The following is a 68,684-nucleotide window of genomic DNA, read 5'->3' on the forward strand; positions in this document are numbered from 1 at the left end:
AGGGGACTGGGATATCCTGGGGATCCCTGAGGGAATGAGGGGATTGGGATAACCTGGGAATCCCTGAGGGGACTGGGGTAACCTGGGGATCCATCCCTGAGGGGACTGGGGTAACCTGGGGATCCCTGAGGGAATGAGGGGACTGGGATAATCTGGGGATCCCTGAGGGGACTGGGGTAACTTGGGGATCCCTGAGGGGATGAGGGGACTGGGATATCCTGGGGATCCCTGATGGGACTGGGATATCCTGGGGATCCCTGAGGGAATGAGGGGATTGGGATAACCTGGGAATCCCTGAGGGGACTGGGATATCCTGGGGATCCCTGAGGGAATGAGGGGATTGGGATAACCTGGGGATCCCTGAGGGGACTGGGGTAACCTGGGGATCCCTGAGGGAATGAGGGAACTGGGATAACCTGGGGATCCATCCCTGAGGGGACTGGGATATCCTGGGGATCCCTGAGGGAATGAGGGGCAGGGTCCTGGAGTTCTGCTCAAGAGAGGAGCGGGAGCTGCTCCTCTCCTGCAGAGTCACCCAGGGCTTCGTGCTGAGCACTGCGGGCTGAGCCTAAGTCAGGCCTGGCCTTTGATGTGCTGGGCTCGGGTCAGAAGCTGATGATTAAGACGGAAACCAGGCATTTCCTGCCCATCCCCCTCCCCAGCACCAACACGGCCTGAAATATCCCAGTGACGTGTGGTGAGTGGCATCTGCTGCTGCAGCCTGCAGCAGCTCCCTGCAGCTGCACTCCTGCCTGCCGGACCCTCAGGAGCAGCTCAGGGACCCCAGGGGCTGGGGCAGGGCTGGCACTCCAACAAAAAACCCGTGGTTGTGCGCCAGACTTGGGAACTCGGTGTGTGCAGGGGGTTTCAAACAGCCCCTGGCTGGGTGGAGCTCTGGGTGCTGGGAATTGCAGATTTCTGTGCTGACAGGCTCTGGCCTCCAGGACAGCACTGCATGTGAGCTGAGGCTGTGGAGAAGGCTTCCAAAATTGACTGACAGCACTGGGATTGTGGGTGTGGAGTTGGTTAGAAGTGGGTGATAGCACAGGGTGGAAAATTTAGAGTTTGGGGTTTTAGAATAGTCATATATATGGGGCAAGATGAATGTGTTAGGGTAGAGACTGATCCTTCTTCTTCATTTTCTTCTCCTTTTTCACCTTCTTCTTCTCCTTCTCCTTTACCTCCTTCTTCTCCTCCCTCACCTTCTTCTTCACCTTGTTTTTCTCCTTCTTCTCCCTCGCCTTCTTCTCCTTCTTTTCCTTCCTCATCTTCTTCTTCTCCTTCTTCACCTTCTTCTCCATGGGTTTGGGTGGTATTTTGTAACTGGAAAAGAAAAGCCCACCCTGCAGACCTTGAGGGATTAGTTACTGGGTTAAAAGTGACAGTCATTTAAGTGCAATTTCTTAATTAGATAATTTAGCCTTAAAAGACCTTGCACTAAGAGGTAGTTGGCCATTTTGTGCCTTGTTAATGAAAGACTGCAGAACTCACTGCTGTGAGACTGTAACATAGGTAAGAAATAATAAACACCTAAATCTGAACACAAACTATAATCTCAAGTACCTTCAATCCTCAGCAGAGGTAGGAAAAAACCCCAAAACCCAACATTTGTTGGTGCCCTGTGTGAGGACACCTGTAGAGTTGGGGACCTCCCTGAAGAAACAGAAACAAATACAGCTGTGAACTGAAAGGAATTCCCCAGCAGTGTCAAACTCCATTTCCTTCAGCTTCTCAGCCCCACTGCTGAAAGGGTGGCAGCAGAAGGATTTGGGTTTTTGGAAGTGTGGCTGAGGAACTGGGCAGTTCCTGCCTGGGGAGCTAAAGGAGCATTGCATTCTGCAGGGAGTGCTGTCTGAGGGCAACACTGGAAATAAAATGGGAATTTGCACTGAGAAAAGTCCTTTAGCCAACCTCTGGAACCTCTCTGCTCCTTCAGGGGAGGTGTGGAGGGACTGTGGTTCTCCCTGGGTTGTGTCCTTGGAGAAGTGCAGGCCATTAAATGGAGGTTTTGGTGCAGGTGAATATAAATTCAGAATGCAAAGGAATAACTGCCATTGAATGGAGGTTTTGGTGCAGCTGGATGGAAATTCAGAATGGAAAGGAGTTACTGCCATTAAATGGAGGTTTTGGTGGAGTTTAATGGAAATTCAGAATGCAAAGGAATAACTGCCATTGAATGGAGGTTTTGGTGGAGTTTAATGGAAATTCAGAATGCAAAGGAATAACTGCCATTGAATGGAGGTTTTGGTGGAGTTTAATGGAAATTCAGAATGCAAAGGAATAACTGCCATTAAATGGAGGTTTTGGTGCAGCTGGATGGAAATTCAGAATGCAAAGGAATAACTGCCATTGAATGGAGGTTTTGGTGGAGTTGAATGGAAATTCAGAATGCAAAGGAATAACTGCCATTGAATGGAGGTTTTGGTGCAGCTGGATGGAAATTCAGAATGCAAAGGAATAACTGCCATTGAATGGAGGTTTTGGTGCAGGTGAATGGAAATTCAGAATGCAAAGGAATAACTGCCATTGAATGGAGGGTTTGGTGCAGGTGAATATAAATTCAGAATGCAAAGGAATAACTGCCATTGAATGGAGGTTTTGGTGCAGGTGAATGTAAATTCAGAATGCAAAGGAATAACTGCCATTGAATGGAGGTTTTGGTGCAGGTGAATATAAATTCAGAGTGCAAAGGAATAACTGCCATTGAATTGAGGTTTTGGTGCAGCTGGATGGAAATTCAGAATGCAAAGGAATAACTGCCATTGAATGGAGGTTTTGGTGCAGCTGGATATAAATTCAGAATGGAAAGGAATAACTGCCATTAAATGGAGGTTTTGGTGCAGCTGGATGGAAATTCAGAATGCAAAGGAATAACTGCCATTAAATGGAGGTTTTGGTGCAGTAACCTGTAAGTAATTCTGAATGTAAATTCAGAATGCAAAGGAATAACTTCCTCTCAATCTGCTCTTTCTTGCCAGGTCCTGGAGAAATATCCCAACACACCCATGAGCCATAAAGAGATCCTTCAAGTTATCCAGAAAGAAGGACTTAAGGAAATCAGGTGAGTTGAGTAAAGCAGGAAAAGCCTCTGCTGCTCTGCTTCCAGCTTGGTGTAGTTTGCTGTTAACCCCCAGCTCCTGAGGAGTTTGGGGACTGAAATATTTCAGGTTTGGAGTCTGGGTCCTGTTTTAAACAGCTCCCAAGTGCTTTTCCCCACTGAACTGGGTAAGGTCATCCCTGATTCCCAAGTGTGCAGGATTTGGCTGTAGCTCCTTTATAGGAAATTAAAAAAAAAAAAAGACTTGGCTGCAGGTCCTTTATAGGATAAAAGGATAAAAGAAAAAGGACTTGGCTGCAGCTCCTTTGTAGGATAACCCAGCCCTGGTCAGGGGCTTCAGGAACTGTAGGAAACATAAGAATTTTTAATTCCTGCTTTAAAAAAGAAGTGAATGCACAGTTTGATGTAAGAGCAGCTTCAGTTAAAGATTCTCATATGGAAAACTGGATTTCTGGTGCTGTTCTGCCTTGTGTTGCCTGCATGGGGGTGTGATTGTTCCTTAGAGACATTCCTGAGCAGCCTGGTGGGATGCTGGAGCAGAGCCAGCTCCATGAAACCCATCTGCTCTGGGCATGGAGCAGCTCCAGAGCTGCTCAGCTGGATTCCAGAGTCCTGGAATCCCGGTGGGAATCAGCTCTCCCAGGGATCAGTGAGGAGCAGTAATCCATGGGAAGTGCAGAGTATTTCTTCAGTTTTCTGAGAGCAAAGAAAAAGAGAGGGGAGTGAGGAGGATGGGCTGGGCCTGCTTGTCTATTTTGGAATTAAGCAGCCATCCTAAATTTGGCTTAATTGTGTTTTGCACTCCCCTTTGCCAGCTGGATGCAGCAGTGCTTCTGCTTTGCAGGAATAGTCAGGGGCCACGTGCAGGAGTTGTGCTGTCCCCCTGGGCTGTTAGCTCTGGGAAATGTGGGGTTTATCCATCCCAGGGGGCTCAGGCAGCTCCTGGGGAGTGACCAAAGGGAGGGAGGGACAGCCAGGCTTTGGGGACAGCTGCAGTTCTGTGCTAGGCAGTGTTAAACTAGACAGTGTTAAACTAGACAGTGTTAAACTGGCAGAGCACAAGGGCAGCCAACACCCATCACTGACCCTGATGAACCTTTTTTACCAAAATCCCGTGTTTTTGGGGCAGAACCCCGAGCAGGAGCCCAGGTGGGACCCAGGAGATCCAGTCTGTGCCTGCTCAGGGCAGATTTTGGACAAAGAGCCAAAAAAAGCAGCACAGAAATGCAGCTGTGCCTTTCACCCTTGTCAGCTCCTCCTTTCAGAGCTGCTCTGGGGCTGAGCTCAGCTCTGGGGTTTGTTTTCCTCTCTGAAGGAGCTGCCTTGAGCAGCAGGATCTGCAGTCCCAAAGGTGTTGGTGGGAGCAGCCAGGTGGGAAACTCCAATTTCAGCTCTTCCCCTTGGCCACACTGGGGTGCTGGGCAGGGAGCTTGGCTTTTCAGTATTACTTTGTAATATATCAAATACATATTTGATATATATTTTTAAAAATATAAATTATAGAAATATATATTTGTTATTATATAAATATAAATATAAATATGGGTAAAATTATACTTGTAGGAATATAATTAATAGAAATATTATATAAATATAGAATTTATATTTAGGAATTTACAAATATATGTTAATATACAAACATATAAATAGATAGATATCTATTATACAGATTTAATGTGTCATCATATAAAATTATATAACTATAAATAATTTATATAAATATAAATTATATTTATAGATATAAACACATATACATATATATATAAATTATATTTATTATATATATTTGAAATACAAAAATATCTATTTAGATATCTATTTGGATTAGATATCTATTTAGATATACATTATTCTCTTGTAATAAAGCTTTCTTTAAGTTAAAAGCTGAAGGCTTGTCACATTTGAAGCAGTTAAATTGCAGTCAGGGCCAGGATTTGTGCTGGGTTTTGTTTGTGGTCAGGCACAGCCTGTGACAAAATGGGCTTGGCACAAAGCAGCTTTTGGAAATCCCAAGTACAGCAAGCTCAGGACAGCTTTGGAAGGGCCAAGGGGCTTTCCCAGAGCCTGGGGAGGGGGCACAGGGGATGGGGAGCCCAGCTGGGCTTGCCACTGATCAAATCATTCTGTTGAATCTCATTTAAAAAAAAAAATCTTAAACCAATTTCTGACAGTTTTCAGAGAGCTGTAAAATGACCTGGTCTCTACCACAGCCTAGAGTGAGCCAGGAAATGATAACTCAGTGATACTGTGAATATCATGGGTGTTCAAGAGGGGAGTCTGCCCTGGCTTTTACTGCTGCCACCCAAGTATCTGACAAAGCACAGGGTTTAAAATCACTGGTTAAATGTGAAAATGCACAGTGTTTAAAATCACTGATTAAATGTGTAAATGCAGTGTTTAAAATCACTGGTTAAATGTGTAAATGCAGTGTTTAAATGCACTGTGTAAATGCACAGGGTTTAAATGCACTGGTTAAATGTGTAAATGCAGTGTTTAAAATCACTGGTTAAATGTGTAAATGCAGTGTTTAAAATCACTGATTAAATGTGAAAATGCACAGTGTTTAAATGCACTGTGTAAATGTGTAAATGTGAAAATGCACAGTGTTTAAAATCACTGATTAAATGTGTAAATGCAGTGTTTAAAAGCACTGATTAAATGTGTAAATGCACAGGGTTTAAATGCACTGTGTAAATGTGTAAATGCACAGTGTTTAAATGCACTGTGTAAATGTGTAAATGCACAGGGTTTAAATGCACTGTGTAAATGTGTAAATGCACAGTGTTTAAATGCACTGTGTAAATGCTGTCTTCAGCTGTAGAAGTGAAAATTCATTTTTCTAGCTGGTAGCACTGTTTCAGAGACAAAGATAGCTGGTGTTATGATTTTCTTGTTCTTCACACTAACTGCACTAAAACACCAAAGTAAATGAAGGGTGTTTCTCTCTCTGTTCCCCAGGGCAGTGCCTCCCCCTGGGATGATCCCTGGGGGGAGCTCAGGGGTCCTGGAAGCACCAGTGGGATGGAGGGTTTGGAATTGCAGTGGGATGTGGAAGGAAATCATGGATTGGGGGGTTTCTGTCATGTGCAGGACAGTTTGGGGGGTTTTGGACAACAGCAGGGCTTTGCTAGGATTGTTTTGTGCAGTGCAGAGCCCAGGGGGATGCTGGCTGACCTCAGCTGTAATTAGGATTTTTCCCTGGTACTCAAGGGATTTTGTAAAGGTGAGCCCAGGGCTTGGAGGAGTTGAGTCTGCATTCCTCAGACATCCAAAATTCCCTTTTTTTGTGTGATCTGTCCCCCCCTTTTCCCAGCTTGCCTGCTGGGACAGGCTGCCCTGCTCCCTGGAGAGCCTGCAGGCAGGTGCTTGCATCCTTTCCATGGAATCCTTCCCATGGAATCCATGGAAAAACGTCTTTGGATGGGCTCCAGGACCTGCCCCACATCCCAGACCTGTGCCCTGGGGGAGCCTGGGCACGGTGGGCACTGCCAGGGGAGGGACAGGACAGCAGGGAACCACTTCTGTCCGATGAGGGGTCGCTTCTAAAATCAAAAATTCCAATTTGTCATTGCATTTCCTTGGTCTCCCTGGGAGTGTTAAGGTCAGTGTAAGAGCATCTAATGGAAATGAGCTTTTTGGAGGATATCTCTGCTGGCTTTTCCTCTCAGCAGCCAATAATACTCCATTTTTCTCTTGGATTTTATGTAGAGCACCACCCTGGGAAGCTCTGGCCAAACACAGGAGCTGCTTTTGCCCAAAAAAATGGTTAACCAAGGAAATAAATAATCTAAGCCCTGACTCCCATCTCTGAAATGAGATGAAATGAACCCCCCACTGTGCCAGGGTGTCCCAGTGTCCATCCCAGCCTTGGGCACTGCCAGGGATGCAGGGGCAGCCCCAGCTGTGCCAGGGCCTGCCCACCCTGCCAGGGAACAATTCCCAATTCCCAATCTCCCATCTGGCAGTGGAAGCCATTCCCTGGCTCCTGGGATGTTTCATTGAATTTTTTCTGACCCAGAGTTGGGGCAGCTGAGAGGTGCTTTAAAAACTTTTATTTTATTTTTAGTCTCATGTGAAGGCAATGCAGATGTTATAATTCACACCATCAAAATCAGAAGTCAGCTATTTCCTAATTACAATACACTGGAGGCATTTCTTTTTTACAAAACCATCCTTTAAAATTTATTTCTATTTCCATTTTTCTCTCATATCCATCCTGTATCCTATGCAATATCTATCCTATCCAACAGCATTTCTAAATCAGCATTTATATTTCAAAATTTACGTACAAATACTCACTGTATGAACCTTTTATCATGTTTTAAACATTTTCTACAAATCCTCCCCTGGCACATGCTGAGATCTTGTCCCAGAGGTTGGATATTGCTCACATTGAGTGTCTGGGGTGGGACAGGGACACCCAGACATTCCTCCCTGAGGAATCACCAGCCTGGGTTCCCTCAGATCCTCCTGAGTGAGGTTTTTGGAATGTGAAATGGCCATGAAAACCCTCTTGGGGTTTTGCTGTGCAGGATTTCCTGCCCACAGCTGGCCTTCTGTTCCTCTTTCGCAGCCAGGGGAAAGGGTTGGAATTGTTGGGAGCATTTTCCTTGTGGGGTGGTTCAGTGTTTGTCTGAGTTCCTCAGGGTTGGGGCTGCAGCAGGGAGGGCTCCAGGGAGTCCCTGCAGCTCCCAGTGGGGTTTGGCTTTCCCTGGAGCTGCTGAGAGAGCCCAGAGGAGCCCCTGGAGCCAGGCTGGCAGAGCTGGGGGGGCTCACCTGGAGAGGAGAAGGATCCAGGGAGAGCTCAGAGCCCCTGGCAGGGCCTGGAGGGGCTCCAGGAGAGCTGCAGAGGGACTGGGGGCCAGGCTGATTTCTGAACCACTCAGTGTCTGAGTTGGTAGAATCCATAATTAATAAATGCAGGGCAGAATGTTGAAATTACATTTGAAATGTAATAGTTCAATAAGAACATTGCCACAGAAAGGTTGGGTTGCTGCCACTGTCAGGGAGGATTAAATACAATTATTGTGTGTAGGGGAAACCCATCAGGTGACTCTGTGCATTTCCCTCTTCCAAAGTTGTGAAATCAATAACTGACAGAATATTCCCCTTCTCTCACCCCAGCCCAGGCTGGTTGTAGCAGTTTTTGCTGTTTCCCCAAGGTAAAATTGCAGAGAAGTTTTCAGTGTTGCAAGGAGAAGTGTGGGCTGGAACTCTCTGAAGGTGAGAAACCTCAGAGCTTGGCTCTCCCTCCTGGAAAACACCAGAGCTGAGGCCCCCAAAAATCCCTCAGTTTGGGGTTTCTCTTCAGTACAAGCTGGTGGTTCTGTACCACAAATACAGAGAGGATCCCAAAACCACTTCAATTTTAACTGCAGCCCCCAAAAGCCTCAGAGGGAGCAGCTTCTCTTTGGATCCTGCCCTGGGATCAGGAGCTGCTGGTTCCCATTCCCTGGGGATGGGCAGGACCTGTGCTGCCAAGATCCCCCTCGGGGTGCTGCTGGTGCAGAGTGAGGCACTGAGGTGTCCTGGGGGCACTCCAGGAACCCCCAAATCCTGATGTGCAGGCAAAAATCCCCCTTGAGGTGCTGCTGGTGCAGAGTGAGGCACTGAGGTACCCTGGGGGCACTCCAGGAACCCCAAAATCCTGGTGTGCAGGCAAAAATCCCCTTGGGGTGCTGCTGGTGCATAGTGAGGCACTGAGGTGTCCTGGGGGCACTCAGCAGCTCCAGGAACCCCAAAATCCTGGTGTGCCAGCCAAGATCCCCCTCAGAGTGCTGCTGGTGCAGAGTGAGGCACTAAGGTGTCCTGGGGGCACTCCAGGAACCCCCAAATCCTGATGTGCAGGCAAAAATCCCCCTTGAGGTGCTGCTGGTGCAGAGTGAGGCACTGAGGCACCCTGGGGGCACTCCAGGAACCCCAAAATCCTGGTGTGCCAGCCAAGATCCCCCTCAGAGTGCTGCTGGTGCAGAGTGAGGCACTAAGGTGTCCTGGGGGTACTCCAGGAACCCCAAAATCCTGGTGTGCAGGCAAAAATCCCCCTTGGGGTGCTGCTGGTGCAGAGTGAGGCACTGAGGTGTCCTGGGGGCACTGCAGGAACCCCAAAATCCTGGTGTGGCAGCAGAGATCCCCCTCGGGGTGCTGCTGGTGCAGAGTGAGGCCTTGAGGTGTCCTTGGGGAACTCCAGGAACCCCAAAATGCTGGTGTGCAGGCAAAAATCCCCCTTGGGGTGCTGCTGGTGCAGAGTGAGGCACTGAGGTGCCCTGGGGTGTGGGGAACACTCCAGATGGGCTCTGGTTTCCATTCTTGGGGAGCCCATGGCTCACCCCTGGGGTAAGGAAGCTCCTGCTGCATGGCACTGGGATTTTGGGGTGCAGTGCTGAGCTGGGAGCGGTGCAGAGGGGGAGGAGGAGTGAGTAAGTTCCAACTCCACGGTGTCCCCACACGGGACACGTCCCCAGGGCCCAGCTGGCTTCCATGAAGCTCGTTCCCAGGCGGAGGTGGCAGTGCTGGCTCCACACTGGAGCTGTTCTGGAGGCACCTGGCAGGTGAATCCTCCTTCCCTGGGATCCCAGAGCCCTGGGATGTGCTTCTGGGGGCAGGGGGGAGGGGGTGTGTGCATTGATGACTGCGTTGTTTTGCTGAAGTTGTTAAAGGGGTGTTTCTCTCCTTTTTTTGGGCTGCACTCCACCTGCAGAAGGTAAGACCAGACCCAGCACTGCTCGTGTCCAGCTCCTCTCCTAACACCCTCCCTGCCATTCCCTAACTCAGAGCTTGCTCCTGCCCTGCTCCTGGGAGTAACCCCGGAGTAACGCTGCGCTCCTTGTGCCTCCAGCTGGGAACCACGGGGCTTGGGAGCTCCTTGCTGCCTGTGTCCCTGTCCCTGTCCCTGCTGCCTGGGTGGGGCTGGGTTTGCATGTGGGGTTTGGGGGTGCTGCATGTTGGGAAATGTAACCTGGCACAGGAGCTGCTTCCCTAACCCTGCCCGTGTGCTGCTCCTGGCATTGCCAGCCCTGGCACTGGGGGTGGCTGCACCCTCAGCAGAGAGCTCCTGGCTCACAGGAGGGGGGAACAGGGGATGCTCCAAAGGAAAATGTGGAATTTGTCCCCTGAGTGCCTGTGGCAGCTGGATCCGGGCAGTGAGGTGGGAAATGGTTCCTGGGGATGGCTTTGTCTGGAGCTTCCCTTGATGCCTTGGGACAGAGGCTGGACAGAGCTAAAGAATAAAGCAGGGATTTATGGAAAGGATCTCCTCCATGGATCCACCTTGGGCAGCACAAGAGCCCAGCCAGGGCTGCACCCAAGATGAACCCAAATGGTTCCAAAATACACGATGGCCACGGGGTCTGTCACTGGGATCAGCTCTGCTCCATTTGCACCTTGGAGTTAATTATCCAATTATAGCTTTAGGTTATGAAGTCCCATCCTTCCTGTTTTTCACTCTTCTGTTTGTGCTCTTGGGGCTGAGATTTGGATCATTTGTCCTTGGTGCCCAGCTGGAGCAGGAATTGTTTTGTCTCCCTGCTCTGTGCACAGAGCTCACCATGCCCTGATGTGAAGCCCAGACCCACACACTAGAGCAGCACAGAATGTGAAAAATAGAAAAGCTGAACCTGAGGCACTGGTGAACCTTCCCTGGGGCTGAGTGGCCTCACTGGGGACAAGCCAGGGCATTCCCAAGGGCTTTTCCCTGCCCAGCAGCTCCCTGTGCCCGTGGGATCCCAGGAGCCCTGCTGGGGGCATCACTCCTGGACCTGCTGGGCAGGGAAAATGGAACAAAACCACCTTGGGAGGGAGAAATTCCTGTGGGATGAGCTAGGAGAGGCTGGCAAGTCCAAATCCATCCTGAGGGGATCCAGGAGGGAAGGGTTTGATCCCACTTTGGTTTGAGAATGGGAGAAGTCACGTTCGGTACCTGAGGCCTTGGAGCAGGAGTGGTGGGAAGAGGAATTCCAGAGGGATTGCAGTGGGGAAGGGAATTCTAGAGGGATTGCAGTGGGGAAGGGATTCCAGAGGGATTGCAGTGGGGAAGGGATTCCAGAGGGATTGCAGTGGGGAAGGGAATTCCAGAGGGATTGCAGTGGGGAAGGGAATTCTAGAGGGATTGCAGTGGGGAAGGAATTCCAGGGGGATTGCAGTGGGGAAGGGAATTCCAGAGGGATTGCAGTGGGGCAGGAATTCCAGGGGGATTGCAGGGGATTGCAGTGGGAAAGGAATTCCAGGGGGATTCCAGAGGGACTAGAGTGCAGGAAGGAATTCCAGAGGGACTGGAATGCAGGAAGGGATTCCAGAGGGATTGCAGTGGGAGAAAGGATACTCCACAGGAGAAGGGATGATGCAAAGGGGAAGAGATGTTCCAGATGGATTCCACAGTGGGGAAGGGATGCTCCAGAAGGGAAGGGATGCTCCAGGGGGATTGCAGTGAGAAAAAGGATGATCCAGAGGGGAAGGGGCTGGAAGGGATGATCCAGAGGGATTGCAGTGGGGAAGGAATTCCAGAGGGATTGCAGTGGGGAAGGGAATTCCAGAGGGATTGCAGTGGGGAAGGGATTCCAGAGGGATTGCAGTGGGGAAGGAATTCCAGGGGTATTCCAGAGGGACTGGAGTGCAGGAAGGGATTCCAGAGGGATTGCAGTGGGAGAAAGGATACTCCACAGGAGAAGGGATGATGCAGAGGGGAAGAGATGTTCCAGATGGATTCCACAGTGGGGAAGGGATGCTCCAGAAGGGAAGGGATGCTCCAGGGGGATTGCAGTGAGAAAAAGGATGATCCAGAGGGGAAGGGGCTGGAAGGGATGATCCAGAGGGATTGCAGTGCAGGAAGGGACGATCCAGAGGGATTCCACAGTGGGCAGGGATCCTGCACCCCCTTCCTCCCCTTCCCCAGCAGCTCTCAGGGCAGACTCCTCACCATAACCTTCATTTTCCACTCAAACCCCTCCTCCCTGCTCAGTGTGAAAGAAGCTTTGAATTTAGTGTGGAGTTTAAAATGTCCTGCAGTTTGGGAATTCTGGGAGGGAAACAACGGTTTGTGTGGGTCAGGCTGAGGTGTTGGGTAGTTCAGGGACATCCTCAGCAGGGCAGAGCTCAGAACAAAAATTCCTTGTGCCTTGGGTTGGCCACAGAGCTGCACTTTACCTGCAAACACCTCCAAACTCTGGTTTAGCCCTTCCAGTGGCCACAGGAAATAAAAAATGTGCCTGTGCTGCCAGCACAGGGTCTGTCACCTGCTGGAGATCCCTTAGGAGCATTTGCCAGCTCACTGGGGAAAGTGTGGCTATGGGAAATGGTCATTTTCAAAATAGAATAAATATTTGTAAGCCACCAAAACGCCTTGTTGAGGCAAAAAATGTAAGAAAACACAATTTACGTGGAATGCACAGCTTTGTAAATTCCAGAAATCTCTCCAGTTGGTTATTTTTAGCTGGATTAGAGGGAAGCCTTTACTAATCCACCACTTTCTGTGGCAGGCAGCACCAGCTTCATCCAAACCCTGCCCAGCCTGGCCTTGGGCACTGCCAGGGATGCAGGGGCAGCCCCAGCTGTGCCAGGGCCTGCCCACCCTGCCAGGGAACAATTCCCAATTCCCAATCTCCCATCCAGCCCTGCCCTATGGCACTGGGAGCCATTCCCTGGCTCCTGTCCCTCCATCCTTGTCCCCAGTCCCTCTGCAGCTCTCCTGGAGCCCCCCCAGGCTCTGAGCTCTCCCTGGATCCTTCTCCTCTCCAGGCTGAGCCATTTTTTGGTTCCAGCTTAAAGCACTGGATTGATCCCAGCTTAACCCTGCTGGCCTTTGCCAAGGGAGGGGTGGATTTGTCCCTCCCTGGATTTTCTCAGGCTCCAGTCCCCTGGGAATGAGGGTCACACCTCAGCTGTGGGGAACCGAAGTGGTCTAAAACTTCCAAGAGCCAGTAAATTGGGAATTTCCCACTTCTCCCACTGGAGATCCCAGACATGAAAGCTGGGCTGGGGCTGGGCTGAGCTCCTGGAGAAGGAAAAGCCAGGAATCTTCAGAGTGTGCTGGGAAAGCCAGGGAACCTGAGCCTGGGCAAGGCTGGCCAGGCTCTGCTGGGTGTCCTGAGCTCTGGCAGGTGGGAATTTTGGTGGGAATTTTTGCGGATAATTTTGTGAGAATTTTGTGGAATTTTTGTGGGAATTCTGTGGGAATTTGGTGCTTGCAGCCCAGCTGGTTTGGGTGCACAGAGCCCAGGACTGCCCAGTGCCTGTCCCAGTCCTGACCTTCCCGGGGCTCTGGGCTGGGATGGGAGCATGAGAACAGCAGGGTTAGCTGCATTTTCCCCTGATCCCCGTCACCTGTCTGTCCCTGGCTGTGGGGAGTGCTTAAAGGTGATCATCCCACTCCCAAAACTGGGCTTTGCTGTCCACCAGCAGGGAATTCCCACCTGGAATAAAGCTGGGATAGCGCAGGCTGTGTGTGCACAGCCCTGGAAAGCCCAATCCCGAGGAATATTTGCATGGAAAAGCACCTGAGGGTGCTGAATATCCCAAATGTGTGGGATAACCATCCCCCTTTGTGTCCAGAGCAGTGTCCTTGGCAGCATGGACTGCAGCAGGAATCCTCTGCTCAAGGTTTGGCCAAAAACGACCTTTGGGAGCCTTGGATGAGGCAGCAGTTGTTTAGTGGAGGTGGAGGATGTCCCTGTCAGGTGCATTTTGTCAGGAATTGATCCAGGTTTATCAGGGAAATGCTCCTGTGGGCAGGGCAGTGCCCTGGAGGGGCAGCTCCATGCCATGGGGTGGCTGAGCCCTGTGGGAAGGGCTCGTGGTACTGGGCAGGGCAAATCCCAATGTCCTGGTGGTGCTTGGGGTCCATTCCCAGGGCACAGGTGAGATTTGGGGTGGAACCAGCCCAGGCAGGTCCAGGGGAATCTCTTCCTGCTGTTGATTCCTGGCATTTGGAGTCATGCAATGATGGAATGGTTTGGGAAGGGACCTCAAGGCCCATCTCATCCCATCCCTGGGGCACTCCAGCCCAACCCTAATCCCAACCCTGGTGCCATTCCTGCCTCTGACTGAGAGGGCTGAGCTCCTGCACCTCCAGCAAGAGCCAGAGCTGAGCTCAGAGCCCAGCTGATCCATCACCATGATCCCAAGCTGGAGAACATCACTGATCCATCACCATGATCCCAAGCTGGAGAACATCACTGATCCATCACCATGATCCCGACCTGGAGAACATCACTGATCCATCACCATGATCCCAGTTTGGAGAACATCACTGATCCATCACCATGATCCCAAGCTGGAGAACATCACTGATCCATCACCATGATCCCAAGCTGGAGAACATCACTGATCCACCTCCAGCAAGAGCCAGAGCTGAGCTCAGAGCCTCACTGATCCATCACCATGATCCCAAGCTGGAGAACATCACTGATCCATCACCATGATCCCAAGCTGGAGAACATCACTGATCCATCACCATGATTCCAGTTTGGAGAACATCACTGATCCATCACCATGATCCCAAGCTGGAGAACCTTCCAGGGCAGAAGCTTTAGAAATAACTGAGGGACTTGAGGGAGTTTCCTGTGAGGGCCTAGGGGGAGCAGAGTAATCTCAGATCTTGGTCTGGTCCTGCTGAGCTCCAGGGGCACTGGGATAGTCCCAGACCCCATTTTGGGACCTCCCCCAGGACTGGCACGTTGGCAGTGCTGGAGCTGAGGCTGGCTCTGCGGGTGGGTTTGGGAGGGATTGAGGGGGAGCAGGGGGTGCTGGTGGAGCTGGAGCAGGCAGAAACTCATCTTTTACACCATCTGCTTCTCCAAGGGCTGCTTTGAGGTAGAACTGTGGGAATTGCCACGTTCCCAGGAAGTGGAGGAGATGGCCTTCACTGGTAAAATCAGGGGAAAGGGCAATAAAATAAAAAAAAAAATCAGGAGAAAGGGCAATCAAATAAAAAAAAATCATGAGAAAGGGCAATCAAATTTTGGAAATTCCCAGGGACCAGGGAGGTGGTGCAGTCACCATCCCTGGGTGTGTTTAACAAAGCCTGGATGTGGCACTGGGGGCCAGGGTTGAGTTGAGCTGTTGGGGCTGGGTTGGACTCGATGGTCCTGGAGGTCTCTTCCAAACCAATGATTCTGAGAATTCTGGGAATTTTGGGAGTTCCCAGGGACCGGGGAGGTGGTGGAGCCACCATCCCTGGATGTATTTAGGAGAAGACTGGATGTGACACTGGGTGCCAGGTGTGAGTTGAGCTGTTGGGGCTGGGTTGGACTTGATGACCTTGGAGGTCTCTTCCAACCAGACCGTGGCCAGGTCCTGCTCAGGTCCTGCTGAGCTCCAGGGGCACTGGGATAGTCCCAGACCTTGGCCAGGTCCTGCTGAGCTCCAGAGGTTCTTCAGCAGTCCCAGACCTTGGTCTGGTCCTGCTGAGCTCCATGGGCTCTCTCCTGAGGATGGATCCCATTTTGGGACCTCCCCCAGGACTGGCACGTTGGCAGTGCTGGAGCTGAGGCTGGCTCTGCGGGTGGGTTTGGGAGGGATTGAGGGGGAGCAGGGGGTGCTGGTGGAGCTGGAGCAGGCAGAAACTCATCTTTTACACCATCTACTTCTCCAAGGGCTGCTTTGAGGTAGAACTGTGGGAATTGCCACGTTCCAAGGAAGTGGAGGAGATGGCCTTCACTGGTAAAATCAGGGGAAAGGGCAATAAAATAAAAAAAAAATCAGGAGAAAGGGCAATCAAATAAAAAAAAATCATGAGAAAGGGCAATCAAATTTTGGAAATTCCCAGGGACCAGGGAGGTGGTGCAGTCACCATCCCTGGGTGTGTTTAACAAAGCCTGGATGTGGCACTGGGGGCCAGGGTTGAGTTGAGCTGTTGGGGCTGGGTTGGACTCGATGGTCCTGGAGGTCTCTTCCAAACCAATGATTCTGAGAATTCTGGGAATTTTGGGAGTTCCCAGGGACCGGGGAGGTGGTGGAGCCACCATCCCTGGATGTATTTAGGAGAAGACTGGATGTGGCACTGGGGGCCAGGGTTGAGTTGAGCTCTTGCGCCTGGGTTGGACTTGATGACCTTGGAGGTCTCTTCCAACCTGGGGATTCTGTGAATTCTGTGATTCTGTGACAGTGAACAGAATCTGGTTCCTAGGGCTGGTTTTAGGCAGCTGCTGCACTCCAGGTAAGCAGAGGCAGCCCAGGTGCAGAACACAGGGAGAGGGAGAACAGAATCAAGGAATGTTGTGGGATTCTGGGCACAGAGGCAGCAAAGACCCAGCAAGGGCTGCAGTCCTCCCATTATCCCACCCCATCCCAGAAGAACATGTTCCACCTCCAAGAATAAACCATTTCCCAGCCTCTGATGGTGAGCAGAGCCTGCCAGGGCTGAGGGCAGCCCCAGCTGTGAGCCAAGGAGAACACCCCGAGCTCTTTCCCTCAGGCTCAGGCAGGTCCAGCACGGCCCCAACAGCTTTGGGTTCATCTGAGTTCTGGGGGAGCATCTGGCCTTGGTTTTGTGTCCTGGGGCTGGTTTGGTGGCGTTCTGATTTTGGGGATCCTGTGTCCAGTTTGGGGTCCCTGTGTCCAGTTTGAGGTTTCTCTGTCCATTTTGGGATTCCTGTGTCCAGTTTGGGGTTCTGTGTCCAGTTTGGAGGTTCCTGTGTCCAGTTTCAGGTTCATGTGTCCAGTTTGGGGGTCTGTGTCCAGTTTGGAGGTTCCTGTGTCCATTTTGGGGTTCTGTGTCCAGTTTGGGGTCCCTGTGTCCAGTTTGGTGTTCCTTGGTCCAATCTGAGATTCCTGTGTCCAGTTTGGGATTCCTGTGTCCTGTTTGGGGTCCCTCTGTCCCTCCCTAGGGACACAGCTCACCTGCTGGGCCTGCCTGGGCTTGCTCCTGTCTGCAGCAGCATGGGTTAAAAGCCAACCAAAAACCCTCCAGCACTGGTGGGAAGATGGATCTGGCTCCACTCTCCTGGCTGGGATTGGGGAGCTCCCCCTTCCCAGGGGGAACTGCACACTTGATTCCCATTTAGTGCCCCACAACCCTTGTTCCAGCAGAACTCGGGTTCTTTTTTGGGGAAAAAACCTTCAACAGAAGTTTGAATCCATCTGGAGCCCATCCTCAGCTCATCCCAAAGCTGCTCTGATCCTCACCCAGAGCTGAGGCTGCTTTGAGGTTTGTCAGAGGAACCTTGCAGAGCCTGACCCTGGAGGGTTTTGGTTTGCTTTTTGCCAGGATTGCAGCATCCATGCACTGCTTCCCCTATTGCTGATTGTGCCAGCTTCAGTTTGCATTCCCTTGGGAATAGGGGCAGGATCTGGGCTCCTGCCCGGGGGCTGTGGGGCTGCCTGGGGGCTGTGGGGCTGCCTGGGGCCTGTGGGGTCAGATATGGGCTGTGGGGTCAGATCTGGGCTGTGGGGCTGGGTCTGGGCTGTGGGGTCGGATCTGGACCCCATGCCCATGCTCTGTGGGGTTGCCCGTGCTCTGTGGGGCTGGATCTGGGCTGTGGGGCTGGATCTGGGCTGTGGGGCTGGATCTGGGCTGTGGGGCTGGATCTGGGCTGTGGGGCTGGATCTGGGCTGTGGGGCTGGATCTGGGCTGTGGGGCTGGATCTGGGCTGTGGGGCTGGATCTGGGCTGTGGGGCTGGATCTGGGCTGTGGGGCTGGATCTGGGCTGTGGGGCTGGATCTGGGCTGTGGGGCTGGATCTGGGCTGTGGGGCTGGATCTGGGCTGTGGGGCTGGATCTGGGCTGTGGGGCTGGATCTGGGCTGTGGGGCTGGATCTGGGCTGTGGGGCTGGATCTGGGCTGTGGGGCTGGATCTGGGCTGTGGGGCTGGATCTGGGCTGTGGGGCTGGATCTGGGCTGTGGGGCTGGATCTGGGCTGTGGGGCTGGATCTGGGCTGTGGGGCTGGATCTGGGCTGTGGGGCTGGATCTGGGCTGTGGGGCTGGATCTGGGCTGTGGGGCTGGATCTGGGCTGTGGGGCTGGATCTGGGCTGTGGGGCTGGATCTGGGCTGTGGGGCTGGATCTGGGCTGTGGGGCTGGATCTGGGCTGTGGGGCTGGATCTGGGCTGTGGGGCTGGATCTGGGCTGTGGGGCTGGATCTGGGCTGTGGGGCTGGATCTGGGCTGTGGGGCTGGATCTGGGCTGTGGGGCTGGATCTGGGCTGTGGGGCTGGATCTGGGCTGTGGGGCTGGATCTGGGCTGTGGGGCTGGATCTGGGCTGTGGGGCTGGATCTGGGCTGTGGGGCTGGATCTGGGCTGTGGGGCTGGATCTGGGCTGTGGGGCTGGATCTGGGCTGTGGGGCTGGATCTGGGCTGTGGGGCTGGATCTGGGCTGTGGGGCTGGATCTGGGCTGTGGGGCTGGATCTGGGCTGTGGGGCTGGATCTGGGCTGTGGGGCTGGATCTGGGCTGTGGGGCTGGATCTGGGCTGTGGGGCTGGATCTGGGCTGTGGGGTTGGATCCAGGCCCCCTGCCTGTGCTCTGTGGGGGTGGATCTGGGCTCCCTGCTCTGCGGGGCTGGATTTGGGCTGTGGGGGTGGATCTGGGCTCCCTGCCTGTGCTCTGTGGGGCTGGATTTGGGCTGTGGGGCTGGGTCTGGGCTGTGGGGTCAGATCTGGGCTGTGGGGCTGGATCAGGGCTGTGGGGTTGGATCAGGGCCCCCTGCCTGTGCTCTGTGGGGCTGGATCTGGGCTGTGGGCTTGGATCAGGGCCCCCTGGTCTGTGGGGCTGGATTTGGGCTGCGGGGCTGGATCTGGGCTGTGGGGTTGGATCAGGGCCCCCTGCCTGTGCTCTGTGGGGCTGGATTTGGGCTATGGGGCTGGATCTGGGCTCCCTGCTCTGTGGGGCTGGATCTGGGCTCCCCGCACTGCGGGGCTGCCCGGGGGCTGGGGGTCCCACGGGGACACTGACGGGGTCTCTTGCAGCGGGACGTCCCCCCTGGCCTGCCTGAATGCCATGCTGCACACCAACTCCCGGGGGGAGGAGGGCATCTTCTACAAGGTCCCGGGCAGGATGGGCGTCTACACCCTCAAGGTGAGTGCCAGCCCTGGGACACGGCTTCAAAAAGGGGTGGTTGGGGTCCCCAGGGCTGGAAAACCCCGGTGGGATCTGTTGGATGAAGGGTTTTGATTCAGAGGTGGGGTAAATGAAAAATGAAATGAAATGAAATGAAGTGAAATAAAAATGAAATGAAACAAAAATGAAATGAAATAAAATAAAATAGTAAATGAAAATAAAATAAAAATGAAATAAAATAAATTAGTGAATTAAATGAAAATAAAATAAAATGGTAAATGAAAATAAAATAAAATAAAATAGTAAATGAAAATGAAATTAAATAAAATTTAAAAAATAGTAAATGAAATAAAATAAAATAGTAAATGAAAATGAAATAAAATAAATGAAATGAAATGAATAACATAAATGAAAATTTAATAATTAAATATATGAAATAAAAGAAATTAAAATTAAATATATGAAATAAAAGAAATGAAAATGAAATGAAGTGAAATATATTAAATAAAAGAAATTAAAATAAAAGTTTTTAAAACACCTCTCAGTTACCCCATCTCTAAACCATAAAAACCCTTAATCCAACAGGATCGAATCCAAGCTGTGCCCGATCCCCACCTCATCCCCAGCCCTTCCCTGGGCACCCTCAGGGACGGGCACTCCAAACCCCCCTGGGCAGCCCCTGCCAAGGCCTGACCCCCTTTCCACGGGGAAATTCCTGCTGGTGTCCAGCTTCTCCAGGATGATCCAGAGGGGACCTGTTCCTCCCTGGCAGCAGGAACAGCCCCTCCCTCCTCAGCTCTGGGGGTGCAGCTCTTCACCCACAGTGCAGTTTGCTGGTGGGAATTGCTGTCCCCGAAGTGAAGGAGTAATTAAAATGTTAATGAAACGATGAAACTCCAGCCCTAAGGGGGTAACTTCACTGCTCTCAGCTTGTGTCTAGAGATGGGAAATCACCTTGTCCTCAGTGTCAGTCAGAGAGAATAATGGGGAATTGTCTTTTAAAAAGCTGTCTTTTAAATACTAGAAGGAAGCTGGCTCACACCAGCTCACACCATTCCTGATTTGGGTGGATTTGTCTCTGGAGCCCAGCCAGTGCCACCCCTGCCATGACAGGGACACTGCCACTGTCCCAGGGTGTCCCAGTGTCCAGCCTGGCCTTGGGCACTGCCAGGGATCCAGGGACAGCCCCAGCTGTGCCAGGGCCTGCCCACCCTGCCAGGGAACAATTCCCAATTCCCAACATCCCATCCATCCCTTCCTCTGGCAGTGGGATCCATTTATTCCCACCCCTCCATGAGCTGCTGATCAGGGATGGGGGAATCTGGGGGCATCCCATCCATCCCTTCCTCTGGCAAGTGGGAGCCATTTATTCCCACCCCTCCATGAGCTGCTGATCAGGGATGGGGAATGTGGGGAAGGCACTTTGGGAGGTGACAGAGTTCCAGGGATGGGGAATCTGAGGAAGGGCACTTTGGGAGGTGACAGAGTTTCGGGGATGGGGAATCTGGGGAAGGACACTTTGGGAGGTGACAGAGTTTCAGGGATGTGACAGAGTTTCAGGAATGGGGAATCTGAGGAAGGGCACTTTGGGAGGTGACAGAGTTTCGGGGATGGGGAATCTGGAGAAGGGCACTTTGGGAGGTGACAGAGTTTTAGGGATGGGGAATGTGGGGAAGGGCACTTTGGGAGGTGACAGAGTTTTGGGAATGGGGGCAGAGTTCAGGACGTGTCCCCTGGCATTAAAAGGGCCAGACTTGCTGAACAAACCCCTGTGGTTGTGGGGTTGTGCCCCGGGGCTGTCCCTGGCCCTGGGGTGACCCTGCTGTGGCTCTGTCCTGTCCCCTGGCAGAAGGACATCCCGGATGGGCTGAAGGAGCTGTCGGAGGGCTCGGAGGAGAGCAGCGATGGCCACTCCGACTCGCAGAGCTCGGAGCACAGCAGCTCCAGCAGCGACGGCTGCGCCGCCAAGGACAGGAGGAAGAGCAGGTGGAAAAGGAAAGGTGAGTTCCTGTCTGGGGAGAGGAGGTTTCACCTGGGTCCTGGCTGGGAGCAGAGCACATCTCTGGCCTCTGAATGATCCCAGCTCAGCTGCTGCTGCTGCAGGTGGGCAGGGAAGGGGACAGTGTACCTGAGTGTCTTGGTTGGAAAAGACAGGAAGGCAGGAGCCTCCCCTGAAATGGAAAATGTAAACTCCCTTCCTTACTGTGTTTCTGCTGAGCTTCTGGAGGTTCATATGTGTAGCACTGGCTTGCCCTGTACTTTCTCAAACCATTACCTCCTCCTTCATTCCCTACAGAAAGAAACATCTGGCAAAATAATGGCTTCTCCGTTAGTTCAGTCAAACCCTCTTTCCCCTCAGCCCACACTCCCAAGGGCTCTACACACACGTTTAAACATCTGTGTGACTGCATGAGTAGGGTTGAATATATTGCCTAAGTGTGTAGCCACTACCACAAGCATGTGGTTTAATACAGTCAGGAGTTCTTGATGACCTGAAGATGTGAGGCAGGTACTCAGGAAATCTGTTGACAAAAGGTCCTTGAACTACACATTCAGAAACTTAAGCACTGTCTACCATCATAAATTTATAAATTATTAGAAATTTGAAATTAAGGGCTTTCTTCATCTTGCTTTCAGGCAAAGATACGGGAATAGGAATAACAGTTCTTTATTAGGGAAGAAAATAAAAATAAAATAAAAAATGCAGTCATACAAAACAACCCTGACAGAGTCAGAACACTCCCTGACATTGTTGTAGTTGAGATGGAGATAATGCAAAGCAGCACACTCAATTTTCAGAAGGCTTCAAACTGTTTTTATTACAGCATGCAATGTTTTTTATACATTCTTACAGAGCTCATAAGTTTATACTTTACTCATTGGTCACAAGAGACGGAGTGCTCATTGGAACAGAGAATTGCAGGTTTCTCTTATTTATCCTTCTTCCTGTCTTGGTTTCTATGTCAATAACCTTGGTAGGAAATTCTTTCAGGGGTAAACATGGATCCTCTTATCAAAATCTCTCACAGAAGTGGCTGTAAAACCTCTTCCACATGACACCCTGTATCCCACAGGGTGTGGGAGAGATAAAGAAAACTGCCCAATGAACAGAGGATGACTGCCCCACCTCTGACAGATGGGAAGTGAATACACACCCCAAACCACATCTTACAACCCAGGACGCTGTGACAGCTGAGTGCAAGGCTCTGACACCTCCCAGGCACTGCCAGGCTGCTCCTGCCAGCCTTCCCTTGCCATGCCCTGCATCCCTGCTGGCTCCTGGAGGGTTTGAGCCTCAGCTCTGGCCTGGTTTAGGCTCCTCTCCCTCGTAAGCCAGGCAATATTTGGATATTGAGTCCTGTTAGTGTTCACCTTCAATCCACTCTTCTCCTTCTTCCTTCTCCCCTCACTCGTGCACAGAATTCCTTGGCTGAGGCAGGACACCATCCCTGGGGGTGTTTAACAAAGCCTGGATGTGGCACTGGGGGCCAGGGTTGAGTTGAGGTGCTGGGGCTGGGTTGGACTCGATGGTCTTGAAGGTCTCTTCCAACCTGGGGATTCTGTGAATTCTGTGAATTCTGTGACATTATTTCAAAGGTATTTCCAGTGCCCTGGTGCTGCTGGCTGAGGCAGAGGGGTCCCAGAGCTGGCCAGGGGGTCACCTGGGCCAGCCCCAGCCAGCCCTGCCCTGCAGCCACAGGCCAACACCAGGCTGGGTTATGTGCAGTTGTGAAAGCATCAGGAAACTACAAAATGGTAAAAAAAAAACCTTTAGAAATTAAACTTGACTCCAAATCCATCCTTTGCCAGGAAAGCTGTAGACAGTCTGGTTGAAATATTTTCATTTTTAACGAATCCTCTCAAAATATTTGGTCAAGAAGGTTGAAATATTTTCATTTTTAATGAATCTTCTCAAAATATTTGGTCAATAAGGTTTGAAATACTTTCATTTTTAACAAATCTCCTCAAAATACTTGGTCAATAAGGGGGATTCTGTCTACTTTTCCTGTATTTCCAATGTTACAACATTAAGTAAAACCTGTGAGGGAATTTCTGTATATTTCAGAGAGATCTTTATTTAAAAATACATGTAGAGATGTGAGATAAAAGTTTTATATATCACACTATCAAAGGGCTGGAAAGGGGGGAGGAAGCCAGGTGAGAAGGAGTGGAAATGTTACCCTGGGACAGCTGCCAGGAGTGCCCAGAGCAGGACAGTGTGAGGTGTAAATACAAAAAAAGGGGTTTGCTCCTCTCTGAGCTCTGCTGCTGATGGTTTTTGCTGGACTGGCATTGTGGCCTTTCCCATAAAGTGCTGGTTTTGGGGTGTTGGTGAGGAATGAGTTAGGAATGGGGTCAGGGGAGCTGTGGCCAGAGGGGTTCCTGAGCTGTCCCTCCTGTCCTGGGAGCAGCTCTGAAGGGTTGAACATGCCCTGGGCACTCACTCCAAGGAATTCCCTGCTGGTTGTGGATTTCTCCTTCAGATCCCTTCAAGAATTCCGTGGAGAATGATGTGTGGAACTTTGATTCTATTTTCAGTCTCATAAAACAAATAAAACAATACAAATATTGTAATTCACACCATCACAGTCAAAACCCAACTGTTTCCTAATTGCAATACACTATAAACATTTTTTAATCTGTCAACTTTAATTACACTATATTACAAATATTTTTAAACCAATCATCTAAAATTACCCCTCATAAATCCTACTACAATACATCTTTCATACTTCTATTTCTCCAAAATATCTAATCTTATTTCCAGGGCCATCCTTTAAAACTTATTTCTAATTCCATTGCCCTCTCAACAATATCTATCCTGTTCCATAATATTTCTAAATCAGCATTTCTTAACTCAAAATTTACATACAGGTACACACTGTATAAACCTATCAAATTTGAAAAATTTCCTAGAAATCCATTTCCCATGTGGAACAAAGCAGGGCTGGCTGCTCTGGGCCAGGGATTTCTGGAGTAGCACCTTCCTCCCCTGGCAGTTTGTGAGTTTGTTGTCTTTGTGGTGGCTCTTCCTGAGCCATGGGACAGCATTCCATGTGGATTTACCCTGCCAGGCACTGCTCTCTGCCATGCCCAGGTGTTCCAGCAGAGCTGGGAGTGCTCCCCTGGCTCCAGCTCTGGGTTCTCCTGCCAGGAGAGCCCTGGAGGGGCTGGAACAGGGAGGGGAATGGAGCCCCAGGAGAGGCTGAGGGAGCTGGGAAGGGAATGGAGCCCCAGGAGAGGCTGAGGGAGCTGGGAAGGGAATGGAGCCCCAGGAGAGGCTGAGGGAGCTGGGAAGGGAATGGAGCCCCAGGAGAGGCTGAGGGAGCTGGGAAGGGAATGGAGCCCCAGGAGAGGCTGAGGGAGCTGGGAAGGGAATGGAGCCCCAGGAGAGGCTGAGGGAGCTGGGAATGGGCTCAGCCTGGAGAAAAGGAGGCTCAGGGGGGACCTTGTGGCTCTGCACAACTCCCTGACAGGAGGGGACAGCCGGGGGGGGTCGGGCTCTGCTCCAGGGAACAGGGACAGGACAAGGGGAAATGGCCTCAGGCTGAGCCAGGGCAGGCTCAGGGTGGACACCAGGAGGAATTTCCCCATGGAAAGGGTGCTCAGGCCTTGGCAGGGGCTGCCCAGGGAGGTTTGGAGTGCCCATCCCTGCAGGTGTCACCTGGATGTGGCACTGAGTGCCCTGGGCTGGGGACAAGGTGGGCATTGGGCACAGGTGGGACTCCATGGGCTGGGAGGGATTTTCCAACCTGAATGATCCTGGAATTCTTTGAAGTTCAAACAGTCTCTGTCTGGAGCATTTTGAAGTTCAGATCTCTGTGAATGACCTTCCTCAGGCACTCAGTGACATTTTGGGGTAATTTTCACCACGTGGAGCCCCCAGCTCTCTGCCCTGGGGAGCTGCAGTCCTGCAGTGGAGATCAAAGATTTGTGCTGGCAGTGCCCAAGGCCAGGTTGGACAGGGCTTGGAGCCACCTGGGACAGTGGAAGGTGTCCCTGAGGGTGGCACTGGATGGGCTTTAAGATCCCTTCATCTCAAACCAGACTGGGATTCTGTAAAGCCACCAGGGAAGATTTCCTTTCATTTTCAGTATTTCATTTCCTTTGTGCATCTGGAAGGGTTCTTCTCATTTCCTCCAGCTAACACTGCAGCTTCAGGACCTTGCTGCATACAGAAAGTAACAATTAATACCCAGCAAGCTGCCATGAAGAGCAGGAATTGGGCTCAGCTCCATCCCAGGCGTGGCTCATGGCCCTGCCCTGCAGGGGAGTGGAAATGAGGGAACCTGCAGCCCTGGGAGCCCTGGCAGTGACCATCCCAACTCCCATCCTGACCGTGGGCCACCAGCAGAGGCAGGGCTGCTGGTCCCAAGATCCTCAAGGCTCCCCTGAGGTTTTTCCTGCTGGTTTTGTTTTCACCTGCTCCATTTGTTTGTAAGCACTGAGGTGAGTGAGGAGGATTCTTCTGGAGCATCAGCCTGGAATGCAGCACTCCTCCAGGGCCATGGAGCACACAGAAACCTGGGAATTGGAGCACACAAAATCCTCCTTCCTCATGAACAACATCCCAAATCCCAGGGCTGAACTGGAGAGCATCCCAAGCCCCGTGTGAGGGGTGGGGCAGCAGCTCCCCCAGCCTTTGGGATGGGCCCATCCCCGGGGTTTTGGTGGGAAGCAGAGCTCAGCCAGGCCACTGGCTGTTCCTGCAGGCTCTCAGGAGCAGGGCTGGGCTGTGAGAGGAGGGAATGGAGGGGAAGAGCAGAGAGGGGCAGGCAGGATCTGCCTGAGCCCTCCGTGCCTGTGCTCATCCCCAGCAGAGCAGGAAACGTGTCCGGATAACATCAGCAGCCACTTCCTTATTTGTGCACAACCCAAGAGCTCAAAGCACCCCTGGGATTTGGGGAGGGAGAGCAGAGCCTCTGCAGAGCCCCATGGGCCCCAGGAGGGGCTGGAGCAGCAGGAATGTTCATGGAGCAGCTCCGGGCAGGTAAGGGGAGAACTCGTGGCCCAGTGTAGGAATGTGCCCCTCGTTGATGGAGTGACTGAATTATTCTTTGTCTGCTTAAAAAGGCGAAAGCCCCAAGCTTCTCTCCCAATTTAGTACAAAAGACACCTCCAAAAGGACCTTTTGGACTTCACCTCAGACCTGGGGCTGTCTGATTAGACAGAGGCCAAGAGGTCCCACCTAGGTAATTCACTAGAAAAAGAAGAGAACAACGGAAATAATCACTCTTGTGGGGTGTTTTAGCAGGACCAAGAACCTCTTGCCCCTGCTCAGTTTCTTTTTCTCTGTAAGAGCTTTGTTATTTTGCCTTTTATTAAACCTTTTTCTGTTTCCAACACTACCTCAAAAGCCATCTTGCTAATTTTATGCCATTCAGAATAGCTAGACTATCTCAAGTGTAATAAGTTCTCATAAGACCTAGCTCAAAGAGAAGCCCACCAGCCCAGTTCCCCTTCTGGGACCTCTCTGTGGCCATCAGGGTGACAGACCCCATGGCCTGGGCTTGGGAGTGGAGCAGCTGCTCGGCCTCGTCGCTGGAGTTTGGTGACAAAACCAGCTTTTTTGGGATGCAGGCCTTGTGCAAACACCTCAGGTCACCACAGGGAGGTCCAGGTTGGATATTGGGAACAATCCCTTCGTGGAGAAGGTGCTCAAAGCCTGGCACAGGGTGGATTCCCCATCCCTGCAGGGATTGAAAGCCCTGTGGATGTGGCACTTGGGGACAGAGGTAGCCTTGGCAGTGCTGGGCATGGTTAGACTCGGTGTTCTCACAAGGCTTTTCCAACCCAAACAATTGAATGATTCTCAGAGAATCCTGGCTTCTGGGGTGTTTTAAATTATCCTGAGGGAGCTGAGGAGTGGAAAAGCCTCGCTCGGGTGCTTCTGGCAGAGCCTCACCAGGGCTGGCTGTGGAGGACAAGGTGCAGAGGCACAGCTGCAGCCGTGGGGCTCCTCCAGCAAAACCCAGCCCCAGGTTCTGTGTTAAAAAGGAAAAATGTGGGGGAAAAAATAACCTCAGTTTCAAGGGAAAAGGGGAAAATGAGCTAGGCCAGGTGATGGATGATCCTTCTCCAGCAGGCAGTGATCAGCTTGGCTTGAGTCTTTGCACAACTGAGGGTCCCTCCTGGCTCCCAGAGCTCTGTTGGACCAGCTCAGCCTTCAAAGTCTCCATATTGGTGTCTATAAAAAGCCTGAAATCAGATTGGAAGATTTGGGCAAGGTTTAAACAGGCCAGAGCTCCTGTGGAGTGGGGCAGTGAATTAATCACCTGCAGTAATTAAAGGCTGCTCTCTGCTCCCTGCCAGTGCCATGTGCTTGGGAAAGGGGGAATAAGGGATCAAACACTGCTCTGAACTGGAGATTTTTGCATTGTCCCTTGGCACAGAGGAAACCCTGGGAGCCAGGGAAATGCCAGGTCACAGCTGGAAGGTGGCACCTGCTTTACTGGGGAGCTTTGTGTCCTCTGAGAGCCAGGCCCTGCCCAGAGCAGCTGCCAGGGACAAGAGGGAAAAAAAGGATTCTCTTTTTTTTTTTCTGGCATTTTGTTTCTTCCTGCTGAAGACTGGGTAGAAATATCAGCTTTTCTAAATGCAGCAGTTCCTGCACATGACTGGGGGGAAGCTGCTTCCTGAGGATCCCCTTGGCCAGTTCACAGGGGCTGCACACACACAAATCTCCTCTTCCCCTTTTTTAGCTTAATGGAGCTTTTCTGCAGACCATGGAGTCCAGCCTGTGCCTGATGCCCACCCTGACCCCAGCCCAGGGCACTCAGTGCCACATCCAGGTGACACCTGCAGGGATGGGCACTTCAAACCTCCCTGGGCAGCCCCTGCCAAGGCCTGAGCACCCTTTCCATGGGGAAATTCCTCCTGGTGCCCACCCTGAGCCTGCCCTGGCCCAGCCTGAGGCCATTTCCCCTTGTCCTGTCCCTGTTCCCTGGCAGCAGAGCCCGACCCCCCCTGGCTGTCCCCTCCTGTCAGGGAGTTGTGCAGAGCCACAAGGTCCCCCCTGAGCCTCCTTTTCTCCAGGCTGAGCCCCTTCCCAGCTCCCTCAGCCTCTCCTGGGGCTCCATTCCCTCCCCAGCTCCCTCAGCCTCTCCTGGGGCTCCATTCCCTTCCCAGCTCCCTCAGCCTCCGCTGGGGCTCCATTCCCTTCCCAGCTCCGTTCCCTGCCCTGGACACGCTCCAGCCCCTCCAGGTCTCTCCTGGCAGGAGGGGCCCAGAGCTGCCCCCAGCACTGGAGGTGCCCCAGCAGTGCCAGCACAGGGGACGGGCACTGCCCTGGCCCTGCTGCCACCCCAGAGCTGGCACAGCCCAGGGGCCAGTGGCCAATTCCCAGTGCCCTTTGCTGAGCAGTGGCACTGGCTGGGCTTTGGGACAGAGCCTGGCACCTCTGGCAGCTCTGTTGCTCTGGAGCAGGAGTGTTTGGGCAGCTGGCAGTGTCTGTGTGACACTGAGCTGCCACCAGCACGTCACACAGCAGTGGTGGCACCAGCTCCGTGTAAATCCAATGGAACATGGTTGTCATGAATGCTCTGAATTTGTTTGAATTTCCTGTCCTATGTAAAGTAGAAGCTTGATGTATAAACTACATTCTATAAATATACAGAGAAATGCAGAGTGTGGGGACATGAGGAGTCCTCAGAAGCATTGCTGGGGGTTGCAGGATCTGCCCTGAGTGACCCAAAACATCCAGGTGGGATCAGGCTCTGCTGCCAGGGAACAGGGACAGGACAAGGGGAAATGGCCTCAGGCTGGGCCAGGGCAGGCTCAGGGTGGACACCAGCAGGAATTTCTCCATGGAAAGGGTGCTCAGGCCTTGGCAGGAGCTGCCCAGGGAGGTTTGGAGTGCCCATCCCTGCAGGTGTCACCTGGATGTGGCACTGAGTGCCCTGGGCTGGGGACATGGTGGGGATCTGTCACAGCTGGGACTCCATGGGCTGGGAGGGCTTTCCCAGCCTCAGGGATCCTGGTGTTTCTGGCATTTCTCCTGCACTGGCTGCTCAGAGCAGCTTTGCCCCTCAGCAGCAGCAGAGTCCTGACCTGCAGTGACCCCCCCAGCCCAGACTCCTTCCCCTCTGAAGGACTCTGAGCAATAATAACAACTCAGTTTTTATTTGAACTGCTTCCCTTTCCGTGTGTGCAGTGATGTCATTCCCTGTTCCTGATCAGAATTCCTCTGAGCTCTGAGGGTTCCTCCTGAAGAGCTGCAGATTTCAGCTGGGCTCCTTGGCAAGGAATTCCTTCCAGTCAGATTTGTTTGTGTTTCTGTCCTTTGTGGGAAATGAAACCCTTCAAGGTGAAGAACAGCAATTAATGCTCCACACATCTCTGCCCTCACTGACCAGCTGGGCACACTCCCTGTGCCCTCTGCGTTTGTCATCTCCCAGCACAGGAGTTCAGAGAGCCATGGAATGGGTTGGGAGGGACCTCAGAGCCCACCCAGTGCCACCCCTGCCATGGCAGGGACACACTGCCACTGTCCCAGGGTGTCCCAATGTCCAGCCTGGCCTTGGGCACTGCCAGGGATCCAGGGGCAGCCCCAGCTGTGCCAGGGCCTGCCCACCCTGCCAGGGGAGAGTGAGTCAATGCCCAATGAATTATTCAATAGCTGAAGAATGAGTTAATAGTTAAAGAATGAGTTAATAGTTAAAGGATCAGTCAGTGATTAATGGATCAGTCAGTGGTTAAAGGATCAGTCAGTGGCTGATCCTCCCCTCTCAGAGCCTGGCCCACAGCAGCTCCCTGACTTCCAGAACCATCCCAGGGCTCACCCAGGGCTCCTGCTGGCTCTGGGATTTTCCCTCTCCTCCCTGGTGTTCCCGCAGCCAGGTGACATCTGTGCTGCTGTCCCCACCTGGGCTGGGACACTGCTGCTGGCTCAGAGCAGAGGGGTGCCAGGCAGGGAGGGGCAGGGCTGTGGGGAGGGGCTGTCCCTGCCTGTCCCTGTGCCCTGTCCTTGTCCCAGCAAGGGACAAAGGCTGTCCCTGCCTGTCCCTCTGCCCTGTCCTTGTCCCAGCAGGGCTGGTGGCAGCCCCAGGGCACAGAGAGTCTCTGAGACCTTCTGGGAGCCTCTGAAAGGCTCTGGACACTCTTGTGAGCCTCTGGGAGCTCCTGGGATCCTCTGAGACCTACTGGGTGCCAGTGGGAGCTCCTGGGAGCCTCTGGAAGCTTCAGAGAACCTCTGAGAACCTCTGGGAGCTCCTGGGAGCATCTGAGACCCTCTGGGGAGCCTCTGGGAACTTTTGGGAGCCCCTGGGAGCTTCTGGGATGTTCTGGGAGCCTCAGACAGCTTCTGGGAGCTTCTGAGAACCTCTGGGAGCTTCTGAGAGCCTTTGGGAGCCTCTGGGAGCTTCTGAGATGTTCTGGGAGCCTCTGAGAACCTCTGGGAACTTCAGAGAACCTCCGGGAGCTCCTGGGAGCTTCAGAGAGCCTCTGGGAGCTTCAGAGAGCTCCTGGGAGCCTCGGAGTGGAGAGATGTTCTGGGAGCCTCTGAGAACCTCTGGGAACTTCAGAGAACCTCTGGGAGCTCCTGGGAGCTTCAGAGATGTTCTGGGAGCCTCTGAGAACCTCTGGGAACTTCAGAGAACCTCTGGGAGCTCCTGGGAGCCTCTGGGAGCCATTGGGAGCTTCAGAGAGCCCCTGGGAGCCTCGGAGTGGAAGGTGTCCCTGCCACGGCAGGGGTGGCACTGGGTGGGCTCTGAGGTCCCTCCCCACCCAAACCTTTCCAGGATTCCCTGAGTTGCTGCCATTCTCTGAGGGACTCTCTGAGCTCAGGGACGGCAGCAGAGCTGCGTGGTGTCACGGGCAGCCAGGGTGGCTCTCCAAAGGAGAAGGGATTTTTCTGCAGAGCTGGGTGAAGGACAGAAGGATCTGCAGTGTTTCACTCTGCGGGCTGTGCCGCTTCCACGCGTGCCTTTTGCAGAGCAAACACACAAAAATTCTCTTTGGTGTCTTGTTATTCCAGGGCCAGTGGGGCACCTTCCCCTGCAGTGAGGGCAAGGAACCTCTCTGGGAGTTTGGGTTCTGCTGGAAAACAACCTCCAGCCCTCAGTGCTGGGTGGTGTGTGCTGGGATTCCTGCACCTCAGTGTCCCCAGTGTCGGGGTCCCAAGAAGCTCTCATGTCCTCATACACAGGTTCTTCTCCTTTTGATGGATCAAAATCCAACCACCAAACCCTTTTGGCATCTTCTAAGGTTTCCGAGCCCCCCCCTGGTGTCTCTGCACATCCACAGTGACGTGCTGAGATCCCACAGCCAGGAACGTGGTGGCCAAGGCTGGCCCAGGCCAGGAGCAGCTCTGTGTCACCACTGGGCTTTGCTCTCCTCTCCCTCGGTGTTGGCTGAAGCGTGGCCATGGGGAGCCTCCAAAAACTGCTCCTGTTGGGGATCTGGTGCCTTGGCAGGGCTGGACAGAGCTAAAGGATAAAGGGATTTATTCAAAGGAGATCCTCAATGGATCCACCTTGGGCCCAGCCAAGGTTGTACAGTTATTAAATTTATATATTTATTTATATTTATATTTTTATACGTATATTTATATTTATATTTATATTTTCATTCACTACTCATATTCACAGTTTAATTATCTTTCACAGCCACACTTCCATTTTCCACACCTACAAACCACATTTATTTCTATTATTTCTTCTCCCTCCACCTCTGCACCATTTCTCCTTACTCCGAGCCGTGTGACATTCCCGTTTCCCTCCCCAGTGCCGCCCCGCCTGGCCCCCGCGGGCTCCCCCCAGCCCGGCTGCCCCTCGCCCTCCGTCCCGGCCAAGGGCCTCTCCTCCTCCCAGAAGCACAGCAAGAAGGCCCTCAAGCAGGTCAGTGCCTCAGTTTCCCCGGAGTCAGTGCCTCAGTTTCCCCGGAGTCAGTGCCTCAGTTTCCCCAGAGTCAGTGCCTCAGTTTCCCCAGAGTCAGTGCCTCAGTTTCCCTGGAGTCAGTGCCTCAGTTTCCCCGGAGTCCCCCCCGCGGGGTGGTATCCCAGAGCTTCCCTCCCTCCCTCCTCCGTGCTCTTCTGCTCCTTGCCTTTTCCCCTGGAATTCGTTTTCCCCTAAAATCATACTTTTGAAATTATATTTTTAGAGAGAGAGTGAAATGTGATTTTTTTTTTTTTTTCCCCCCCCATTCTGGGAGGAGATCCCGCCGCTTCCCGGGAAGTGGGGTTGGTAAATTCAGCCTCTGGGGGGAAATGCAGGGACTCCATCCCCTGGTGGGCACAGATTCCCTCCCAGGGAATTCCGTGGGGCTGCGTGTCCACGTGGAGGGCAGGAATTCATTCTGTGGACAGAGAGTCTGGAGGAGGAGGAAGGAAAGAGGGCAGGAATTCCATGGCCAGGAGGAGGAAGGAGGGCAGGAATTATATGGATAGAGTCTGGAAGTGAAGGAAGGAGGGCAGGAATTCCATGGACAGAGAGTCTGGAGGAGAAGGAAGGAGAGCAGGAATTCCATGGAGAGAGAGTCTGGAAAAAAAGAAAGGAAGGAGAGCAGGAATTCCATGGGCAGAGAGTCTGGAGGAGAAGGAAGGAGAGCAGGAATTCCATGGGCAGGAGAAGGAAGGAGAGCAGGAATTCCATGGGCAGAGAGTCTGGAAAAAGAGGAAGGAAGGAAGGAAGGAAGGAAGGAAGGAAGGAAGGAAGGAAGGAAGGAAGGAAGGAAGGAAGGAAGGAATTCCATGATGAGGAATTCCAGCTGAATTATTCCCAGGTGTTCCCCCAGCTGCACTGCCCGGGCCCCAGGATCCTGAGGAAGGAAATGCTTTATCTGGCATCTCAGTCTCAAAACTGGGAAATCCCAAATCTCAAAAATCTAAAACTATCAGAAATCTCAGATATCTCAACATTAAAAATCCAAAAGTTCAAAATTGCAAAATCTCAAGATCCAGGATCTCAATATTTTGATCTCAAATCAGTCTCAAAATTGGGAAATCTGAAAAATCTGAAAAATCTCAAAATTTGAAATCTCAAAGTTTGAAATCTCAAAGTTTTGATCTCAAATCAAATCTCAAAATTGGGAAGCCTCAAAAATACAAAAAAAAAAATCTCAAAATTCAAAATCTCAATTTTGATCTTAAGTCAATCTCAAAATTGAGAATTGTCAAATTTTCTCCAACCAAAACCACTGTGCCAGGATTTTCTCCTTGGCACAGGGAGTGTGTCTGAGGAGGAAAGGGAAGGGAAGGGAAGGGAAGGGAAGGGAAGGAAAGGAAAGGAAAGGAAAGGAAAGGAAAGGAAAGGAAAGGAAAGGAAAGGAAAGGAAAGGAAAGGAAAGGAAAGGAAAGGAAAGGAAAGGAAAGGAAAGGAAAGGAAAGGAAAGGAAAGGAAAGGAAAGGAAAGGAAAGGAAAGGAAAGGAAAGGAAAGGAAAGGAAAGGAAAGGAAAGGAAAGGAAAGGAAAGGAAAGGAAAGGAAAGGAAAGGAAAGGAAAGGAAAGGAAAGGAAAGGAAAGGAAAGGAAAGGAAAGGAAAGGAAAGGAAAGGAAAGGAAAGGAAAGGAAAGGAAAGGAAAGGAAAGGAAAGGAAAGGAAAGGAAAGGAAAGGAAAGGAAAGGAAAGGAAAGGAAAGGAAAGGAAAGGAAAGGAAAGGAAAGGAAAGGAAAGGAAAGGAAAGGAAAGGAAAGGAAAGGAAAGGAAAGGAAAAAGGGAAGGGAAAAAAATGGGAAAGGAAAATGGTTTCCCACTAATTGAGCAGGATATTAATGAATAATTACAGTCTCTGCATTCCCCAGCCCTCGTTAATCCTGGCTGGCAAATATTCCTGCGGGCTCTTCCCTTCAGGGGGTCAGGCTGGCACAGGGTGCCCACCCTGCATCCCTGGCAGTGCCCAGGGCCAGGCTGGGAGCAGCCTGGGATAGTGGGAGTGTCCTTGTCCATGGCAGGGACTTAGAAAAAGTAACTAAAAAGAGGAAATTGGGGTGGTGGGAAGGAGGGACAGGGCTGGAAAACACCACGCTGTGAGTGAAAATGGAATCAGAGGAGCTGCATGTCCTTAGTCCTCTCTGTGCCCTGGGTTATTGCTGGGGGCTGCTTGGGCTCAGCCCTCCCCTCTCCAGGAATTCCAACATTCCCAGAAGGAAGAGGGGCTGGATTTCTCAGGGAGAACCTGTAGGAATAGGAAAAACAGAAACTTCCACAGATAGCGAGGAATTTAATTTACAACCTTAAAAAAAACTTAATATAAAATTAAATAAAAATTAAAATTAAATAATTTATATAAAATATAATACACAGACATTAAGTAAAAAAGTAATAAACTTATGTTTCTGTAGTTGTAAGTAAGAATATACCTTGAGTAAATAGGAAACTATATTAAATAAGATAGAAGTTTATAATGCAGGGGGTGTGGCTATATAAAGTAAACCAAACATTTAGAAGTTATATAAGTGCAGGATATTATATGCAGGATGATATTATCCTGCACTTATATATATTATATATAACTGCAGGATATTATATATTAAGAACTGCATTTAAGACAAAAACCCATTAAACAAAAATATCCACAATACAGGAAAAGCAAGTAAAAATAATAAGTTTAAAAAACAAAATCAACCTCATAGCAACCGTCTGTTAATTTAAAAAATTATGTTTTACCTTATAACAAAGAACTTTTAACTACTCTTAAGCTCTAACCAACTACTCACTCCTCTAAAATCTCCCAAGTTCTAAAACTTAATATTTATCTGAACAATAAATTGCTCTCAACGTGGCAATAACCCCGGGGCTGCAGGTGCTGCTGGGAGTGGGGATGGTTCCAGGATGCAGGATTGGGTTCAACCACCCAGAGGGGTCACCTCCAGCCCTGGCTCCTTTTCCTGGGGGGCAGCAGCAGGGGGTGCCCAGTGCCAGGGAGCTCCTGCAGGGTGTTGGTGTTCAGCAGTGCCACTGTGTCCCCTGGCAGGTGTGGGGCTGATTTGGGGTTTCTGATCCTGATCCCAGTCCTGGTCCCATGTGTGCTGTGCCCTGTGGGTGGCTGATGGCTGATCCGTGATCCCTGTGCCCTGTGCCCTGTGGGTGGCTGATCCCTGTGGGGGGCTGATCCCTGATCCCTGTGCCTTGTGGGTGGCTGATCCCCGTGCCCTGTGGGCGGCTGATCCCTGATCCCTGTGCCTTGTGGGTGGCTGATCCCCGTGCCCTGTGGGCGGCTGATCCCTGATCCCTGTGCCTTGTGGGTGGCTGATCCCCGTGCCCTGTGGGCGGCTGATCCCTGATCCCTGTGCCTTGTGGGTGGCTGATCCCCGTGCCCTGTGGGCGGCTGATCCCTGATCCCTGTGCCTTGTGGGTGGCTGATCCCCGTGCCCTGTGGGCGGCTGATCCCTGATCCCTGTGCCTTGTGGGTGGCTGATCCCCGTGCCCTGTGGGCGGCTGATCCCTGATCCCTGTGCCTTGTGGGTGGCTGATCCCCGTGCCCTGTGGGCGGCTGATCCCTGATCCCTGTGCCTTGTGGGTGGCTGATCCCCGTGCCCTGTGGGCGGCTGATCCCTGATCCCTGTGCCTTGTGGGTGGCTGATCCCCGTGCCCTGTGGGCGGCTGATCCCTGATCCCTGTGCCTTGTGGGTGGCTGATCCCCGTGCCCTGTGGGCGGCTGATCCCTGATCCCTGTGCCTTGTGGGTGGCTGATCCCCGTGCCCTGTGGGCGGCTGATCCCTGATCCCTGTGCCTTGTGGGTGGCTGATCCCCGTGCCCTGTGGGCGGCTGATCCCTGATCCCTGTGCCTTGTGGGTGGCTGATCCCCGTGCCCTGTGGGCGGCTGATCCCTGATCCCTGTGCCTTGTGGGTGGCTGATCCCCGTGCCCTGTGGGCGGCTGATCCCTGATCCCTGTGCCTTGTGGGTGGCTGATCCCCGTGCCCTGTGGGCGGCTGATCCCTGATCCCTGTGCCTTGTGGGTGGCTGATCCCCGTGCCCTGTGGGCGGCTGATCCCTGATCCCTGTGCCTTGTGGGTGGCTGATCCCCGTGCCCTGTGGGCGGCTGATCCCTGATCCCTGTGCCTTGTGGGTGGCTGATCCCCGTGCCCTGTGGGCGGCTGATCCCTGATCCCTGTGCCTTGTGGGTGGCTGATCCCCGTGCCCTGTGGGCGGCTGATCCCTGATCCCTGTGCCTTGTGGGTGGCTGATCCCCGTGCCCTGTGGGCGGCTGATCCCTGATCCCTGTGCCTTGTGGGTGGCTGATCCCCGTGCCCTGTGGGCGGCTGATCCCTGATCCCTGATGCCTGCGGATCCCTGACCCCTGTGGGTGGCTGACCCCGTGCCCTGTGTCCCTGCAGGCCCTGAAGCAGCAGCAGCAGAAGCAGCAGCAGCAGCAGCAGCAGCAGTGCAGGGCGGGCATGGGGCCGGGCATGGCCCTGCCCTCCAGCCAGCACGTCCTGCTCAAGGCCAAGGCCACACCTGGGAGGTCAGGTACGTGGGGGCACCTGGGGAGGGGAAACTGCTCCTTGCTGCAGCTGCCTTTGGGCTTGGGGCACCAGCAGCTCCTGCCTCGGGGCTTGGGGCTGTGAGGGAGGCAGCTGGTAAGGACAGACCTTGGAGAGACCTGGAATGGATCTTGGATCATCTTGGATAGCTCTGACTGTAAGGACAGACCTTGGAGAGACCTGGAATGGATCTTGGAGGGATCTTGGATGACCTTGGATAGCTCTGACTGTAAGGACAGACCTTGGAGTGACCTTGGAGAGACCTGAGATGGATCTTGGAGGAATCTTGGATGATCTTGGATAGCTCTGACTGTAAGGACTGACCTTGGAGGGATCTTGGAGAGACCTGAGATGGATCTTGGAGGGATGTTGGGTGATCTTGGATGATCTTGGATAGCTCTGACTGTAAGGACAGACCTTGGAGAGACCTGGAATGGATCTTGGGTGGATCTTGGGTGATCTTGGATATCTCTGACTGTAAGGACAGACCTTGGATGGATTTTGGAGGGATCTTGGATAGTCTTGGCTGGATCTTGGATGATCTTGGATAGCTCTGACTGTAAGGACAGACTTGGAGCGACCTTGGATGATCTTGGATGGATTTTGGATGGATCTAGGATAGCTCTGGCTGTGTCTTTGGCTGGTTCAGAGCTGCTCCCAGTGCTCAGTGATGTTCCCAGTCACCTGTACCCCATGCAGGGACCTTCTCCTGGTGCTTCTGTTTGAGGATTTCTCCTGGTTATTTCTATTTGGGGTTCTCCTGCTGTTTATGTTTGTGGATTTCTCCCAGTGTTTATGTTCTGGGAATTCTCCTGGTATTTAAATTTGGGAGTTTCTCCTGGTGTTTATATTTGGGAGTTTCTCCTGGTGTTTATATTTGGGAGGTTCTCTTGGTGTTTATGTTCTGGGATTCCTCCTGGTGTTTTTATTTGGGAGTTTCTCCTGGTGTTGATGTTCTGGGATTTCTCCTGGTGTTTATATTTGGGAGTTTCTCCTGGTGTTTATGTTCTAGGATTCCTCCTGGTGTTTATATTTGGGAGTTTCTCCTGGTGTTTATGTTCTGGGAATTCTCCTGGTGTTTAAATTTGGAAGTTTCTCCTGGTGTTTATGTTCTGGGATTCCTCCTGGTGTTTATATTTGGAAGTTTCTCCTGGTGTTTATGTTCTAGGATTCCTCCTGGTGTTTATATTTGGGAGTTTCTCCTGGTGTTGATGTTCTGGGATTTCTCCTGGTGTTCATATTTGGGAGTTTCTCCAGTTATTTATATTTGGGAGTTTCTCCCGGTGTTTATGTTTGGGAGTTTCTCCTGGTGTTTATATTTGGGAGTTTTTCCTGGTGTGTCTGTTTGAGAGTTTCTCCTGGTATTTAAATTTGGGAGTTTCTCCTGGTGTTTATATTTGGGAGTTTCTCCTGGTGTTTATGTTCTAGGATTCCTCCTGGTGTTTATATTTGGAAGTTTCTCCTGGTGTTTATGTTCTAGGATTCCTCCTGGTGTTTATATTTGGAAGTTTCTCCTGGTGTTTATGTTCTGGGATTCCTCCTGGTGTTTATATTTGGAAGTTTCTCCTGGTGTTTATGTTCTAGGATTCCTCCTGGTGTTTATATTTGGGAGTTTCTCCTGGTGTTGATGTTCTGGGATTTCTCCTGGTGTTCATATTTGGGAGTTTCTCCAGTTATTTATATTTGGGAGTTTCTCCCGGTGTTTATGTTTGGGAGTTTCTCCTGGTGTTGATGTTCTGGGATTTCTCCTGGTGTTCATATTTGGGAGTTTCTCCCGTTATTTATATTTGGGAGTTTCTCCTGGTGTTTCTGTTTGGGAGTTTCTCCTGGTGTTTAAATTTGGAAGTTTCTCCTGGTGTTTATGTTCTGGGATTCCTCCTGGTGTTTATATTTGGAAGTTTCTCCTGGTGTTTCTGTTTGGGAGTTTCTCCTGGTGTTTCTGTTTGGGAGTTTCTCCTGGTATTGATGTTTTCCCAAGTGGCTCCTCATCCTGCAGGGTGGGTTCCACATCCTGTTCCCCTCTGGAAGATCCCAGAGGGGTTTCCAGAATTTGTGGTGTCAGGGAGCAGTGAGCTCACTGCTCTGCTCTGGCTGCTCCAGCAGGGCAGGAGCTCCCTGCCAGCACCAGATTCTCCATGGTATCCCAAATTCTTGGTAGTTATTCCAGCCAGTTTTCCCTGATTTCTTTCCAGAGTGACTGAGCAGGAATTCACATCTGCTTATCCCTGCCACAGCACCGGGCACAGGAACTCCCTGCTGCCCATTCCCTGGCACCTGTGGAATTCCCTTGTATCTCTGGAATTCCCTGGCACCTGCCCAATTCCCTGGCACCTGTGGAATTCCCTGGCACCTCTGGAATTTCCTGGCACCTGCCGGGTTCCCTGGCACCTGTGGAATTCCCTTGTATCTCTGGAATTCCCTGGCACTTGCCCAATTCCCTGGCACCTGTGGAATTCCCTGGCACCTCTGCAATTCCCTGGTACCTGCCCAGTTCCCTGGCACCTGCTGGGTTCCCTGGCACCTGTGGAATCCCCTGGCATCTCTGGAATTCCCTGGCACCTGCCCAAATCCCTGGCACCTCTGCAATTCCCTGGCACCTCTGGAATTCCATGGCACCTGTGGAATCCCCTGGCACCTATGGAATTCCCTGGCTTGGGGCCAGCTCAGTGCCCCAGACAATCCCTGGCAGGGCTCAGCATTCCAGCTCCATTCCCTGCAGGCAGCTGGGCTGTGGGCACACATCCAGCTTGTGCCAGTCCTCTCCAAGGCAGGGCATTCCCAGTGTGCCCATTCCAAGGGAGGGCATTCCCAGTGTCCCCATTCCAAGGGCGGGCATTCCCAGTGTCCCCCTTCCAGTGTCCCCATTCCAAGGGCGGGCATTCCCAGTGTCCCCCTTCCAGTGTCCCCATTCCAAGGGCGGGCATTCCCAGTGTCCCCCTTCCAGTGTCCCCATTCCAAGGGCGGGCATTCCCAGTGTCCCCCTTCCAGTGTCCCCATTCCAAGGGCGGGCATTCCCAGTGTCCCCCTTCCAGTGTCCCCATTCCAAGGGCGGGCATTCCCAGTGTCCCCCTTCCAGTGTCCCCATTCCAAGGGCGGGCATTCCCAGTGTCCCCCTTCCAGTGTCCCCATTCCAAGGGCGGGCATTCCCAGTGTCCCCCTTCCAGTGTCCCCATTCCAAGGGCGGGCATTCCCAGTGTCCCCCTTCCAGTGTCCCCATTCCAAGGGCGGGCATTCCCAGTGTCCCCCTTCCAGTGTCCCCATTCCAAGGGCGGGCATTCCCAGTGTCCCCCTTCCAGTGTCCCCATTCCAAGGGCGGGCATTCCCAGTGTCCCCCTTCCAGTGTCCCCATTCCAAGGGCGGGCATTCCCAGTGTCCCCCTTCCAGTGTCCCCATTCCAAGGGCGGGCATTCCCAGTGTCCCCCTTCCAGTGTCCCCATTCCAAGGGCGGGCATTCCCAGTGTCCCCCTTCCAGTGTCCCCATTCCAAGGGCGGGCATTCCCAGTGTCCCCCTTCCAGTGTCCCCATTCCAAGGGCGGGCATTCCCAGTGTCCCCCTTCCAGTGTCCCCATTCCAAGGGCGGGCATTCCCAGTGTCCCCCTTCCAGTGTCCCCATTCCAAGGGCGGGCATTCCCAGTGTCCCCCTTCCAGTGTCCCCATTCCAAGGGCGGGCATTCCCAGTGTCCCCCTTCCAGTGTCCCCATTCCAAGGGCGGGCATTCCCAGTGTCCCCCTTCCAGTGTCCCCATTCCAAGGGCGGGCATTCCCAGTGTCCCCCTTCCAGTGTCCCCATTCCAAGGGCGGGCATTCCCAGTGTCCCCCTTCCAGTGTCCCCATTCCAAGGGCGGGCATTCCCAGTGTCCCCCTTCCAGTGTCCCCATTCCAAGGGCGGGCATTCCCAGTGTCCCCCTTCCAGTGTCCCCATTCCAAGGGCGGGCATTCCCAGTGTCCCCCTTCCAGTGTCCCCATTCCAAGGGCGGGCATTCCCAGTGTCCCCCTTCCAGTGTCCCCATTCCAAGGGCGGGCATTCCCAGTGTCCCCCTTCCAGTGTCCCCATTCCAAGGGCGGGCATTCCCAGTGTCCCCCTTCCAGTGTCCCCATTCCAAGGGCGGGCATTCCCAGTGTCCCCATTCCAAGGCACAGGGGCATTCCCAGTGTCCCCATTCCAAGGCAGGGCATTCCCAGTGTCCCCACTCCAGTCCCAGTGCCAGCATCACAAACATCAGTGTTTGCATTTCCTGGGAGAGTTGTGGGACTGTTCTGGGCAGGGCAGGGCAGGGATTTTCCAGGAGCCCTGGGAGTGCCCAGGAGCTGCCCTGAGCCCCAGCCTGTCCTGGGGCTCATTCCTGGTGACAGTCTCTCCTGCCTGCTCAGAGGTGCCAAGGCCAGGGAGTTTTGCCCGTCCTGCTGTGCAACTCCAGCCTTAGGATGCTTTCCCCAGGCTCAGTCAGGAGCTTTTCCTGCTCCCAGGTTTTTCCTGCTCCCAGGTTTTTCCTGGAGCTCTTCCTCAGCTGGTTCCAGGTGGGATTGGTGTGTTCAGGAGCCCCCCCCTAGGCTGTAAATCCCTCCCTGCCAAGGCCTGGAAGGTTCCTCCTGTGTGGTTTTCTCCCTTGTCCCCCACCCTGCCCAGGGACAGCTCCCAGCAGGGACACCCAGAGGTGTGGAGAGAGCAGGGAATCACATGGATGGAGGGAGAGAACAACATTCTGGTGGAAAGCAGGGCACTGATTGCACAATTTCAGGGATTTATTCAGAGCTGGAAGAGCTTGTGTGAGGGAGGGAAGGGAAACTGAGCCCTGGGAAGGGGAGGAGGAGTTCCCCAGGGTGAGCAAGGACAAAAGCTGCAGGAGAGGGGTGAAGTTTAGCAAGGACAGGGGAGGTGTGGAGAGATTTCCCTGCCAGTGAGCTCTGCCAGGAGCTCTCTTAGCCCTGGAAGTGTCAATGGGACCATGCCTGGGTCAGATTAGATGGGAAATAAACTGGGATTAACTGGGAAATGGACTCAAAGCACATGGGATGTGCCTGTCCATGCCTTTGGTTTTTGGTGGCTCCACGGGATCTCCTGCATTGAGCTGCTGGGCAGGAGCCCTCCAGGAGCTCAGGGATCTGTGCTGGCATTGCTGGAGCTGCAGGGTGGCTCTGGGGCAGGGAGGAGCTCCATCCCTGCATTCATCTGCTGGGCAGGAGCCCCCCAGGAGCTCAGGGATCTGTGCTGGCATTGCTGGAGCTGCAGGGTGGCTCTGGGGCAGGGAGGAGCTCCATCCCTGCATTCATCTGCTGGGCAGGAGCCCCCCAGGAGCTCAGGGATCTGTGCTGGCATTGCTGGAGCTGCAGGGTGGCTCTGGGGCAGGGAGGAGCTCCATCCCTGCATTCATCTGCTGGGCAGGAGCCCCCCAGGAGCTCAGGGATCTGTGCTGGCATTGCTGGAGCTGCAGGGTGGCTCTGGGGCAGGGAGGAGCTCCATCCCTGCATTCATCTGCTGGGCAGGAGCCCCCCAGGAGCTCAGGGATCTGTGCTGGCATTGCTGGAGCTGCAGGGTGGCTCTGGGGCAGGGAGGAGCTCCATCCCTGCATTCATCTGCTGGGCAGGAGCCCCCCAGGAGCTCAGGGATCTGTGCTGGCATTGCTGGAGCTGCAGGGTGGCTCTGGGGCAGGGAGGAGCTCCATCCCTGCATTCATCTGCTGGGCAGGAGCCCCCCAGGAGCTCAGGGATCTGTGCTGGCATTGCTGGAGCTGCAGGGTGGCTCTGGGGCAGGGAGGAGCTCCATCCCTGCATTCATCTGCTGGGCAGGAGCCCCCCAGGAGCTCAGGGATCTGTGCTGGCATTGCTGGAGCTGCAGGGTGGCTCTGGGGCAGGGAGGAGCTCCATCCCTGCATTCATCTGCTGGGCAGGAGCCCCCCAGGAGCTCAGGGATCTGTGCTGGCATTGCTGGAGCTGCAGGGTGGCTCTGGGGCAGGGAGGAGCTCCATCCCTGCATTCATCTGCTGGGCAGGAGCCCCCCAGGAGCTCAGGGATCTGTGCTGGCATTGCTGGAGCTGCAGGGTGGCTCTGGGGCAGGGAGGAGCTCCATCCCTGCATTCATCTGCTGGGCAGGAGCCCCCCAGGAGCTCAGGGATCTGTGCTGGCATTGCTGGAGCTGCAGGGTGGCTCTGGGGCAGGGAGGAGCTCCATCCCTGCATTCATCTGCTGGGCAGGAGCCCCCCAGGAGCTCAGGGATCTGTGCTGGCATTGCTGGAGCTGCAGGGTGGCTCTGGGGCAGGGAGGAGCTCCATCCCTGCATTCATCTGCTGGGCAGGAGCCCCCCAGGAGCTCAGGGATCTGTGCTGGCATTGCTGGAGCTGCAGGGTGGCTCTGGGGCAGGGAGGAGCTCCATCCCTGCATTCATCTGCTGGGCAGGAGCCCCCCAGGAGCTCAGGGATCTGTGCTGGCATTGCTGGAGCTGCAGGGTGGCTCTGGGGCAGGGAGGAGCTCCATCCCTGCATTCATCTGCTGGGCAGGAGCCCCCCAGGAGCTCAGGGATCTGTGCTGGCATTGCTGGAGCTGCAGGGTGGCTCTGGGGCAGGGAGGAGCTCCATCCCTGCATTCATCTGCTGGGCAGGAGCCCCCCAGGAGCTCAGGGATCTGTGCTGGCATTGCTGGAGCTGCAGGGTGGCTCTGGGGCAGGGAGGAGCTCCATCCCTGCATTCATCTGCTGGGCAGGAGCCCCCCAGGAGCTCAGGGATCTGTGCTGGCATTGCTGGAGCTGCAGGGTGGCTCTGGGGCAGGGAGGAGCTCCATCCCTGCATTCATCTGCTGGGCAGGAGCCCCCCAGGAGCTCAGGGATCTGTGCTGGCATTGCTGGAGCTGCAGGGTGGCTCTGGGGCAGGGAGGAGCTCCATCCCTGCATTCATCTGCTGGGCAGGAGCCCCCCAGGAGCTCAGGGATCTGTGCTGGCATTGCTGGAGCTGCAGGGTGGCTCTGGGGCAGGGAGGAGCTCCATCCCTGCATTCATCTGCTGGGCAGGAGCCCCCCAGGAGCTCAGGGATCTGTGCTGGCATTGCTGGAGCTGCAGGGTGGCTCTGGGGCAGGGAGGAGCTCCATCCCTGCATTCATCTGCTGGGCAGGAGCCCCCCAGGAGCTCAGGGATCTGTGCTGGCATTGCTGGAGCTGCAGGGTGGCTCTGGGGCAGGGAGGAGCTCCATCCCTGCATTCATCTGCTGGGCAGGAGCCCCCCAGGAGCTCAGGGATCTGTGCTGGCATTGCTGGAGCTGCAGGGTGGCTCTGGGGCAGGGAGGAGCTCCATCCCTGCAGGAGGATCCTCGTGCAGGTTCCCTCTGTGCATGCCTGTGTTCATGTGTCCCTTTCTGGCAGGTTGGGAAGGGAAGCAGGCAGATGGACACTCCAGCAGCCCCCCAAACTCCACGTCCAGCTCCTCGCCCTCGGTGAAGCTCGAGAACTCGCTGCCAGGGCTGCCCAAGAAGCCCTTCCCCAGATCTGACAGGCTCCATGCACGTAAGAGATGGATTCCCTGCTTCTCCTGCTTCCCCAGGGCTTTTTCCTCCAGTGCCAGGGCAAAACCTAAACCAGCAAAAGGGAGTGAAGGGTGCAGATTGCATTGCTGAGGGACCCTGGGAGGGGCTGCCAGTCTGCTGGAATTGGGATAAATGATTCATAATGCCTCAGAGCTGCACCTCTCCTGGGAGTTCCCAGCTGTTGTTCCCTGCATTATTTATTATTTAATGTACTTACACATTCTAAGAACATGAAAAAGGAAAAGAAATTCCTGCCTGGGTCTCCATCCCTCAGATCCTGCTGGATTTGGCTCCCAGCCCTTTACTGGAGCTTTCTCAGCCCTCCAGACCTTCCTGGTTCCTGTTACATTCTCCAAGGGTGGGATTGACCCTGGGGAATTTAAGGATATTCTTACAAAGGAATGGAATATCCTGAGGGGGAGAAACCCCCAAGGATCATGGAATGCAGCTCCTGGTGCTGGCCAGGTGATCCCAGGAATCCCACTCTGGCTGTCCAAAGGCTCCTGGAGCTCTGGCAGGGTTGGGAATGTGCCCATTCCATGGGGCAGTGCCCAGCAGCCTCTGGGGAAGATCCTTTCCTGAGATCCATCCCAAATGCCCTGGCCCAGCTCCAGCTGCTCCCTCACTCTGAGGTCTCTCTCTGTGGACAACAGGCACTTGCACAGAGCAGCAGAGTCCAAAAGAAATCCCCAGCAACAAACTGGCCTTGACTGGAGACTTAAACCAGACAACTGCTGTGACCAAAAGGAGCTGTAGGAACCCTCCTGAGAAGCCAGGGTGCCAAGGGAGGTGGGCTGAGGGGGGGTGCAGAGTTCTGTGCCTGGATCTCCCAGCTCTGTTGGTGAGACATGGAGTCAGAGAGTTACCCTGAGCTAGAAATCAGTTTCAGCTTTAGATCAAGGGGGCTGGTTTAACTTGTTTAGTGCAGAGCTTGCTGAGCCAGGTCTGTGCTCGTGGGGAGGTGACAACAGCCCCAGTCCTGGGCTTGAGGGGGACAGGGGACAGCAGGACAGCGTGGAGGGGACGTGTGCAAGAGCAGGAGCTCAGTGCCCTCCAGCTGCTGTGAACTTGTCTGGGGGAACCAATCCATGGATTCACCAGACCTTCACAGGGTTCTTTGGGGTGATGCCTTGGCAAGGCTGCCCTGGAGCAGAGGCTGGACAGAGCTCAAGAACAGAGGAGGGATTTATGGAGAGGATCTCCTCCATGGATCCACCTTGGGCAGCACAAGAGCCCAGCCAGGGCTGCACCCAAAGTGAACCCAAAATAGTCACAAACAAATTGATGCCCGCTCACGAGCTCTCACACCTGAGGCCTCAGGGAGACCCCAGTTTGACAGAGGATTTTTACCTGTGTGCAGAGGTGAAACAAGGCCTGGGACAGCTCCCAGGTGACACCCCACAGGGCAGGGCAGGCCAGGTGAGGCTGACCAGGTGTGTGCTCCCCCAGGGCAGCTGAAGAGAGCGCGCTGTGCCGAGATCGACGTGGAGACGCCGGACTCCATCCTGGTGAACACCAACCTGCGGGCCCTGATCAACAAGCACACCTTCAGCCTGCTGCCCCCCGAGTGCCAGCAGCGCCTGCTGCTGCTGCTGCCCGACGTGGACAGACAGGTATGGCTCACCTGGGCTGGGCAGGTACAGAACTCACCTGGGCTGTGCAGGTACGGCCCACCTGGGCTGGGCTGGGTGGGTACGGCTCACCTGGGCTGGGCAGGTACAGAACTCACCTGGGCTGGGCAGGTACAGCTCACCTGGGCTGGGCTGGGCAGGTACAGAACTCACCTGGGCTGGGCTGGGCAGGTACAGCTTCACTGGGCTGGGCTGGGTGGGTACGGCTCACCTGGGCTGGGCAGGTACAGAACTCACCTGGGATGTCTCAGGTACAGCACTCACCTGGGCTGGACTGTCCCAGGTACAGCACTCACCTGGGCTGCCCTGCCCCACAGGGCTCTGGGGCAGGCAGGGAGGGATGCCAGGTGGAGATCCTGTTCCCCCTGTGGTACCTGGGGGCAGAGGGGCACGAGGGCAGGGGAAAGCCAATCCACCTTAGGGTGATCTCATGGTCACCTAATAATAATAATAATAATAATAATTGTCACCTGATAATCATTGTCATTGTTCAGGACCTTCCAGGACCTGAAGGGGCTCCAGGAGAGCTGCAGAGGGACTGGGGACAAGGCCTGCAGGGACAGGAGCCAGGGAATGGCTCCCACTGCCAGAGGGCAGGGCTGGATGGGAGATTGGGAATTGGGAATTGTTCCCTGGCAGGGTGGGCAGGCCCTGGCACAGCTGGGGCTGCCCCTGCATCCCTGGCAGTGCCCGAGGCCAGGCTGGACACTGGGACACCCTGGGACAGTGGAAGAGTTCCCAAATCCTCCAGAATTGTTGGGAGAAACAGCACCATGATTTTAGTGTGCCCCTCTGAAACAGCAGCACACGTTTTTAGTGTGCCCCTCTGAGGCTTTGCTTTGTCCAGCTGTGGGACAAAATCCTGGTCCCCACAGGGCTGGACACTAAAGCTGCTCCCCTGCTCCAGCTGCGGCCCAGCACACCAGGGCTGTGGCCAGCAGGTGACAGGGCTGTGGCTAGCAGGTGACATTGGGCTGTGGCAAACAGCACACGTTTTTAGTGTGCCCCTCTGAGGCTTTGCTTTGTCCAGCTGTGGGACAAAATCCTGGTCCCCACAGGGCTGGACACTAAAGCTGCTCCCCTGCTCCAGCTGTGACCCAGCACACCAGGGCTGTGGGCAGCAGGTGACAGGGCTGTGGCCAGGGGCTGTGGCCAGCAGATGACATGGGGCTGTGGCCAGCAGGTGTCAGGGCTGTGGCTAGCAGGTGACATTGGGCTGTGGTGATGAGCTCTGGCCAGCAGGTGACCAGGCTGTGGGCAGCAGGTGACATTGGGCTGTGGCTAGCAGGTGGCCAACAGGTGGCAGGGCTGTGGCTAGCAGGTGACAGGGCTGTGGCCAGCAGGTGACAGGGCTGTGGGCAGCGGGTGACAGGGCTGTGTCCAGCAGGTGACAGGGCTGTGTGGGCTGGGCAGGTACAGAACTCACCTGGGCTGGGCTGGGCAGGTACAGCTTCACTGGGCTGGGCTGGGTGGGTACGGCTCACCTGGGCTGGGCAGGTACAGAACTCACCTGGGCTGGGCTGGGCAGGTACAGCTTCACTGGGCTGGGCTGGGTGGGTACGGCTCACCTGGGCTGGGCAGGTACAGAACTCACCTGGGCTGGGCTGGGCAGGTACAGCTTCACTGGGCTGGGCTGGGTGGGTACGGCTCACCTGGGCTGGGCAGGTACAGAACTCACCTGGGCTGGGCTGGGCAGGTACAGCTTCACTGGGCTGGGCTGGGTGGGTACGGCTCACCTGGGCTGGGCAGGTACAGAACTCACCTGGGCTGGGCTGGGCAGGTACAGCTTCACTGGGCTGGGCTGGGTGGGTACGGCTCACCTGGGCTGGGCAGGTACAGAACTCACCTGGGCTGGGCTGGGCAGGTACAGCTTCACTGGGCTGGGCTGGGTGGGTACGGCTCACCTGGGCTGGGCAGGTACAGAACTCACCTGGGCTGGGCTGGGCAGGTACAGCTTCACTGGGCTGGGCTGGGTGGGTACGGCTCACCTGGGCTGGGCAGGTACAGAACTCACCTGGGCTGGGCTGGGCAGGTACAGCTTCACTGGGCTGGGCTGGGTGGGTACGGCTCACCTGGGCTGGGCAGGTACAGAACTCACCTGGGCTGGGCTGGGCAGGTACAGCTTCACTGGGCTGGGCTGGGTGGGTACGGCTCACCTGGGCTGGGCAGGTACAGAACTCACCTGGGCTGGGCTGGGCAGGTACAGCTTCACTGGGCTGGGCTGGGTGGGTACGGCTCACCTGGGCTGGGCAGGTACAGAACTCACCTGGGCTGGGCTGGGCAGGTACAGCTTCACTGGGCTGGGCTGGGTGGGTACGGCTCACCTGGGCTGGGCAGGTACAGAACTCACCTGGGCTGGGCTGGGCAGGTACAGCTTCACTGGGCTGGGCTGGGTGGGTACGGCTCACCTGGGCTGGGCAGGTACAGAACTCACCTGGGCTGGGCTGGGCAGGTACAGCTTCACTGGGCTGGGCTGGGTGGGTACGGCTCACCTGGGCTGGGCAGGTACAGAACTCACCTGGGCTGGGCTGGGCAGGTACAGCTTCACTGGGCTGGGCTGGGTGGGTACGGCTCACCTGGGCTGGGCAGGTACAGAACTCACCTGGGCTGGGCTGGGCAGGTACAGCTTCACTGGGCTGGGCTGGGTGGGTACGGCTCACCTGGGCTGGGCAGGTACAGAACTCACCTGGGATGTCTCAGGTACAGCACTCACCTGGGCTGGACTGTCCCAGGTACAGCACTCACCTGGGCTGCCCTGCCCCACAGGGCTCTGGGGCAGGCAGGGAGGGATGCCAGGTGGAGATCCTGTTCCCCCTGTGGTACCTGGGGGCAGAGGGGCACGAGGGCAGGGGAAAGCCAATCCACCTTAGGGTGATCTCATGGTCACCTAATAATAATAATAATAATAATAATAGTAATAATAATAATAATAATAATAATTGTCACCTGATAATCATTGTCATTGTTCAGGACCTTCCAGGACCTGAAGGGGCTCCAGGAGAGCTGCAGAGGGACTGGGGACAAGGCCTGCAGGGACAGGAGCCAGGGAATGGCTCCCACTGCCAGAGGGCAGGGCTGGATGGGAGATTGGGAATTGGGAATTGTTCCCTGGCAGGGTGGGCAGGCCCTGGCACAGCTGGGGCTGCCCCTGCATCCCTGGCAGTGCCCGAGGCCAGGCTGGACACTGGGACACCCTGGGACAGTGGAAGAGTTCCCAAATCCTCCAGAATTGTTGGGAGAAACAGCACCATGATTTTAGTGTGCCCCTCTGAAACAGCAGCACACATTTTTAGTGTGCCCCTCTGAGGCTTTGCTTTGTCCAGCTGTGGGACAAAATCCTGGTCCCCACAGGGCTGGACACTAAAGCTGCTCCCCTGCTCCAGCTGTGACCCAGCACACCAGGGCTGTGGGCAGCAGGTGACATTGGGCTGTGTCCAGCAGGTGGCCAACAGGTGACAGGGCTGTGGCCAGCAGATGACATGGGGCTGTGGCCAGCAGGTGTCAGGGCTGTGGCTAGCAGGTGACATTGGGCTGTGGCAAACAGGTGACAGGGCTGTGGCCAGGGCTGTGGCCAGGGGCTGTGGGCAGTAGGTGAGAACGGCTGTGGCCACGAGCTCTGGCAGGTGACAGGGCTGTGAGCTGCAGGTGACATTGAGCTGTGGCCAGGGCTGTAGCCAGCAGGTGACATGGGGCTGTAGCCATGAGCTCTGGCCAGCAGGTGACAGGGCTGTGGCCAGCAGGTGACAGGGCTGTGGCTAGCAGGTGACGGGGCTGTGGCCAGGGGCTGTGACCAGCGGGTGACAGGGCTGTGGCCAGGGGCTGTGGCCAGCAGGTGACAGGGCTGTGGCCAGTGGGTGACAGGGCTGTGGGCAGCAGGTGACAGGGCTGTGTCTCCCCAGGTGGGCCCCGATGGGCTGATGAAGCTCAGCAGCTCGGCGCTCAACAACGAGTTCTTCACCTCGGCTGCGCAGGGCTGGAAGGAGCGGCTGTCGGAAGGTAAAGCCTGCCCAGGACCCCCGGCTGGGGAGGGGCTGGGGGAGCCCCAGGACCCCCGGCTGGGGAGGGGCTGGGGGAGCCCCAGGACCCCCGGCTGGGGGAGCCCCAGGACCCCCAGCTGGGGAGGGGCTGGGGGAGCCCCAGGACCCCCGGCTGGGGAGGGGCTGGGGGAGCCCCAGGACCCCCGGCTGGGGAGGGGCTTGGGGAGCCTGCAGGGTGTCCCTGGAGAAGCTGCAGCTCTGCAGGGACTCACTGCCCACAGCTGGGGGGCTCAGGGTGGGAGGGGGCTGCAGGAGGAGTTCTGTGTTGAACTGACACAGCAAATCTCTGGAAGAGATGAGAAAAGGAGGAGAAACGTGTTTAAAATCTGAACTGACAGTAGAGCTGGGGCACTCTGGGGTTGTGGCACCTAAACACAGACACTGCTGGGGGGCAGAGAAGGGAAATTCTGTTCCAGAGCAAGGCATGGGGTGCTCAGTGCTTTGAGCCCTCCCTTTGGGTGTTTGGATGGGAAATTGGGGCTCCATTCCCTTCCCAGCTCTGTTCCCTGCACTGCCCCATTGCACTGGAGCAGCAGCCTGGGCTGCCAGAGCTCCTGGGACACCCACCTGGCCTGAGCCCCGTTAGCCAGCCCTTCCCTGGCTGAAATCCCTTCTGCATCCCCCAGGAGAGTTCACCCCCGAAATGCAGCTCCGGATCCGGCAGGAAATCGAGAAGGAGAAGAAGGTGGAGCTGTGGAAGGAGCACTTCTTTGAGAGCTACTATGGGCAGAGGTGAGAGCTCAGCTGGGTTCTGGGGTGGTCCATCCATGGATATTGGGTTCCCTGGAGCCTGAGGAAGGTTCCTGGCTTCAGCTGGTTCCAGGAAGCCAGGAAATGTCAGCGGGATCCAGCTCAGGTGGGAGGTTTGTCACCCCTCATCCAGTGCAGGGATCAGCTCAGGTGGGAGGTTTGTCACCCTTTGTCCAGTGCAGGGATCAGCTCAGGTGGGAGGTTTGTCACCCTTTGTCCAGTGCAGGGATCAGCTCAGGTGGGAGGTTTGTCACCCTTTGTCCAGTGCAGGGATCAGCTCAGGTGGGAGGTTTGTCACCCTTTGTCCAGTGCAGGGATCAGCTCAGGTGGGAGGTTTGTCACCCTTTGTCCAGTGCAGGGATCAGCTCAGGTGGGAGGTTTGTCACCCTTTGTCCAGTGCAGGGATCAGCTCAGGTGGGAGGTTTGTCACCCTTTGTCCAGTGCAGGGATCAGCTCAGGTGGGAGGTTTGTCACCCTTTGTCCAGTGCAGGGATCAGCTCAGGTGGGAGGTTTGTCACCCTTTGTCCAGTGCAGGGATCAGCTCAGGTGGGAGGTTTGTCACCCTTTGTCCAGTGCAGGGATCAGCTCAGGTGGGAGGTTTGTCACCCTTTGTCCAGTGCAGGGATCAGCTCAGGTGGGAGGTTTGTCACCCTTTGTCCAGTGCAGGGATCAGCTCAGGTGGGAGGTTTGTCACCCTTTGTCCAGTGCAGGGATCAGCTCAGGTGGGAGGTTTGTCACCCTTTGTCCAGTGCAGGGATCAGCTCAGGTGGGAGGTTTGTCACCCTTTGTCCAGTGCAGGGATCAGCTCAGGTGGGAGGTTTGTCACCCTTTGTCCAGTGCAGGGATCAGCTCAGGTGGGAGGTTTGTCACCCTTTGTCCAGTGCAGGGATCAGCTCAGGTGGGAGGTTTGTCACCCTTTGTCCAGTGCAGGGATCAGCTCAGGTGGGAGGTTTGTCACCCTTTGTCCAGTGCAGGGATCAGCTCAGGTGGGAGGTTTGTCACCCTTTGTCCAGTGCAGGGATCAGCTCAGGTGGGAGGTTTGTCACCCTTTGTCCAGTGCAGGGATCAGCTCAGGTGGGAGGTTTGTCACCCTTTGTCCAGTGCAGGGATCAGCTCAGGTGGGAGGTTTGTCACCCTTTGTCCAGTGCAGGGATCAGCTCAGGTGGGAGGTTTGTCACCCTTTGTCCAGTGCAGGGATCAGCTCAGGTGGGAGGTTTGTCACCCTTTATCCCATGCAGGGATCAGCTCAGGTGGGAGGTTTGTCACCCTTTATCCCATGCAGGGATCAGCTCAGGTGGGAGGTTTGTCACCCTTTATCCCATGCAGGGATCAGCTCAGGTGGGAGGTTTGTCACCCTTTGTCCAGTGCAGGGTGTCCTCCTCTTATTATCCAGGGATGTGTCTCCTCTTCCCCTCCTTGCTTGAGCCACCCCCATGGCCCTCCTGGAGCTGAGTGTGACCCACCTCAGGGTCAGGACCTGCAATCCCACATCTCCAACCCCACACCACCTGGTTAAACCCCCAAATCTGCCAAATTTTTATTCTCTGCCTTCTCTTGCTTCAGGGGTTTCCCATCCTTTGGGGCTACAGGGGGGATTTGGGGTTTTTGAGTTGCTGAGAGACCTGGGAAGGAGCACACAGGTGTAAATAACTGACCAGGAATTCCTAACCCTGCACTGTGCCAGGTTTTGGGTTTGTCCTCACCCTGCCAGCCACTGTGCCTCCCCCATGGCCCTCCTGGAGCTGAGTGTGACCCACCTCAGGGTCAGGACCTGCAATCCCACATCTCCAACCCCACACCACCTGGTTAAACCCCCAAATCTGCCAAACTTTTATTCTCTGCCTTCTCTTGCTTCAGGGGTTTCCCATCCTTTGGGGCTACAGGGGGGATTTGGGGTTTTTGAGTTGCTGAGAGACCTGGGAAGGAGCACACAGGTGTAAATAACTGACCAGGAATTCCTAACCCTGCACTGTGCCAGGTTTTGGGCTGTCCTCACCCTGCCAGCCACTGTGCCTCCCATTCATCCTGGGTGTTTTAACCCTCCAGAGCCTGGGGGGTATTCCTGGCATTCCATTGGGATGCTGTGGGTGTCCCTACAGGCTGTAGGAACAACTACAGGGATACACCAGGCTGGGAGTGCAGCTCACCAGGAGCTTCATCAGCCACCTGAGCCAGGTCTGTGCTCGTGGGAAGGTGACAACAGCCCCAGTCCTGGGCTTGAGGGGGACAGGGGACAGCAGGACAGCGTGGAGGGGACGTGTGCAAGAGCTCAGTTCCCTCCAGCTGCTGTGAACTTGTCTGGGGGAACCAATCCATGGATTCACCAGACCTTCACAGGGTTGTGGTTGGGGAAAAAAAACCCCAATTTGACAAATCACTGAGAGGGATGGATGAAGTTAATCCAGAAGGAGAAACTTTTCCCAGACATCACTGTGGGAATTAGATCCCATGTTCCTCCTGAAGGGGTGGTGGGACCCTTCCTTGTCAGTGTCCCCTCCTGCCAGTGTCACCGTGTGAGCCAGGTTGCTCCTGTGCTGCAGAGGAGGCAGTGGGGGCTCCTGCAGGGAAATACTCACTGTTGGCCAAACTCTTTGAGTTTGCAGCCTGGAAAACTGGTGTCCGGAACAGGCCTGGAGCTACCCAGTGTTCCATGGATTGCATTTAGCTGGTGTTAACCTCTGCTGCTGATTTCTGGTTCCTGTGGAAAGATGATCAGTAGGGAAGGTTCTCAGTGATGGTGGCACAGAATTGAGTGTGTGAGACATTTCTTTAGGGCGTTCATTTAGAGAATCCTGCCTCCATTCCCCAAGGATGGGATGCTTTTGCAGGGGTGTTTTACAAAGCAACGTCTCTGTTTTCCTTGGCAGTTCTGGGCTGAGCCCCGAGGAGTCAGAGCGACTGACAGCACAGCCCGAGGCGGAGCCCGGCCGGCCCCGCAGCCCCCCGGCCCCACGCCGGGAGCAGGGCACATCCACACCCCCCTGGGAGCCCCAGGCAGCCCCAGCAGGCGGCAGGAAAGCAGGAGAGGAGGGCAGAGAGGAGCCGCAGCCCAAGGCGGCCAAGCCCGCCGAGGCGTCCCCAGAGCGGCGAGCGGCCAGAGCCGGCGAGAGACCCGGGCCCGGCCGGGAGAGAGCCCACGGGGAAACCCTGCCCCAAAAACCCCCCGGCGCCCCCAGCCACCGGGCAGAGGAGCAGAGGAAGCCTGGGGCTGCGAAGGAAGCGCCAGGAAAGGAATCTCTGGGTGCCCCGAGCGAACCAAAGAGCCCCGAGGCAGGCGGGGGAGCGGCGAAGGCGCAGAGCCCCGCGGCGGAGAAGGAGAAGGAGAAGAAACCCCCCGGGAACGAGGCCATGGAGGTCGGGGTGGAGGCCCACAAGAGGAAGTCGGAGAGCAGGGAGGAAGCTGCGGGCACCCCCGAGAAGAAGCCCCGTGTGGCTGAGCCCTGCCAGCACCAGCAGGCCTTTCGGAGCCAGCCCTTTCCCGGCGCGGGGCCGGCGGTGCCGCGGGTGCCCCCGCTCAAGGTGAGTCCTGCAGGGACAGAGCCACGGCCGGGTCTCCCCCGGGGGCTCCCCCGGGGCGCTGAACCCCAAACTGCGTGTTCAGTGGGGTGGAAGGGCCCCCAGAGGCCAGCCCATCCCTGTCACAGCTGCTGCTGGCCCAGGCTGCAGGCCCCTGGCTCTGCAGGGCCGTGGTGACAGTGAGCAGAGCGGGAGCCTGGCAGCTGGGGACACCCAGGGCCACAGGAGCCGGTGCCATCCGGGCTCCCCTGCAGCCAGCCCAGACACTGTGCTGAAGAGCAGAGCCCCTGGCAGCACTGCGGTCTGGTTTGTAGTGCTGCAGTGTAGGAGCAGGGAAGGAGAATTTGGGGGAACATCTCAGGAGCAGAGGCGCTTTGGCTGCTGAGCCTTTGCAAGAACTCACTGGGAAAGGAAGGAGGGAATTGGCTCCTGCTGGGATGGACAGCAGGACAGAAACACTGCAGGCTTGGCAGGCCCTGCCTTTGAGAGCCAGGTCAGGAGCAGGCAGCTGTGCTGACCCTGCTGCTCCAGGCCCTTAGGCAGAAACTGAATTCCTGTAGCCCTGTGTGTCCCAGGAATTCTGCTGCCATGTTCATATCCCTCTGTACTAAAAGGCTGCAAACTCAAAACTTTAAAAGCAGCTGATCGTTAATATTGGAAATTAACCCATGTTAATAAGAACAGCATCAAGGCAGGAAAGCATCAGTGAAACTGTCAGTGACACAGAACTGGGGAAACTGTCCATCAAAGAGGTCTGGAATACCGTGCAGGAACAGGGGCTGGCCTGCCAGGGCAATGAAGGTGGGATTTCATTTAACAGCAGAGTGAGTTGAAGGTGATTGTGAATAGATTCCCTTGCAAAGCAGGGAAAATGGGGACAGACGTGTCCCCAAGACGTGTCATCCCCCAGAAGTGAAGTGGTGAAGTGATTGATCAGAGCTCAGTGGGATCCAGTGAGGATTTTATGGATAAGGAAAATAAATGTAACCTCGAATGAACTCCCTGAGATCTCTGCAGGGGGAACAGCACCACGCTCAGTGCAGGGCTCAGCACATATGCTGGGAAGAGCAAACATGGGGAATGTCAGCTGAACATTGGGGGAAATGTTGGAGAAGGAAAGAGTAAATTATTGGCATTTTTTCCAGCTCAGGGGAGTTTTATGGCTTTGCACAAAGGCACTGAGGAGACAAATGATGGGTGAGCAGGGGGGAAGAGCGAGGCTGAGCCCAGCAGGGTAGTGACACCTTTCAAAGGACATCTGAATAGAAAATTGGATCTGAAATTACATCTGAAAAACGTGAAACGGTGGAACAGGGGCTGACAGGGCAGGGGCTGGATCAGCCCTTCAGGGAGGGAGCCTGGGGGCTCTGGGGTGACATGAGGGACGAGTTCCACTCAGAGCCACGGGGTTTGCAGTACCCAAAACTGCCTGGGAGGCATCCGAGGGTCGGACACGTTTCTTGTCTCAAGGCAGGGACAGGAGGGGTTTCTCCAAAGGGATTTCTCTATCACCACCACCACCACCAGCTCTCTCAGATAAACTGCAAACTCCAACCTGTGGGTCGGGAGTTGCCCGTGTCTCAGCCGTGCTTTTCTCCTGCTCTCTTGCAGATTCCCGTGTCCAGAATCTCCCCGATGCCATTTCCTGGGAGCCAGGTCTCTCCCAGGGCGTGCTTCCCCCTCTCCCTCAGCAGTCCGGGCAGGACAGGGGCCAGGACCTTGGCCGACATCAAGGCAAGAGCCCAGCAGGCCAAGGCTCAGAGGGCAGCGGCCGCCGCCGCCGCCGCCTCGGCCGGGGGAGCCGTGCCGGGGCCCGGCCCGGGCGGGGGGAGACCCCCGGGCAGGGGGGGAGACGGGAGAGACCCCGGCGGAGCCACCCAAGCTGCAACTGGAGCGAACGCACTGGAACTGGCAGGAACTGGAAGCGGGGGAGGTTCGAGAAGGTTCCTTCCCCACGGCCCAGGGCCCCGTTCCCAGGTGGAGGGCCAGGCGGAGCCGGGAGCTGCTCGCCATCCTCCTGGAGCACAACTACAGCCAGGGGCCCCCGCGGCAGCCCCGGCGCTAGGGAACGGCGCGGGGGCCACGCCGAGCCCCCCGCGGGGCACGGCCACCCCCGGGTCCCTGAGCACCCCCGGCGGGGACGGCGTGGGGACGGCCCCTCCTGCGCCGGCCCGGGGGGCTCCGGCAGCTGGGAACGGGAGCGGTCCCTCAGCAGGAGGCGGCCGTGACCTTCCCAAAGGCAAATCTCCTTCTCTGGTGTCCCCCGTGGCACCCGCGGGCCCCGCAGCTCAGGCTGGAGCCGTGGGTGCACCCGTCCCAGCCTCCAGCAGCTCCTCAGGAGCAGCCAGCCTTAAATCTCCTCCCGGTGGGGCCCTGCCCCGAGCGAGCTCCAGCATTCCTGCCAACAACCCTTTGGTCACCCAGCTGCTGCAGGGCAAGAGCGTCCCTCTGGAGCAGATCCTGCCCAAGCCGCTCACCAAAGCAGAAATGAAAACCGTCCCGGTGGCTCCTCAGGAAGAGAAGGGGGCGGCGGGGAACGGCGCCGAGGCGGGGGACAGAGCATCGAGTTTGCCCCCGCAGCAGCTTGGGAAGATCTTCTGCCAGAACAGGCCTCTGCCTCACGTTCCAAGGACCTTCCCGCTCGCCTCGGGAAAGGACCCCGGGCCTGAGCAGCACCAGGGCCACGAGGCACTGAGCAAATCCACCCAGGAGCAGATCCTGCAGACTCTCATCAAGAGGGTGCAGAGGCAGAACCTGCTGCCCGTCCTTCAGCCCTCGCAGCCGAACCTCCCGCACTCAGGTTTCCCGGTGGAAAACAGCTCCACCAGCCAGAGATTCATGCTGGGCTTCACGGGCAGGAGGACGTCCAAGCCCGCCATGTCTGGCCACTACCTGCTCAACATCTCCACCTACGGCCGCGGCTCGGAGAGTTTGAGGAGAGGCTTCTCCCTGAACGCCGAGCCCCGCCTGGGGCTGAGCAGCCCCGCCGAGGGCGAGGACACGGGCGGCCGGGGCAGTTGCAGCGAGGAGGACGCGGACGACGACGAGAGCTCCGGGGACGAACGGGAGCCGCGGTCGGGGCAGGGGGAGAAGGAGCGGGGCCCTGCAGAGCCCGGCTCCCTCGGGGCGAAGGCCGAGGCGGCCCCGGCGGCCAAGGAGAAGGTGGCGGCGCTGGACGGCACGGCGCTGGCCCGGGACCTGCTGCAGGCGGCGCAGGAGCAGATGGCCCACGCCATGAGGAGCAAAGGCCACGGCGGCACGGAGCTCTTCGGGCCCCCCACCCCATCCCCGGACCCAGCACAGCCCCCGCTGCTCCCCGCCCCGCACCCCCCGAAGCTGCCGGGGAGCGCCGGGCCGCAGCTCCTGGGGCCCAGCTACAGCGGCACCATCAACGTCTCCACGTCGCCCGACGTGGGCCAGGGCTCGCTCGTGAGCGAGTGCAAGCAGCTGGCCGGCTCCATGGGCAACGTCATGTCCTTCTCCGTGACCGTCACCACCATCCCCGCCGGGCAGGCTGTGAACTCCGGCGGCCACGGGCAGAGCCTCCCGGTGCAGGCGTTCGCCGAGGACGGCGCCGTGGAGGATCCCCCTTCCAAATGTTACTGCAGGTTGAAAGCCATGATCATGTGCAAGGGCTGCGGTGCCTTCTGCCATGACGACTGCATCGGCCCCTCCAAGCTCTGCGTCTCCTGCCTCGTCGTGCGGTAACGGGGGCGGCACGTGGGGAGTAGCGCGGCTTCCTCCGGGGGCTGCTGTCCGAAGAATCTTGGGAAGAAACAGGAATTTTACTGCCTTGCACAAGAGACACGTTACTGAATCAGGAATACGGAGTTAGAGTCCTTCTTTCATTAACGAAAGAGCACCTTGTACAGGGAGTCGAAATCGCGCTCGACTACGTGAATTGTGACAAGAGTTTGCACTTAAGGAATTATGTAAATACGCCACATTATTTTGTTTAAAGATATTTTTTCAATCTTTTAGGAGACAGCGTTTGACTTGTACTGCAGTTCCAGTAACCCCAGCCTGCTCTGAGCACGTTTGCTGAGCTCTGCTCTCCCCGGGGAGTCCAGCCCACAGCCCGTTGTTGGTCGTCTCTCGGCAGAGGGAATGGGATCATCCAGTGCAGCCGTGGGTGCTGATGGAGCACCGAGGCAGGAGCCCTGAGTGGGCTCCCTTGGCTGCTCCCGGTTCAGATCCCTGGCGTGCCAGCCTTGCCCTCCATCGCCTTTCCCTCTGTTGCAGAGGCTCCTGGGCTGTGCAGTGCAGGCTGGCGTTGCTGGTTTGCAGATCCCCCTCTCCCGGTATCCCAGCTGAAGGGAGGTGTCCGGGTGTGCTGCTGCTGGAACTGCAGGGAGCTGGGCTGGACAGGGGAGTCACCAGGACAGCTCAGTGCTGGGACTGTCTGTGACCCACCGGGAGCAGGGGTCACACAGCTGTGCCTGGCCAGGCAGGAATCTGCTCTCCTGGGTATTCCCAGGGCTGGCAGGAATCTGCTCCCCTGGGCATTCCCAAGGCTGGCAGGAATCTGCTCCCCTGGGCATTCCCAAGGCTGGCAGGAATCTGCTCCCCTGGGCATTCCCAAGGCTGGCAGGAATCTGCTCCCCTGGGCATTCCCAAGGCTGGCAGGAATCTGCTCCCCTGGGCATTCCCAAGGCTGGCAGGAATCTGCTCCCCTGGGCATTCCCAAGGCTGGCAGGAATCTGCTCCCCTGGGCATTCCCAAGGCTGGCAGGAATCTGCTCCCCTGGGCATTCCCAAGGCTGGCAGGAATCTGCTCCCCTGGGCATTCCCAAGGCTGGCAGGAATCTGCTCCCCTGGGCATTCCCAAGGCTGGCAGGAATCTGCTCCCCTGGGCATTCCCAAGGCTGGCAGGAATCTGCTCCCCTGGGCATTCCCAAGGCTGGCAGGAATCTGCTCCCCTGGGCATTCCCAAGGCTGGCAGGAATCTGCTCCCCTGGGCATTCCCAAGGCTGGCAGGAATCTGCTCCCCTGGGCATTCCCAAGGCTGGCAGGAATCTGCTCCCCTGGGCATTCCCAAGGCTGGCAGGAATCTGCTCCCCTGGGCATTCCCAAGGCTGGCAGGAATCTGCTCCCCTGGGCATTCCCAAGGCTGGCAGGAATCTGCTCCCCTGGGCATTCCCAAGGCTGGCAGGAATCTGCTCCCCTGGGCATTCCCAAGGCTGGCAGGAATCTGCTCCCCTGGGCATTCCCAAGGCTGGCAGGAATCTGCTCCCCTGGGCATTCCCAAGGCTGGCAGGAATCTGCTCCCCTGGGCATTCCCAAGGCTGGCAGGAATCTGCTCCCCTGGGCATTCCCAAGGCTGGCAGGAATCTGCTCTCCAGGGCATTCCCAGGAGCTGGAGCTGCCATCCCATGGCCCAGAGCCAGCTGCTCTTGGGACACAGGGGCAGGTGATGGGCACAAAGCACCACCCTGGGTCCTGCCATGCTCTGGGAAGCGTTTTGTTCTCATGCAAACACTCCCATGGTCAGACATCTCCAGTTTCTATCCAAGATTTTGTATTTCCTGGGTGTAGGGAAAGGCAGTGGAGTGTCTGCCTGGGCCTCGTTGGGTGGCTCTTTGTGTTTGAAATACCAAATCGGGCTGAGCTCAGCTCAGCCGGGCCCAGCTGAGGGAGGGGTGCTGGGGCAGCCCCTCAGAGCTGAGTGGGGACACGGCTGGTGGCAGCTGTGCCCCTGGCAGTTCTGGGTTCCTTCTCTTGCACCGAGGGAAGTGAAAGCACAGTGGCCCCGTGTTCCTGGAGCTGAGGGCACCGATGGAGCACGAGTCGCCCGAGGGCTTTCCCCTCCCGGGCCGGGTGGAGGCCTTGCTGCATCCTGGTCAGGGAACAGAGCTATGTATGTTTTTGATGGAAAAGCACTGAATTCACTTTTAATCCAAAGGCCTTTTAAAGCTGAAGCAATATTCCCCCAGCGGCGGGGCAGCTGAGTGGTGCACAGACTCTCAGCCTTCCCTTCCCCTCTCCTTTGTACTACTGCTCCCCTCTCCTTCTCCCCGGGAGCCCGGCACTGGCGGTGAGGAGCAGAAGTCATTCCTGGGTGGTTTTCCAAGGAACAAGAGGAGCTCCAGGAGCCTTTGGACAACGCTCTCAGGCACAGGGTGGGATTGTTGGGGTGTCTGCAGGGTCAGGAGTTGGACTGGATGATCCCTGGGGTCCGTTCCAGCACGGGATATTCCGTGACTGTGATTTAGGTGGTGATGACAAGGAAAAGGGAGTTCCAGACTCGATCCCGTGGTAGCAGGAGCATTTCCCTCCCTGCCCAGGGAGTGCAGCTGCCTCTGGAGCAGCAGGAGCTGCAGCATCACCTGCTCTGGGTTCTGCCATCTGAAATTCACTGCAGAGCAGTGACCCCCCCTGACGTGATTCCACATCGCTGCTCAGGCATCCCGTGCTGAGGAGGATTTAGGGATTAGAAATTAAGTCGATTTTTTAAAATCTAAAACATTGCACAAAATTGTCCCCGTGAGCATCTGCCACCCGTGGTGGGGTGGGGGTAGCCCAAGAACCCCCAGCCTGTGCCAGTTCCTGCCACTGCCCCCTTGCAGCTCTTGCTCGGGAAGAGGAAATCCTGCATTTTTGTAAACCTGGGGAGGGAGGCAGTGTGGGCCGGTTTGGAGCTGAGAGCAGGGTCTGTCCACTCCTCCCTCAGGAGGGAAATTCCTTCCCATAGTCCTGGACAGACCCTTCCATTCCTGGCTGAGAGAGCCTGGGAGAGCTTGGTGATGCTTACACAACAGAGGAGTTCTCAGAGGAGAGTGAGAGGTTTCTCTGCGCACTTGGCTCAGTTCTGGCCTCTCCTTGGCTCCTCTCAGGGTGATTTTCCAGGCTGCTGGAGAGGGGGCAGCAGAGGATGAGGAGGGAGCTGTGCCCCTGAGCACTCACAGGCGTTCAGCTGCTGCTGGCAAGGCTCTTCAGAGCTCCCCTGGCGCTTCCCAAAGCAGCCCCACCCGGCTGTGGCTCCAGCAGGTTCCTCCTCTTGGATTTCCCCGGTGGCCTGGCTGAGCTTGGGCTGGGCTTGCTGTGCCCGTTCCCTGGCAGTGCAGGGCAGTGCCATTCCCAGAGCCAGCCCATGGGAATGTGCCCTTCTGGCTGGGGACACCCCAGGAGGGGCTGCCTGGGGACCCGGGGTGGGACGCTCAGTGACCTTGGACATGGAGGTGGCTCTGGCTGGTGTTGGCCAGGGTAGGATCGTGCTGGTGGCTCAGGACTTTCCACCTGTCAGTGCCTTAGTTCCATTTCGTGGATCAACACTTAGCTTGGGCTGCTTTCCTTCCTTTTCTTTTTAAAGAAATCAATTCTCTCAGTGCCCCTTGAGGTGTGAGCACGCTCCTGGTGCAGCCTGGGGGAGCATCTCCGAGGGTGAGGAGATCGTGGGGGATAAGGGCTGGGTGTAATAATCCCTGGAACAGGGACAAAGCCATGGAAGTTTGTGTGTGCTGCAGCTGGGTGTGGGATGATGGCTTTCAGAACGGGGAATCCTGGAGCGGGAGCAGCCTGTCCCACTGCTGGGGCTCCTTCCCACGGGCAGTAAATCCACCTCCACAAAGGATTTATAATAAAGGGATGTCGTGATGGAGTTTAAACCATGAGACTTTGGTCCCCCAGGAACGAGTTTAGTAGCACGGCAGGGAATGGCAGTATCAAAAATCCAGGATTTCCAAAGCCTGATGTCAGAGTGTTTGTGGCAGGGAAAGGAACCTGATGAGGGAGGAGGATTCAGTTTCCCTTTTCAGGACACAGAACTGGAATTAGAGCCTGACCAACGCTTCACTTCTCAGCCCCAAAGCCCACGGACAGGCTGAGGCATAGGAGGTGCCAGCACGACTCTGGGGGTGCAGGTTTTGAGCCAGGTGGGCAGCAAGGGAAGGAATTTGGTGTGGAATTTTACTTTCCCTCCGGGAATTTACAGGAAGGAGGAGGTTCCAAGCAGTTGCACTGGTTGGGGAGTTGGATTTTTTTTTTTTTTTTTTTGGTTGCACAAAACAGCTGCTGGAGCAGCAGTTCCTGGTCAGGTCGTTACCGGGAGGGATCCTCAGGAGGGATCATCGGGAGGGACCTTCAGGAGGGTTCCTCGGGAGGGATCCTTGGGAAGGACCTTTGGGAGAGTTCCTCAGGAGGGTTCCTCAGGAGGGTTCCTTGGGAGGGATCCTTGGGAGGGATCCTTGGGAAGGACCTTCAGGAGGAACCTTCGGTAGGAATCCTCAAGAGGGACCTTCAGGAGGGTTCCTCAGGAGGGATCCTCGGGAGGGATCTTCAGGAGGGACCTTTGGGAGGGTTCCTCGGGAGGATTCCTCGGGAGGGATCTTCAGGACGATTCCTCGGGAGGGACCTTTGGGAGGGATCTTCAGGAGGGATCTTTGGGAGGGTTCCTCGGGAGGGATCTTCAGGAGGGACCTTTGGGAGGGTTCCTCGGGAGGATTCCTCGGGAGGGATCTTCAGGAGGGTTCCTCGGGAGGGATCCTCGGGAGGGATCTTCAGGAGGGTTCCTCAGGAGGGATCTTCAGGAGGGTTCCTCGGGAGGGATCCTCGGGAGGGATCCTCGGGAAGGACCTTCAGGAGGAACCTTCGGTAGGAATCCTCAGGAGGGACCTTCAGGAGGGATCCTCAGGAGGGATCTTCAGGAGGGTTCCTCGGGAGGGATCCTCGGGAGGGATCCTCGGGAAGGACCTTCAGGAGGAACCTTCGGTAGGAATCCTCAAGAGGGACCTTCAGGAGGGTTCCTCAGGAGGGATCCTCGGGAGGGATCTTCAGGAGGGACCTTTGGGAGGGTTCCTCGGGAGGATTCCTCGGGAGGGATCTTCAGGACGATTCCTCGGGAGGGACCTTTGGGAGGGATCTTCAGGAGGGATCTTTGGGAGGGTTCCTCGGGAGGATTCCTCGGGAGGGATCTTCAGGAGGGACCTTTGGGAGGGTTCCTCGGGAGGATTCCTCGGGAGGGATCTTCAGGAGGGTTCCTCGGGAGGGATCTTCAGGAGGTTTCCTCAGGAGGGATCTTCAGGAGGGATCTTTGGGAGGGTTCCTCGGGAGGATTCCTCGGGAGGGATCTTCAGGAGGGATCCTCAGGAGGGTTCCTCGGGAGGGATCCTCGGGAGGGAGGCAGCAAAGACCATCCGGGGCGGGAGGGTGCACCGGGAGCGGCTTTGGGGCTTCTCCTCGGGGGAGGCTCCATGCGACGAATGGTTCGTGAGAGCCACGGGAGGTGTGGAGAGCAGGGCCGGGGCGGGGCCGCGGCAGCGTCACTTGGGTGGTTAATTAGCACAGGTAATTGCGGGGGGGGGGCAGAGCTCCGCTCTGACACGGGCACGGGGGACAGGAGCTGGGGCGGCCTCGGCCCCGGCTGGGGTTCCGTGCTTTCGTTTGCTGCACGTTCAGAGCGAGTCGGAGAGCTTACAGTAATATATTTGAAGTAATATATATTTTAGTATCTGAAAAGAGCGGGCAAAGGAGGGGTTCGGAGGTGGTGACAGGGTACCGGGGCAGTTCCTCGGCCGGGCCAGCGGGGTTGCTGCAGCACAACTGAAAAGGCTCCGTTCCTGCCCTTTTAATGCAATAAAAACGGGAATTCTCACAAAGAAGCAATCCAATACTGTTTCCCAGAGGCTTTTCCTGTGTGGACAACAGGCCTGTAAACATAGTTCCAAAAATCCTAAACCTTTGTCTTTTGCCTTTTTAAAAGGGACTTCGATTGGGCTTGAGGGTCTGTACAGCAAAATCGAGGTGACACCATTTGAAAATGTATTTTTACACAAATAATATAGAAAAAAAAATCATATTTTACATAAGAATTTTAAGTATTTGAAATATGTGTATATATATACTGTATGTACTTCGTATATGCTTTATTTTACATTTTCAATGTATTAAAAAGTATTTGAGCTGGTTGGATCTGAGAGGTAATAATGTTTAAAAAGACAAAAACAAGGGAAAGGAGCCTGGGGGGAGAGCGGGTGGGAGGGAAGCACAAGCCCAGAGGGTTTGGGGAAGGCTGTAGCAGTAGGAGAGCTATAAATTGTTCTGTTTTCCTGGTGAGCTGGGAATGATGCTCGTTTTCTGGGATGATCCAGGAGCTGGGATGGATCCTCCCCACGAGGATGACCCCGCGCAGCCCAAGCTGCTGCAAACCAGACCGGAGCGCCTGGGTGTGCGCCAGGGTGGGTGGGGATGAATGGCTGGGTTCTCCTCGGAATCGTTCGGGTTGGAAAAGAGCTCCCAGCTCACGGAATGCACCCTTTGACCGACACCACCCTGCGGGAGCCTCTCACGGTGCTGTCAAGGGAGCTCCGAACAGCGGATTTGCTCTGCAGGGCTGCCGGTGCAGATCCGTCTGTGCAGCTCTTGGCACCGGGGTGAATTCACGTCGGGAGGGGGGTCCCCGAGGGGCACCGAGAGCAGACGCAGCTCCCTGTGCTGCCATCCCAGCTCCTCCTGCAGCACTGAGGGCGCCAGGCTGGGCAGCAGGAGGAGGAGAGCTGGGGCACCGAGAGCAGACGCAGCTCCCTGTGCTGCCATCCCAGCTCCTCCTGCAGCACTGAGGGCGCCAGGCTGGGCAGCAGGAGGAGGAGAGCTGGGGCACCGAGAGCAGACGCAGCTCCCTGTGCTGCCATCCCAGCTCCTCCTGCAGCACTGAGGGCGCCAGGCTGGGCAGCAGGAGGAGGAGAGCTGGGGCACCGAGAGCAGACGCAGCTCCCTGTGCTGCCATCCCAGCTCCTCCTGCAGCACTGAGGGCGCCAGGCTGGGCAGCAGGAGGAGGAGAGCTGGGGCACCGAGAGCAGACGCAGCTCCCTGTGCTGCCATCCCAGCTCCTCCTGCAGCACTGAGGGCGCCAGGCTGGGCAGCAGGAGGAGGAGAGCTGGGGCACCGAGAGCAGACGCAGCTCCCTGTGCTGCCATCCCAGCTCCTCCTGCAGCACTGAGGGCGCCAGGCTGGGCAGCAGGAGGAGGAGAGCTGGGGCACCGAGAGCAGACGCAGCTCCCTGTGCTGCCATCCCAGCTCCTCCTGCAGCACTGAGGGCGCCAGGCTGGGCAGCAGGAGGAGGAGAGCTGGGGCACCGAGAGCAGACGCAGCTCCCTGTGCTGCCATCCCAGCTCCTCCTGCAGCACTGAGGGCGCCAGGCTGGGCAGCAGGAGGAGGAGAGCTGGGGCACCGAGAGCAGACGCAGCTCCCTGTGCTGCCATCCCAGCTCCTCCTGCAGCACTGAGGGCGCCAGGCTGGGCAGCAGGAGGAGGAGAGCTGGGGCACCGAGAGCAGACGCAGCTCCCTGTGCTGCCATCCCAGCTCCTCCTGCAGCACTGAGGGCGCCAGGCTGGGCAGCAGGAGGAGGAGAGCTGGGGCACCGAGAGCAGACGCAGCTCCCTGTGCTGCCATCCCAGCTCCTCCTGCAGCACTGAGGGCGCCAGGCTGGGCAGCAGGAGGAGGAGAGCTGGGGCACCGAGAGCAGACGCAGCTCCCTGTGCTGCCATCCCAGCTCCTCCTGCAGCACTGAGGGCGCCAGGCTGGGCAGCAGGAGGAGGAGAGCTGGGGCACCGAGAGCAGACGCAGCTCCCTGTGCTGCCATCCCAGCTCCTGGAGCAGGTCCTGCAGCACTGAGGGTGCCAGGCTGGGCAGCAGGAGGAGAGCTGGGCACTGAGAGCAGACACAGCTCCCTGTGCTGCCATCCCAGCTCCTGCAGCACTGAGGGTGCCAGGCTGGGCAGCAGGAGGAGAGCTGCAGTCCCTGCAGTGCCAGGCGCGGGCTGCACCCACACAGGGGGCACAGCTCCCTGCTGAGGGAGCCTGGCAGCACACTGCAGCCCAGAGGTGGCTGCACCAGCCTCGTGGTGCCCTTGTTGGCTCGGGTGAATCCCAAATGAGATTTATTCCATCAGTTCTGGTGAGTGTTCTGGGATCTGGGAGTAACCCAGAGCTGCGTTCAGCAGTCCTGGCCCTGCATGTGCAGGGAAGGAAATGAGGTGGGAAAAGGAGCGGCGTGAACATCGGGGTTAAAGGTACAAAAAGGAGTTCTGGTAAGACACAGAAGCGGTGCTTCTGTACTTGATTGTCACCGGGATGTCCTGCAAAGCCAAACCTCAGCACCCGGCTGTGAGAGCCGCTGGGGCAGGACGGGGTTAACAGCCTGCACTGAGAGCTGAGCACAGGGGCTGGGAAGGGCTGTCCCTCAAAATAAAACAAGCACGCTGGGACCTCCGAGGTTAAAAAAAGGGGAGTTTATTTCTTGACCTCAATATAAATAGAATTCCAAAAGTGACCCTGGATTGGAGGATGAAATTGCCACCTCTCCAACAGCACTGGTCAAAGCAACAGTCCATCAAATGTCTCCTCCTCCAGAAAGGAATGCAAAGCAATCATTATTGACATGAACTGTGAGTGAGAAAACCCCATTACAAAAATGGAAACTTGAGAAGGCTTGGAAGAACTCAGAAGAACAGGGCGACACCCTGTCCAGAGAGGTCCTGCCTTCATCCCAGGCCTCTTCATCCCAGCTTCCTCCCCTCCTGCAAAGCCCTGAGAGGGAATGGCAGCCTTGGGGGTTGTTTGCTGTTTAAGTGTCTGGATGAGATCAAACGGCAGCGTTGGAGCTGCTGCACTTCCAAACTATTGTCCTTTATTCCAGTGGTGCTGCTGCATCTCCCAGCCCTTCCCTCCCAGGTCAAAAGTGAACCAAACTGGTCTCCTGTCCCTTTCAGTTCATGATGCTGGTTATGGATTTTGGAGTGGGAAAGCTGGGCTGGGAGTTTCACCTTTGGAGGGCTGTGGGCTCTTCCAGGCCAGATGCCAGGGATGTGATCCCACGGGCAAGGAGTGTGCTGCAGCTTCCTCCAGGCCTGCTTCCCAATAGGGAAGGGATGGGATGGGATGGATGGGATGGGATCCATGGGATGGGATGGGTGGGATGGGATGGGATGGGATGGGATGGGATGGGATGGGATGGATGGGATGGGATGGATGGGATGGATGGGATGGATGGGATGGGATTCACCTGTTCCAGTGGGATGGGCACTGCCTTGAGCCTCGTGCACACAGGTTTTACTCTGTGTCCAGAGGTGTCCCAAGGATGAGCCCACAGAACGGCCCCGTGGCACCTCCAGCCCCCTCCAGGCCACTGCCAGCCCGGGTCTGTCACGGGCTGTGACACCACGCTGAAATCAGGAACGTGCTGGGGGTGTGGACCAAGGGCACCTTCGGGTCAGTGAGGTGATTTCTGGGCATTTAAACAGCCCGGGAGCAATCCCTGGGGAGCACACATGGATATAGATATATATATTTATATATATGTATATAAAAATCCACCTTAGTGCCTCAGAGGAGGATCCAGGCTGCTCCCAACAGCCCATTCCCAACCTGGCACTGGAATATCTGTGCCCTCAGGACATGGCACCACACAAAATCCTTCCCTGTGGCTCATGTCCTGCCACGGCTTCTGTTCCTCTTCCTCCCACAAGGCCCTCTTTGGAAATGGACACAGCATCCTGTAGTTCCTCAGTGCTGGAGCCCTGGAAACTGAGAGTTTTCTGTGCTGAAAGGCACAGACCCTCACAGTTTGACCTGAGGTTGTGGAGAAGGCTTCCAAAATTGATTGAGAGCACTGGGATTGTGGGTGTGCAGTTTGATTAGAAGTGTGTGATGCCACAGGGTGGAAAACTTAGAGTTTGGGGCTTTAGAATGTAGTAATAGATAGTATTTAGAATATATATATTAGAATATGTAGTATATTTAGAATACAGTAATATATAGAGAGCTAAAATGGAGGTTTTAGGGCGGAGGCTGCTCCTTCTTCACCTTCTCCTCGGGTTTGGGTGGTGGTGGGTGGGTGGGCAGAGGAACTGACACCTCGGCACTGGACACGTGTGCTCCCCCATCACGGTCCATCTCCTGCTCCCCAAAACCACCTGGGGCTGTGGCCTTGGGTCCCGCTGAGGGTTTTCAGGGATTTCCTTCTGCCTTCCCCTGACAGGGAGCTGCACTTCCCTGGCTTTACAAGCTGTGGATATCTGTTAAATCTTCTTTCGGCACATTATCAGGGGAAAACGTTGGTTTATTACTTAGCCTTAATAAATTCTGCAGTTCCCTCAGTTCTTGGGGTCCCAAGACACTTGAGGAGCATGGAACGTAGATTTGGGGGAAAGAAAGAAACAGGAAGATCCCTGTATCAAGCAACAGGAACTTGATTTCCCTTAAAATGGAGGGATTTGGGGAAACAGGTGTGTAACCAACTCACCTGATTTCTGAGAGGAAAACTCTGAGTGCACTTAACAACTCAGTAAAATCAGCAGCACGGAGCAACGTGCAAGAGCCTGGGATTTCTTTTCCCTGAATACATTAAAAGTATCAACAATTCTGTATTTTAAGTATGGAAGGGGTTGGAGACCTGCCAGTGGGAATAATCCACCCCAGCCCTCAGGTGGCATCTTGGCAGCATCACTAGGCTTTAATTTATTCCTTTTAATCCGTGTGACTAATTAATGGCTGTCTCGTTGTTCAGTAAGTAAAACCTTTTTTTTTTTTTTTTTCCTATCCTGGCTGAATTCCCCTGGGACCCTTGGGAAGGAGGAGGATGGGCACAGCCCAGGGAGGAGGGGGAAGCCTGAGCTCCCGGAGTCAGAGGCACAGAGAAATAAGTGAAGCCGTGGCACCATCTGGTGTTCTTGCAGGTCGCAGCACTTCTCCCCGCAGCCCACGGCAGACGGCTTTTCCAAATGCCGCTTTGGCTGCTGCCTCCTTTCGGGTGGAAATGCAGCCAGCAGGAATCACCTCCCTCACTTGGTCC

General features: G+C 55.4%; 1 protein-coding gene across 3 annotated transcripts; it reads left to right on the plus strand.

Annotated features, from left to right (window-relative positions):
• Nucleotides 1–2,960: 2,960 nt before the first annotated feature.
• On the plus strand, nt 2,961–57,847 carry ASXL2 (ASXL transcriptional regulator 2). 3 transcript variants are annotated; one of them, XM_041405601.1, is made up of 12 exons: nt 2,961–3,061; nt 9,756–9,758; nt 18,951–19,059; nt 20,891–21,041; nt 31,765–31,877; nt 36,314–36,446; nt 43,807–43,947; nt 45,417–45,580; nt 49,498–49,594; nt 50,262–50,367; nt 53,253–53,904; nt 55,513–57,847. In XM_041405601.1, the coding sequence occupies exons 1-12, from the start codon at nt 3,006–3,008 to the stop codon at nt 57,607–57,609; spliced, it is 3,822 nt and encodes a 1,273-aa protein (XP_041261535.1). In that variant the 5' UTR covers nt 2,961–3,005; the 3' UTR covers nt 57,610–57,847. The 3 variants fall into 3 exon arrangements, with proteins under 3 accessions (XP_041261535.1, XP_041261536.1, XP_041261534.1); XM_041405602.1 differs by lacking the exon at nt 9,756–9,758 and having other exon boundaries at nt 2,966–3,061; XM_041405600.1 differs by lacking the exons at nt 2,961–3,061; nt 9,756–9,758; nt 18,951–19,059; nt 20,891–21,041 and adding an exon at nt 31,325–31,529.
• Nucleotides 57,848–68,684: the final 10,837 nt, after the last annotated feature.

This window comes from Onychostruthus taczanowskii, unplaced genomic scaffold, assembly GCF_017590055.1.
Source record: "Onychostruthus taczanowskii isolate IOZ18803 unplaced genomic scaffold, ASM1759005v1 scaffold238, whole genome shotgun sequence".
Lineage (NCBI taxonomy): Eukaryota > Metazoa > Chordata > Aves > Passeriformes > Passeridae > Onychostruthus > Onychostruthus taczanowskii.

Coding starts and splice junctions, on each gene's coding strand:
- ASXL2 (XM_041405601.1), top strand. CDS start 3,006: ATGAGCCATAAAGAGATCCTTCAAGTTATCCAGAAAGAAGGACTTAAG. Junction 19,060..20,890: donor TGGGCGTCTACACCCTCAAG/GTGAGTGCCAGC, acceptor GTCCCCTGGCAG/AAGGACATCCCGGATGGGCT. Junction 49,595..50,261: donor GAAGGAGCGGCTGTCGGAAG/GTAAAGCCTGCC, acceptor TGCATCCCCCAG/GAGAGTTCACCCCCGAAATG.